This window comes from Ruditapes philippinarum, unplaced genomic scaffold (genome assembly GCF_026571515.1).
Source record: "Ruditapes philippinarum isolate M1 unplaced genomic scaffold, ASM2657151v2 ctg196_1_1_1_1, whole genome shotgun sequence".
NCBI lineage: Eukaryota > Metazoa > Mollusca > Bivalvia > Venerida > Veneridae > Ruditapes > Ruditapes philippinarum.
This window is the reverse complement of record NW_026862528.1, coordinates 303,289-375,377: the sequence shown is the minus strand read 5'-3', so window position 1 is coordinate 375,377 and position 72,089 is coordinate 303,289. Positions and strand designations below refer to the sequence as shown.

Here is a 72,089-nt window from a genome sequence, read left to right as displayed (position 1 = left end):
TATATTTACTGTTTTTTTCCCTAAAAATAGATTTTCAGAGTATATTCACCGGTTTTTCTTCTAAAAATAAATTTTCTGGAAATCCCTAAAATATGCGTGACTTTGACGTGATGTCAAGCCAAGTTTGATGTTATTATTCTGAAAAAACGTTGAGTTGGGTGTACATGAGAGTCAAATTAGTCTATTTTAGTTACCGTTTTTCATTTTTAAGGACAATAGGGATAAGTATACCAATGAAAGGGCCAAATTACAGAAACACTAGACAAGCTTCCGTCGTATGCAATGGCAGATGTGATGAGCCATATAACAGCTTTTTATAAATTATATAATAAAACAGATATGTACTTTTTAGCTGTTGAATATGATGTGATATGTACTGAAAAATTAATATTGACCTCGGCTATCACCTCGGTAAATATTAATTATTTCTTACGAAGGTTTTAATATTTTGGACAATCGAATAAAAATGGATTTCATTTTCGATGACATGCATGTTATACATTGTTGACATCGGAACTCCATTGTGCCTACCACTTGCAATTTCTAGATTATGTAATGGTAACCGAAATTGCGTCAGTTGTACTCACGCGATTTAGGTATTTTTTCATGTTCGAGGTCGTACTTATACATACTGTATGTTTGTAGTTTACTTGAATTATTTATTTCTGAATACAAAATTGGTTATACACAATTTGTATCATAGTTTGGAGACCTTTCTGTTGAAAATGTGTCAGGGTTAAATCGTTTACATATACATGCACAGTGCGTTAACTGGAGTGCAGGTATTAGTTACCCGCACTCCAGAGCATGCCCATTGATTGGCTCATTTTTGCTGGGGTTTACATATTGTGACGACAGTGAAAGTGAAATCGACAGAAATGTCATATTTAGATGCTCGTTCATTGGTTCATTTTTGCCGGGGTTTCATATTGTAACAACAGGGAACGTGTTTTTATGTTTGACTATGATACAAAAGAGAAAGAACACCAAAACACTCGGTAATCTGATTAATACTCGGGGGGCTACGCCCCCTCGTACAAATCAGAAAACCTCGTGTTTCGGTGCTCTTTCTATTACGTATATCTAATTTTCTTTTCTTTATAATTTGAAATGATATATTGATTTTGTTTTGCTATAGCCATATAAAGGAAAAACATATTCCGTCAAGTATTTGATACGCCCATTTTTTTTCCGTTATACGATATGTTTTTATTGACATGTTCTTTCATTACATTATACATTTTTCTCATTAATGCATTATTTTCTGAGCCAATATTTAATCATAATAATTTTGCGTTGTATTCTCATCGGATACCGTCACAGTTCTACGTAGAGACCATATAGACTACTTGATTTTTAACGCTTAGTGTCGTTCTTTGTATAACGCTCAATATCTTTGCACTCATAATTGCCTATTATTTCGGCGCCACCAAAAGAATAGAATAGTTAACATTTTTGTGTAGATAGGTCTATTTTATATAAAACAACAAAGTAATTATGTACAGTAAATAACGAATGTTAAGCAAGCTTCTTTTGTGTACTATTGATGTGACCGTTTTTGAATAAAGTAATTCCTAGACATTTTAATGATGTCACTACTTCAAGTGGGATACTTAAAAAAAGAAAAGTGTATGTAGTAACACGAACTTATTCGATAGTCAGATTTTTGTTTTGTTAGTGTTTATCTTTTAATTCCAACTATTGCAATAATTTTGAAAATCATTAAGTAATGACTGTAGCGCTTCCGGCGAATTTTCAAAAGTACGGCATCATCGGCAACAATGAGTATGAACAATTTTATTTCATCGACAGTAAAAATGTCGCCAATATTATCGTCGAAACTGGTTTACATATAATTTACCAAGAATAAAAGTAATAGAATAGAGCTGGGATCTCCCTGTTTCGCGCCGATGTTTGATTCAAAAAAGGTGAAACGCGTAAAAACATATCTTACAGCTGCTTTAACAGTTCAAAACATACATTGGATAACTTTAATGCATTTAGAATCTGCCCTTTTTTAAAAAGCTTTTTGAAATATAAATGACCTTCCTAAATTGTCAAAACATTTTTTCAAAATCTATGAATGCACAGTATAGCTTTTTACGAGAGCACAATGACTTGAGTTGAATGTTGATTTTCCCTTCCGGAATCTATATTGAGTATCAATGATTTTGTTTTATTTGGCAGACTATTTTGTTAGACGATTTAATAAGACTTGATAATATATTTTTGCAATGATATTTTTAAGTTTTATCCGTCTGTATTTCTTTTTGCTTCATTAATTAATGTCCCCTCCGTTGAAAATTGGTACAATGATTCCTGACCCCTAGAATGTTGGGTATTCTCCAGATTCAAAAAATCTGTTAAATAATTCTAGTATTATCTGTGAAATAAATGGAAATGAGTGTTAGTATATTTCCGCGATCAATGTATCAGTGCCACTTCTTTTATTATCATTTAGTGAATAGATCGTTTTTATTTTTAACGTAGTTTTTTTTACAATCATGGTCGTCGTCAAAATAACCACCGAGTTCCTGATTGATCAATTGTGTATTATCTGAACAGTATTAATCAACTTTTTGAAAAATATATAAATCATCAACATCAAGAATTTCTGCTGTTGGCTGAGATTTAGAGTATTGTTCTTTGTCTTTTCCGAAATTGAGGAGGCTCAGATTTGCTTAAAATATTAAGATTGGTTTTCTCTTTTAAATTATATGAGTTGTATACGTTTGATCTTGTTATAATTACTTTTGCATAACCAAACTCTTGTCTATCGTGAAATCGTTAAATTGAATTCGTAAAGCTGAATACGTGAAATTTTATGAATTCAAAAACTTCAAAATGTGAATTTGTAAAGATGAAAATGTTAAAAACAAGATCTAGAAATATGAAATCGGGAATTCATGAAGTTAAAATGTACCTACAGGTCTCTCATTGGTTTCTGTGTTTCCTTATCATTTTGGTTTCAATTGGCGTAGTTATCGTCACTGTTGTTGTTGTTGTTGATGATGTTGTTGTTGTGTATATTTTATAGTTATCTCTAGAATCCATAGATATAGAATCATATTTGCATTATAACATGTAACTCTTCAGTATTGGAGCAAATAAAGATATGCATTCTGTTGAGCAATTGTGATATATCTTTGCGCGATTCATTTTTCAAAAGATATTTTTAACTGACATCTCGTCAATGTATCTAATAGCTACCATGGCGAGGTCATTCATTTTGTTGGGAGGTCATAATATTTAAGAATATTATTCAACGGGAAGTCAAGATTGTTTTTAATGTAATGACCGGTTGTCAAAAGTGGGTGTCAAATACTGCTTCACGGTGTCAAATACCGTTTTTAGGTTTTATTCACGGTTATATATCAATGCTTTAAGATAGAAAAGTTTGTGAAAGTTCTGGGAATGTAAACCAAACCGAATACTTGGTTGTTATGCATTTAATGAATTATAGAATTATAAACAGACGCAACATAAGAATGTTTTTAGATTGGACGATTCACCTATGATCAATAACAAGGGCATGTTTCATGCATTTGATGTTAACCAGCCTTACTCGTAAATATAGCGCATATGAATCATAGAGACGGGACTGTTCTGTGTTTAAGTTACGGTCGTTGTTTGATTTTATTTTATATAGCTGTGATAGATTACAAAAATATTTTACTTTTTATACGATGGCCTCGACTGTGGGAATTATAATTATTTACGCTGTCTTATTCTCAAACAAATGCAGTTCATTTGAAATGAGCAAGGACAATCTTAATAAAGCCTTGATCGGTCATTCCGTGTTAGAAGTTAATGATAAAAACCATCACGACTGTGCGCGAACTTGTATGTCAATGTCCGTCTGTAAATCGTTCGACTTTGACAGAAACGAGCACGTGTGTAAATTAAACGATGTTGACCAGTCATCCGCTGATCCATTGGAGTTTGAAACAAAGCGAGGCTCTATATTTTCTGATATCAGCGAATGGCCTAGCGTAAGTCTCTCAATTGATACAATATGTACAATTGTTGGAAACGGAAATGACACATTTTTTTTAAACCTCTCTTACATGTGAGGCGTATAGTGACATATGCATTTTTTTCACATGTTTGGAACGGTAATAATATTTTCATGACTTACATTTTATTGTGCAAATGATAATGTTTCGAGGAATCATCTCAGAAGTTTCTCTTCCACTCAGTGCCAATAATATAAAATCATAGGTAGAGCTTACCTAATTGTGTCTCATTTATAAATACACATTTTAATATAAGTAGTTCTTGTAATTCAACAAAACAATTAATAAATGTTACTTATATTTTCCTTCTATTTATAGAAAATGGTGGGAAGTTGTGGCTCAAGGCCATGTAAAGCGAACCAAATGTGTTACCAAGATGGTGCTTCACATGTGTGCAAAGACATAAGTATAAAAAAACTTTTATTTTTACACTTTTACTTGTTATTGAATAAAATGCTCTATAATATTTCAAGAAATATTTACGCAATAATTTTTGTTTGATAGATGTCATGTTCTAAAAAGTATAGTCCTTGAAGACGTGTACAAAAGTAAGCAGTAGGAAGAGGACATTTCTGAAATCCGCCCTACTGATACTTTTGCGTATTGAAGGAACTCCACTGATGTCCAAAGTCTAAAAATCATAAAATTAGAACTTTTTATGTAGGTCAACTGGAACACTTAAAACAGAAAGACATACAAATAATAGTTAACAATTATAATCAGACATCAAGTAAAAATCGTATATTTGTGCTTTTCTTAGCCTTATTTAAAGAAACTATATGTTGACATAGATATGACATAGGATACTTAATCACGATTTGCACTAAAATCGTTATATTTTCAAAACTAATCATTCAGAAATTGACCTTTTATTTGTAAAGTATTAACTATTGTTTAGACAATATATTATTATTATTATTATCATTATAATTATTATTATTGTTATTGTTATTATTATTATTATTATTTCCAGCCTGTTCTTTTGATCAGAAAATTGAAAATGGTGAAATAGTGATTGTCACTCCTGACGAAAACAAGTTTCTCGACGTAGCTCAAGTAAAATGTGACGAAGGATATGTTCCTAGTCAACAAGAGGTGAAATGTGAGGCTTCGGGACAATGGCAGTCTGCAACGTGCACGAAAGAAAAATGTAACGTATTTAAATATTGCTTTTTTTTCTTGTCTTAATATTTCATCTAATTAAGCCATGACGGCAGAATAAAAGCTGTCTTACTGACGAGATCGTCTTTCAAAGCGTTTAATTTGGCACTTATAATGCTTAATTTTATTATCTAAATGTATAAACCGAAAAATAGAGAATATATTGAATGGCGCCTTTTAAGCAATTATTTTTTAATTTCATCAAGCTATTGATTTTGTTTTTCCCAAAGAGTTGAAAAAAAAAAAAACAAAAAAAACAAAAACAAAAACAGACCGGTACATTTGATTACTTCAGAATTAACACAGAATATCACAAACGGAATATCATATTTTTGAATGTTAAAATTACTATGAAAAATAAAAAAGAATAATTAGATGATTACTTTCTTCCCTTTTTGTATAATGTATAAACATTATTACAAAAAGTATATAATAGATAAATGTCACTTTTGTTGTTTTTAGTACACAATTAATGGAATTCATTGTAAAATCATTTGCATGAATCACTCGTTCTTGTTTCAAGTATTGTTTTGATCTTTGCTTAGTACCAAGTGATTGTAAAGAAGTCCTTGATAAGTTTCCTGATGCTAAAAGTGGACAATATGAGATAGAACTTTGGACATCTGGGAAAATACTGACTGTGAATTGTGACATGGACGGTGGTTGGACGGTATGTAGATTCTTTTATTCCGATGTTTGATCTCTCCTGGTTCACATACTCACATGATACCACTCATTTAATTCGTGATGTGATATTTTTTGTTCATTACGAATAACCAGTCAAATAGTGCCAAATAGACGTCAATATCAAAATGCATTTTATTCCAATATTCAGGCATACTTTCGATGTAAAATTAAACAGAGTACTGAGTACTGTATATTTGTTTGTTTTATTTCTCGTTTAACTACAATTTCGATAGAATATATTTCAACACTGACATATGACATATAACCTGACTTTAAATAGACACACACTTAGCATAATTTTGAGAAATACTTATATACATAATTCGTGAGCGCTCCACATGTTTGCGTTTCTTCTAGATATTTCATAGGCGAATGGATGGGTCAGTGGACTTTTATCGCAACTTTACAGATTATGAGAATGGCTTTGGGAACATTGATGGAGAGTTGTGGCTAGGTATGAAATCCTTGTAGCACTGGCATTTTAAAACAAATTTAGTACAGTTCTAAGGTACAACATCAATGCAATTAAATAAAACACTTTAAAGCTTTTGTTGAAGCGTAACGTGAAGATGGGTTTCTTTACGATGGAACGAATATTTTGGTTACAGTCAACAAATAGTTTAATTGGCAAATAAACTTAGAATATTTCTTGTTGACCATAATGCATTGCTTATATAAGTTGTTGAAGTGTATTGGTAAACATATTAAGTTGATGAAGTCAATTGATAGACATATGTTGTTGAAGTATTTTGATAAAAATAAGTTGTTGAAGTATATCAATACACATATTGAGTTGTCAAAGTTTATTAATAAGCGTTATATAGTTGTTGAAGTATATTGATAAACATAAATTATTGAAGTTCAATTCATTAAACAACCTGCCAGGTTTCAATGTCACTAAATGGATCGCAATGTTTTAATGATTGTAATGGTTTTTTATTTTGTAAAATGAAATGTTTAAGACATAATTCTACTAAAGATCTTAGTAAATTTCTAAATATTTATATTTACATTTGATATATTTTGACAGGTTTGAAGTATATACAAGAACTAGCTGAACAAGGTTCTACAGAGATTCGTCTTGACATGACAAGAAATGATAGTACAACAGGATATGAAACTTGCCCAGACTTTATGTTAACAGATGGAACAAATTACACACTAAACATTGGGTTATGCACACGTTCTGGAATGAAATGTAATTTATGCTGACAGTTTTTTCTTCTTTTCTTATATATTTTGCTCGCTTAGCTAAATGAAAGCACAACAGCTTTAAAACCCATACAAAAAACCTCAATTTTCATAGAAAAATTTAGACTAGTAAACAGAATCCCTCACGACTTTTTGACACAATGTTTGACTTGCGATGTTACATAGATTATACTCTTTTAAAAGGTAAGTAATGCCTCAAAAATGTTTTTATTTTTGTTTCTCAAAAGCTTTATATTTTCCCCCAAAACACGAGTCATTCGCTGATAACATGAACCATCTGTTTCATCTTTTGGTTTTGGCAATAAGTACAGACATGTACGGAATATTATGTTGTAGTAGCTTTCTGAGGCTTTGTAATTTTCCACGAGCAGCGGTGGAAAATTGATATCTCGAGAAAGAGCGAGATATCAATTTTCCAACGTTGCGATCAGATTGCCGAATGTTTTGATGTTCTTTCTCTTTTGTATCATCATCAAACATAAAAAACACGTTCCCTGTTGACACAATATGTAACCCCTGTAAAAGTAACCAGTGACCGAGCATTTTTACCTTTCTCTGCCGCCACAATAAGTAAACCCCACAAAAATAAGTCAATCAATGGGCATGCTTTGGAGTGCGGGTAACTAATACCTGCACTCCAGTTAACGCACTGTACATGTATATGTATACGATTTAACTCCAACACATTTTTAACAGAAAGGTCCCCAAACTATGATACAATAATCAGATTGGCAAGTCCTATCTTATTTATACCAGATCCAATTCATGTCTGAATTTTTAATGTATATATTTTTTTCGCTTGATATAAAATATTAAATGTTTCTATACTGTAAATTAAGAGAAAGTCTTTCGGTGTTCGTTTATACATAATATTATGCTAATTTCAATGTATTTGTAAAGAAAGCAGTAATTATGCACAATTAAACACTTAAAAATTTCTACATTCAATAGATGACTAATAAAACCGGTCTCTGATAGAGCAGTTTCCCACTGACTGGTTAAGAAGACCAACAAGCTAATTGGCAAATACTAGTACTTGTAAGTTCTACTGGCCTGATATTGGACCTGCTATGCCATTATATAAAATACGTATTGTAACGATTGTATATAATATCTTCGATGAACAAAATGATGTGTTTGGTATGATTGTGGGAATTATAACTTGTTGTTTATGAAATTTAGACTTGTCAATTGTCATAACTTAATGTGACAATGACAGTGCTAGAACTAATTAATATTGTCTTTTTATTCCTAGATGCAGACATTAGGTATGGCTTTGCTTATAATAATCAAACGCCATTTACAACTTACGACATGCTAAATAGGAAATGCGCCGAGGAGAGACATGGAGCCTGGTGGTATTCTGGATGTACTTATATCAATCTAAATGGATACTATGCGACGCCAGGCACGTTATGTGAAATTCCCGGTGCCGTCAAAGGTAATTGTGGACACTGGCATTATGGGATTGATAAACTTTTGTCATTGAGAACGTCATCAATGATGATAAGAAGAAAATAAGATAAGTAATCTACGGTGGCACAAAAGTGACATGTGTGTATTTTTACTTATCTCGTGGCCCTGAGATACTATGTCGTGGCCACGAGATAGCTAAGTCGTGGCCACGAGATACGATGTCGTGACCACGAGTTACTAATTCGTGGCCACGAGATAACTATGTCGTGAACACGAGATATTATCTCGTGGCCGCGAGTTACTATGTCGTGGCCACGAGTTACTTGGTCGTGACCACGAGATAGCTAAGTCGTTGCCTTAGCTTTCTCATGGCCACGACTAAGTAACTCGTGGCCATGACATAGTATCTCGTGGCCACGAGATAAATAAAAACAAACACATGTCACCTTTGTGCCACCGTAGTAATCAGGAAAAGATTTCATAAATTCAGAGCATTGAATGATCGTACTCAAAAGAACATTTTTATAATGATCAGATTTTTTGTATCAGGCATGGTTTTATAAAAGTGTTATCGCTGTGGAATATTTACATTTTCAGTTATTTTCAGTTACCAGATTGGTGACTTAGTATCACATATAGCATATTATCACGTGACATCATATTATCACGTGACAGCATATAACCATGTTTCAACATTAAATCACGTTCTCGAATATAACTATGTTACATCATAAAATAACGTGACATCATATAATCAGTTGAAATATCATCATCAGACAATATTTAACTCTTTTTCAGCAGGTAAACACGTTACAAAACGAAATGACAAAAAAAACAAACATTTTTTAAAATCCAACATTTGTGTTTGTTTTTGTTCTGTTAGATTTTTTTTAATTAAAACTATTCTCAATAAAATCCTGGAGGCATTGTCATATTTTACATTGAACACAACTTTTTTTGTGTTTTCTACACAATTAATGTGTTTTATTAATAAACATAAAATAGGCTACTGTAAGAGTGAAGAAATTTTTAAAAAAAGCCTAGCACAAAACGATCAGTTTTAGTTTTATAAAACAATGAAAATGAAATCAAAATCATTTGATCCCTAATCTTTTCTTTGTGAACAGGGGGCCTGACCAAAAGGTACTAGGCCAAAACAGTTACTAGTATACATGCAGTTTCTTAGTCTACAGTCAATTAAAAAAGTGTCGAAGTTAGACAAAATGTGAAATAGCCTGAGGGAAACCACAGGGATAAGACTCTTGGATCTGATAGTATCCGTTACTGCTACCCACTCGCCCTCCCTTCAGTCCCTGTTACCCCCCCCCTCCTGCCCCCCCCCCCCCCCCCCAAAAAAAAAACAAACAAAAAACAAACAAACAAAAAAAAAAAACACACAAATTTGACAAAAAGTAGTCCAATCACTAATACAAGCAGTTTTGATATTATGTATTATCATTCATCAGTAAATTGCACCATGGAGTTGAATAGTATGTATATCTGTGATTACACGTATCTTTTTGCATAATCACACATATTTTTATTGTATTCTGTATGGTTATATCATTTATATTTTATACATATTTTCATCGTTTATGATTGGTATGGGAAAATGGTAAAATCAAATTTAAAATTTTATTTTTCTGTATTAATAGTCTAGATCAATACATGTATATACTTTCATGTTGAGTGGCTATTCTGTTAAAATTGTTAAACAATTGAACAATTGTACTATTATCTCGACTATTCGATTAAAAAAATAAGTAGGGCTATTGCAGTAACCCGAGCATTGGCGTCGGCGTAACCACTAATGTTTAAGTTTTTGTAATACTTCAATTTTTTTCAAAGTCCATTGACATATGGCTTTGAAACATTGCATACTTGTTCACCATCATAACCCAACCTGTAGACAGGAAGAGGTAACTGTATCAAGCATTTTGCCTTTTTCATCTTAGAAATTACATTTAAGTTTGCATACTACCTCAGATATTTTCATATTTCATTGACATCTTGCTTTGAAACAAGTTGAAATTGTATACACTTCTTTATGAGCATAATAGGACTCTGCCTAGAACATAGATTTGTAATAAAAAAGCCATTTTGTGAACTTAGAAATTTTTACATTATCAAGGCTCCTTTGCTTTCAAGCACTTAGAATTGTCGAGGGTTGCTATCCTACCGACAGCTCTTGCATATATGCTTCTACATCAAACGTGCTAACAAATATATACTTTCATCGTTCATCATGTATACTTATTGTGTAAAAAACTGTAAAACAAATGTCACTATATTTCATGCTTCTATGTTAAATACCTAGACAAATGCATACATGTACATGTACTTTCATGTTGAATAATTGTTGTGTGAAAACTGTAAAACAATTGTTTAGTATATGCTTCTGAATTACATGCATGGAAATATGTAATAGAAAGAGCATCGACACGAGGCTATCTGATTTGTACGAGGGGGCGTATTCCCGAGTATAAATCAGATCGCCGAGTGTTTTGATGTTCTTTCTCTTTTGTATCATAGTCAAGCATAAAAAAAGTTCATTGTTGTCACAATTAATATGAAACCCCAGAAAAAGTAATTAATGAACGAGCATCTGCATGAATATGAAATTTCTGTCGCTTTCCCTTTCTCTGCTTATGTATACGATTTAACCCTAACACATTTTCAACAGAAAGGTCCCACAAGTATGATACAAATATTCTTTTATAGTATATGGTTAGTATGTGAAACTTGTAAAGCAGTTATATATTTTATGGTTCTATATCAAATGTATTGACAAATATATACTTTCGTTGTTCATGGCGTACAAAATTGTGTGAAAACTGTAAATCATTGTATATTGTATGCTTCTTCATTAAACATCTAGAAAAAAATATTCTATTGGTGTCTGTTTATGATTGCTGTGTGGGGACTTATATCGATTATCTATTACTACAAGAAAATAAAACTTTTGAGACGTATTGTCTGTGCATATATTATTTACCGAACTTCGGATCTCTATTTCCGGTTGAATTAGATGTGGTCAATAACTTACAGCAGGTAGCACCTTTTCGTCTGCAAAAGTCAACGGTATTTTTGTATAGTAAGATTAGATAACTAGATATAAGTTAAGCACTGAAAATTCTATATTTGTTAAGTTCTTCCCAAAACATAAAGCTACAACTGGACAGATAACAGGCGCAGGAATGCAGTTAATGATTTAATATAGTCTATACACATGTATATTCACCAAAAGGTATCAATCGATGTAATTAAGACAGCCATAATGTATTTAAATTTAAACTAATCTAATTAAGACTGTGATATCAACTTGAAATATCAACCGGCTTAATAAAACCTGTTATTTCGTATTTGATTATACATGTAGGTTGCAAAGGAACACTAAAAACTACGAACTTCTTTGCATCAATCATTTCTTTACTGACAGTAAAACAAATTATGACATAAAAAGCAAATGCCACTTCAAATACAAGCTACAAAAAATGCAATCACAGCTGCAATGGCGCACGGTAAACGCATGACGTCCACGTCACCGTCATAATTTTACAGCGTCATACACGTTTTCACAACTTTTTAAAGTATTCCCCATTAAATTCGATGCATCGCCTGTGGCGGTCAACCCACTTCCTAAATATGACGCTATAAAAGTCACTTAATTGGTATATTACGAATAATTCCAAACACTGCATTCTGAAGATCATGATATTTTACGAACTTTCGTCCCTTCAACCATTTTATTTATACTGTAATATTGTATTTGAATAGTAATTAAGACTCTCCTATTACATTTTAAAATTCAAACAATCTTATTCAAGATGCGATATAATCTTAATGTATCAGACCATCTTTAAATAATTGATAAGTGGTACTTTCTTTAAATATAATCTACTTCAGATAGTCAGACTGTTATCTCTCCCTGCTTTAATAATAACTGCTTTTTATAGATCAGATGTCTTGATTCCAAGGACTTAATAAGAGCATGATGTAATAAAGGTCAAATGTCTTGATTCGAGTTATCAATAAAATGATGTAATACATCATATAGGTCAGATGTCTTGGAGTTATTAACAAGAGCATGTAAAGGTCTGTAATACAGGTCAGATGTTTTGATTCCGATTTATTTATAAGAGCATGATCTTATATAGGTCAGGTGTCTTGATTCCGAGTTATTAATAAGAGCATGATGTAATAAAGTTCAGATGTTTTGATTGAGAGTTATTAATAAGAGCATGATGTAATATATGTCAGATGTCTTGATTCCGGTTTATTAATAAGAGCATGATGTTATATAGGTCTGATGTCTAAAATCCCAGTTATTAGCTTGATGTAATATACATGTAGTTCAGATGTCTTGATTTAGAGTTATTAAGACGAGCATGATGTTATATAGGTCATATGTCTTGATTCAGAGTTATTAATAAGAGCATGATGTAATATAGGTCATATGTCTTGATTGAGAGTTATTAATATATAAGAGCATGATGTAATATAGGTCATATGTCTTGATTCCGAGTTATTAATAAGAGCATGATGTAATAAAGGTCAGATGTCTTGATTGAGAGTTATTAATAAGAGTATGATGTAATATATGTCAGATGTCTTGATTCAGAGTTATTGATAAGAGCATGGTTTTAATATAGTTCAGATGTCTTGATTCCGAGTTATAAATAAGAGAATGATGTAAAAGAGCTCAGATGTTAGGATTCCGACTTTATTAATAAGAGCATGATGTAATATAATTCAGATGTCTTGATTCCGAGAGATAAGTAAGAGCATGATGTAATAAAGGTCAGGTGTTTTGATTCTGAGTTATATATAAGAGCATGATGTAATGTAGTTCAGATGTCTTGATTCCAAGCTATTAATAAGAGCATGATATAATATAGGTCAGATGTCTTGATTCCGAGTTATTCGTAAGGGCATGATGAAATATATGTCAGATGTCTTGAGTCTGTGTTAATTATAAGAGTATTTTGTAATATAGGTCAGATGCTTTGATTCCAAGTAATATATAAGAGCATGATGTAATATATGTCAGTTATTTTGATTCAGAGTTATTAATAAGACTTTTTGTCATATACACTAACAATAAAAAAAAAAAAAGGAGATGTCAGACTGGTAGAACACTCAATGTTTCTTAGTTCTTAACCTACTGGGACCAAAAATGACCAAGCTCTATACTGTTGGTAGTAGAGTTTTATGATTCTTTGATGTTGCAATCCCTTAATATTTACATGGGATGATTTAAATTAAGATCAAAGTGAATCCATTTCACAAAATTAATTCTGTATGTTAAAGGGTTTAAAATAAGACAATGACTTTGCAGAAAGTTATTTAGTAAACAAAGGGGGATAATTCACTAAAACACAACATGAAGTTCTGTGTCTTGGTCAGTGATCAATAACTATAATTATAAAGATATGTGTGAAGTTTCAGGTGAAAATACCTTACCATAAAGAGAACTTAAAACACTAATTTTCGAAGTGAACAGAGGAATATAATTCAGTTGATTATGATTACTTTTGTAATGGGTCTTAGGGGCGCCTGTGGCTGAGTGGTTAAGGTTGTTAACTTCAAACCATAATACTCCTCACAGCTGTGGGTTCAATACCTACAGGCACTTTGAATTCTTTTGTGTGAGAAAGCTATCCACAAAGCTTAAAGAACTGGTTCTAATTGGGTGCTGTCTGAAATAACGCACAGCACGGCACCTGAGGTCTTCCTTCGCAGCTCACAGTACGACCTACACTCTTGGTGTGATGTAAAACCAAGCTCCCCAAAAATAAGTTATGGGTCTTATGCAGTTATCTACATCTATGAACCAGAATACAACTGTGAAATTTCAAGTTAACAATATCTGTAATATTGTAAGTTTAACAAATTGAGAAGATTAAAAACAATACGAATAATCAGTAGGTACATGTATTATAGCATTTTATTTGCATTTTAAAGAATCTGGTAAGAAAAATAACAGTAGCATTTTAACAAATATCAGAGACATTTTCTTACAATAAACAAGATAGAATATAGATATACGTGCAATAAAATGTAACCTTATTCTCCTGTCTTTGTCCAACTTTCAATATTAAAACTTTAAAGGGAGTCCACTCAGGTTGTTTTGACATAATGGGACAGGAAATGATTTTTCAAGCATAATTTTCCATTTGATGTAGGTCTCAACAAATACAATGTGTGAAAATTTTCAGATCATTTGCTCACTCTGTAGACTAATTACTCTTAACTGTTAACAATGATCCAAAATTTCACTCATATCCGGCTAAAAATAGCACAAAAATATAATTTTTAATTCATTTCTGAGTATATTCCTTAATCTTTCGAGTAACTATCTGTTTTAAGTGCTGCAGCTGATCCATGTAAGAGATTCCAATTTTATGTTTTTTACACTTTTAAACCTCAGTTGAGTTCCATTAAAACTGAGCAGTCCTTATAACACTATAGTGTCTTGTAAAACTGAACAGGTGTGCATGCTGTCTGCAGTAGAGGCTTAAAGTGACATGCACATTTATTTGCTATCAATATTTGCCATCAAGTCCAGAATAAATTTCAAGAAATTGACTTTTATTGATCAATAAATGATAATGAAGAAATATTTTGGATAAAATATTTTAAATACCAATATTATAAAAAGACTGCCCTGCTCTTTTTTAAAATTGGACGCTACCAATACATTCAAAAGTAATAGAATTTTCCATAGGTCACATGGATGATTATTTTTGCCTAATAAAATATGAAATTGAACACAGTTATTTTGTATATTACCTGCGCACTGACACAACACCAGCACTTGAAGGTTTAACTAGCCAATTCAAATCATGTAAATTGGTATTCTATGCTTAATGAATGTTTTTTTTAACGCAAATTATTGATGGTAAAAATTAATATCAGAAAAAAATAATGATACATTTACATTTCCTATTCATTAATAAAATTACCAATAAATTAACATTGTATATTTTTTAAATTAGATTTAACAACAGTATTAACAAATATCATAATTTTTTATTAATAATCAATGACAATAAAAAAATATATCACAAAAAATTAATACACATGTAGATCTATTATGCAAAAGTTTAGAAAAAAATATAGAAATCTATAGACAGAAAATTTATCCAAAGAGAAAAAAGTATTCCCAAGAAATTAGAAAATACAGCATGCACCAAAGTTAATGGGATATCCCTAACAATAAATAAAGTAAGTAAAAGTACATGTAGTTTGCAATAAACTTGCATTCATTTTTTTTGTTTCCTATATCATATATCATTTAACACAAAAAAGTTATGTGATATACAGTCAAACTTTTTAGCGTTGACTTTGGTAAAGAAAATTCGTAGTTCAATTTCTTTTGCAGTCTATTTTAAAGTAAATTCACACTACACATCATATCAACACAACTAGCAGTTAAAAAGTTACCACTTACCACCTAAAATAACCTTAAATAGACTAGTCTCTCTTTCAATCTGGACAAGACCATTCATCATTTGAGCGGTGTCACGACAAAACAAACATAATGGGTTTGCGACCAGCATGGATCCAGACCAGCCTGTGCAGTCTGATCAGGATCCATGCTGTTCGCTTACCAACTCTATTACAAGTAGAAAAACTGATAGCGAACAGCATGGATCCTGATCAGACTGCGCGGAAGCGCAGGCTGGTCTGGATCCACGCTGGTCGCAAACCCACTCGTGACGCGGCTCATTTTTAGGTAAAATTTAAAGATACATACTGACTGAATTACCAAACAGTACAGACCATGATCAAACAGCATGGATGTGACAGCTTATGCTTTGTCTGAACTAAGGTCACATGGGTGTCTTTAACTGCCACCAACAAACTTAAGGAATTATCTTGGGCAGAAATTTATCAAGTACATCTATACAGCTTTTGATGACCATACAGAAGATACAACAAAAGAGAATTACAACAACCATGCAAGAATGTACTATACAAAGTAAGTAAAGATCTAAGTAAAGATCTACTAATAGGTTTATATATAGAATACATGTTACATGATCAACCAGTCTACACATGTATGCTTGACTGCAAAATAGTGAAGGCTAGAGATTACAAAATATATTCTTAAAGGGACTCAACTGAGGTTTTTTGACATGACGGAACTAGAAATAATTTTTCGAGATAAGTGTGCAAAATTTCAGGTCATTCACTCACTCTGTTTTTCCAGAATAATTATTCTAAAAGAGAACATTGACCAATAAACTTCAAATCAGGCTATGAAAAGCACAGAAACACCTTATCTTTTATTTTCTCAGTATATTTCTTAACTATTTTTTGCATATCTTTTTATTTTCAGTGCCAAAATTGGTCTAAGTAAGATGTTAAATTTTATGATTTTAGGCTTTTGGATGCCGGTGGAGTCCCTTTAAAGCTTACAAGAAACATTTAATTATGGAAAGCTATAATAAATACATGTCACCTTTTTTAAAGCCGTATAAAATTATCCATCCATATTTTAAAGCAGCATGCCTCCAGATTCATGCTAATTTTTATGAATTTTTTCATGAAAATGTATTTTATTAGTAAAATATTGTGTAATGAACAAAGATAATCATTAAGACAATGCATTTAACAATCCATGTAAATTACCAAAAAGAGGTCAAAATATGCAAAAATAGCCATTACTGCAGAAGTCATGCAGTAAAATATGGCTTTAAATACTGCTAAATCAGTCATTAATTGCACATTACATGTAAATCATTACTTGAATCTTTTTACTTCTCTTAAAATCTAAGTACATTTTTCTTAAGTTTGATTTTCTTGAAATAGTTTTGGCTCATCTGCAGGCAAGCAGCTACAATTTCAACTTACAAAATATATTGCACCACCTTTGATTTCCCGAGTTCATTTTATTAAAGATTGTATATAAAGATATAATTTACATATATAATGTATAATGAAAATGGTGTTAAATGTATGATTAAAAAATTATTTCACAAATCTGCCATTAAATTCTAAACAAGAGGGCCATGATGGCCCTGAGATCGCTCACCTGTATATAGGCCCCTGGAGCGGGGCCAGTTTAAACCCCAGGGCTTTTATTTGAACAAACTTGGAAGACAGCCATTAGAAGATGTTTCATGATGTTAAGTTTTTACTACACACATATAATGAAAAACAATGACCTTCCCCCTCCCCCCCTGGCAGGGCCAATTTTAATCCAAAGGCTTTTATTTGAACAAACTTGGTAGACACCCATAAGAAGATGTTTCATGCTAAACACCTAAGCTCTAGCTCATTGGGTTTTTTAAAAGAAGATTTTTTTAAGTTTTTACTATACACATATAGTTAAATACAATGACACCCCTGGGGTGAGACCAGTTTTGACCCCAGGGCTTTTATTTGAACAAACTTTGAAGACACTTACTAGAAGAAGTTTTATGCTTAATATCTAAACTCTAGCTATTTGGGTTTTTCAAAGAAGATTTTTTAGTTTTTGCTATACACATATAAGGAAAATCAATGACCTCCTGGGGCGGGGCCAATTTTGACCCCAGGGCTTTTATTTGAACAAACTTTGTAGACACTCACTAGAAGATGTTTCATGCTTAATATCTAAACTCTAGCTATTTGGGTTTTTTCAAAGAAGATTTTTTAAGTTTTTACTATACACATATAAGGAAAATCAATGACCCCCGGAGCGGGGCCAATTTTGACCCCAGGGCTTTTATTTGAACAAACTTGGTAGACACCTATTAGAACATGTTTGATTCTAAATATCTTAGCTCTAGCTCTTTGAGTTCTTAAAAAGAAGATTTTTTAAGTTTTTACTATATGCATATAGGGAAAATCAATGACCCCCTGGGGCGGGGCCAATTTTGACCCAAGGGCTTTTATTTGATCAAACTTGGTAGACACCCATAAGAAAATGTTTCATGCTAAACATCTAAGCTCTAGCTCATTGGGCTTTTTAAAAGAAGATTTTTTTTAAGTTTTTACTATACACAAATAGTTAAAAACAATGACACCCCTGGGGCGGGGCCAGTTTTGACCCCAGGGCTTTTATTTGAACAAACTTTGTAGACACTTACTAAAAGATGTTACATGCTTAATATCTAAACTCTAGCTCTTTGGGTTTTTTCAAAGAAGATTTTAAGTTTTTGCTATACACATATAAGGAAAATCAATGACCCCCGGGGCGGGGCAATTTTGACCTCAGGTCTTTTATTTGAACAAACTTGGTAGACACCTATTAGAACATGTTTGATGCTAAATATCTTAGCTCTAGCTCTTTGAGTTATTTAAAAGAAGATTTTTTAAGTTTTTACTATATGCATATAGGGAAAATCAATGACCCCCTGGGGCGGGGCCAATTTTGACCCAAGGGCTTTTATTTGAACAAACTTGGTAGACACTCATTAGAAGATGTTTCATGCTAAATATTTTAGCTCTAGCTCTTTGGGTTCTTTAAAAGAAGATTTTTTAAGTTTTTACTATATGCATATAGGGAAAATCAATGACCCCCTGGGGCGGGGCCAATTTTGACCCCAGGGCTTTTATTTGAACAAACTTGGTAGACACTTACTAGAAGATGTTTCATGCCAAATATCTAAGCTCTAGCTCTTAGGGTTTTTTAAAAGAAGATATTTAAAGTTTTTTCTTTCGGTTGCCATGGCAACCAGAGTTCTGCATGGAATTAAATTCTTTGAACAATTTTTAAAGGTGACCACCAAAGGAACATTCCTGTGAAGTTTGGATGAAATTGGCCTAGTGGTTTATGAGGAGATGTCATTTAAAGTAAAAGTTTACGGACGACGGACGGACGACGGACGGACGCCGGACGAAAAGCGATCACAAAAGCTCACCCTGTCGCTTTGTGACAGGTGAGCTAAAAAATCTATAAAAAAAGGATCAATTAACCAAATAACTCATTCAATAATTTAACCTTGACCTATATAAACAATTAAATAACACACTTAGACAATTAAATCTTAAATTTGTATAATGGACTCATCCTGTTTTGAACTTTGGAACAGTTCTATATTAATTCAAGGGAGTTTAGTATCAAAATTTCTTAATTTAAAAAGCTGACAATACAGAGTCTGGTTATCTTTCTTAACCTGCTGAATTTCCTTAAATGAACTTGTCCAGCTTCCATTTTAAGAACTGTCCATTATATGTTTTGGGGGTATCAAGATGAAAATTAAAGTTTGCCAACAGGCAGGCTGCACTGATATACAGGCTGGCCTGGCTCTACACTGGTGGCAAAGGGTAATAACTCTCAGTTCCAGTAGGGTAATGGGAAAAGGTTAATGCCGACCAAACACTATACAAGTGTTATAGGTAATAGAAATAGAGAAAAAACAGAATTCCTATAGAATGCCTGAAACAACAAAATTGTAAATGTTGCAGGCTCGGTCTGATTGTGCCTGTTCATCAACGGTACTGGAAAGTGCAAGTAACCGCCCATGCCCCTTAGCAATGCCAGTCTTTTAAATAATTAATGTAGCAAGACAATAATTTCTTGCATATAAATCAACAGTAAGGCTAAATATACCCTGTGAAAAAACACATACACTTGACCAAGAATGTTTGGACATACAGTCAGGCTAAATATACCCTGTGAAAAAATACATACACTTGACCAAGAATGTTTGAACATACAGTCAGGCTAAATATACCCTGTGAAAAAACACGTACACTTGACCAAGAATGTTTGAACATACAGTCAGGCTAAATATACCCTGTGAAAAAACACGTACACTTGACCAAGAATGTTTGAACATACAGTCAGGCTAAATATACCCTGTGAAAAAACACGTACACTTGACCAAGAATGTTTGAACATACAGACAGGCTAAATATACCCTGTGAAAAAACACGTACACTTGACCAAGAATGTTTGAAACATTTCTTTAATACTTAATGAGTAAACACACTAAAGAAAGATATGAATAAATACATGTACATTTATCATATGTTACTACAAAATACATATTAAAATAATACATTAAAACAAAACTTTTATTTTTATTTTACAAAACTGAATCTTACTTTGCCAGCAAGTATATAAATACAGAAATTTATTACATCATGTTAAGCCTTTTTCAAACAGATTTTATCCAACAAATAAAACCCCTTTCGGGCCCCATGGATTAGGAACGCAGCGGTCAGCAGATGGGTTTGCCATAACAAGGCTCAGGCATTCTAGATAAGACGAATATTCAAACTCAGAGAAAAAGGAAATAACTTTTTAAAAGTTATAGAATTTTGGGACAACTTGCAAGGGAACATAACAATCTTACTAGGACAATTTTGACAACATCAGCACCAAAGAAAAAGCCATACAGACAAGGGCACAGATTATCAAACTTACAACAGTAAAGCGATCATGTGAGGATTTTGTACACAAGTTATAGGTCTAGATCTACATTAAATGGTACATTAATCTCCAAAAATTACTTTTAGTCTCGTCATGTCAAAAAACTTCAAAGGAGTCCCTTTAACAGTTAAAGAGTTCTTTTTTTCTTCTGCACGAAGGCTTTACCCATATGTTCATAATATACAAACCAAATGTTCATATAATGACCGGCAAGAACAAACAACTCTTTACAAGTACGTAAGTATGGAGATAAATGATGCCAAGTTATAATACATAATATGGATAAATAACATGTATATAAAAAAATATCACATCCAAAAAATTGTATAAATAATACACTTATAACTGTCAATGGAATGCCTGTAAAAACAAATCAAGCTCATATAAAAAGACCTATAGGAGACCAGTGACCCACTTCAGAAAAGTCTGTCCCAGAGAAAAAATGGTTCTAAGATATTTCTTCCAATGTTACCTCAAGTTAACCTATGCATGTTCATTTCTATTCTAACACAAAAGTGGCAAAACTTATAACTTGATCAAGGACCATGTATGTTTGGTGACAATTGTTTCAAGGAATTTGTTAAAATAATTTTTCCCTCATTTCTACCTCACATAAGGAGGTAATACAGTTGATAAGAGTTGATGAGAATAAGTTCCTCACATGTTTCATCCAAAAATGGTTATGCTCTTTATTTTTGTATTGTAAAAAATACTTATCCTTAAATGGCACATCAGAACACTAGTGAGTCCTAAAATGGCCAATCAGCACACTAGTGAGTCCTAAAATGGCCAATCAGAACACTAGTGAGTCCTAAAATGACCAACCTGAACACTAGTGAATCCTAAAATGGCCAATCAGAACACTAGTGAGTACTAAAATGACAAATCAAAACACTACCAGGTCCTTAAATGACAAATGAGAACACTTGTGAGTCCTAAAATGACCAACCAAATTAGCAGGAGTCCTAAAATGGACAATGAGAACATTACCAGGTCCTAAAATGACCAATCAGAACACTAGTGAGTACTAAAATGACCAATCAGAACACTAGTGAGTCCTAAAATGGCCAATGAGAACACTAGTGAGTCCTAAAATGACCAACCTGAACACTAGTGAGTCCTAAAATGGCCAATCAGAACACTAGTGAGTCCTAAAATGGCCAATCAGAACACAAGTGAGTCCTAAAATGGCCAATCAGCACACAAGTGAGATCTAAAATAACAAATCAGAACACTAGTGAGTCCTAAAATGGCCAATCAGAACACTAGTGAGTCCTAAAATGACCAACATAAACACTAGTGAATCCTAAAATTACCAATCAGAACACTTATGAGTCCTACAATGGCCTATCAAATTATCAAAAAGTCCTAAAATGGACAATTAGAACACTAGTGATTCCTAAAATGACCAACCTGAACACTTCAGTCTTAAAATGGCCAATCAGAACACTTTTGAGTCCTAAAATGACCAATAAGAACACTAGTGAGTCCTAAAATGGCCAATGAAAACACTTGTGAGTCCTAAAATGGCCAATCAGAACACAAGTGATTCCTAAAATGGCCATTAAGAACACTAAACTGAACATCGAGTTCTAAAATGGTCAATTAGAATAACTTTATCACTCTTAAGAAATGAATAAAGGAAGATTACCGCTGATAGAGTTTTATCCTCTAGTGATTTTAAAGATCATGTAAGTTGTTGACACAAGACAGTAAATAGTTATGTATCAATGGCTATAATATTTCATTATGAAAACAAAATCTTCTAAACCAAAATCTTCCTGACAATGAACTACATTTCGTTGAAATCACCCCAAAACAGAAACAACATTGATTTAGCATTCTTTAATTTCTTAATCATTGGCACAAGAAATTCCTTTATAAAACGTGATACTATATAAATCTTATCTAATATCCTTGGAATTTTTGTGACCTTGACCTTATCAAATTTAATGTTTTGATTTTTTTTTTAAAGCAGCAAAGTCTCTTTATAGATTATGTAGTATATGCTACTAAATGCAAATACAGATGGCTTAACCATAAGATTGCTATCCAAATCAAACACTGTCAGGGTCATTTCTAGCAAGCATATTGTCCTTGACCTTTATTTTTTGTGAGACTATTACAATGTAAGCAGTGTTCCATAAACATCATAAGTGAATATTTTCAAAATATTTGAAAAACTTGACATATCAAAATGATCACCAAATATTTTCTATCTAAATAAATGACAATAAATATGCTTTTCTACAACTTTTATATTAACAAAGGCTCTTCTAATATGTATATACATATATCAATCAACAAACAGCTTTCAAAATACAAAAAGACTGGAAAGGAGGCATGTAAAAAACAGATTGAAAAACAATTGAGAAAATAAATAAAAGTAAAAATTTTTTTTTAATCAAAATCAAATTAAATTGGAATATTTATGAAGCATTATTTAGGTAAATTTAATACAAAATTCAAATAAAGAGATTATGTGCAAAACTCAAATACTTTAATTAACCCTTACCACCATAAATATCTTAAATGGACTTTTCCATCTTTCATTTTTGACAAAACCATTCATCATTTTAGGGAAATTATCAAAATAAGTACCAACTATTTGCTAACAGTGCAGACCATGATCTGAAGGCACAGAGTTACTTGCTGATAATGGTCAGCACTGGAAGCAAAGGGTAAAATATGTTACTGCCTGCAGGCAAAAACGTTACAATTTTATACAATAATTATTTGTTTTGCACATCCAATAATAAATACAAGATATGAGCATGCCATCATAATGCACTTTGTATCAACATTTCAACATGATTTTTAGAAGGTACTATCTTCTCCAGAGGCGGAATATTTTTTCACTAACTTGATAGGGTGAAAAGTACAAAGCCACGTAAAAGAAACAATCACAAACAAAGGACGGCACTATCGGCCAGATTATTACAAAAAGTCCTATTGATAGGTAATTCTTTAGAGTGGACGTTACAACTGCTGATAATGATCTGAAAGTAGAAAATAATAATTTGGATATCAAAGTTTAAGATAAGACATTAGATATCTAAAATAAGACGAGAAGTTTTATATCAAACATTTTAATGAAAATTTAGATATCAAGCTAAAAATTAGATATACACAGTATATACTTATATTACTAGCAAACCAGTTTAAGCAAAATAACTGACTTATGTTATCAGAACGTTTTTGAAGTTCTAATTGAAAGGGATGAATAACAAATTACAAAAGGGGAAAGTTTGCAAAGTGGCCAAGATGTCTGCCTCTCAACCTATAGATTGTGGGTTTGAGACCTTCATATAAATACCAGCAATGGAAAACTAGCAAACAAGCTAAAATTTATATTTCAACTAAAGAGAGTATTTATAAAGTATTATTATGAAATCACTAATAATACAAGCATACAAAGACACAGACTGTCAATGTAAAATGCCATTTTAAAAAGAAGAGCTTCAAATGCCCTGAGAAAATTTCAAAATACATGCAATAACATACAGAAATCATTACCTGAATTCATTTTCTCCTCTTAAATACATAGCAACATAATTTGCTTCTAACAGAGTCAACACCAAACAATTTGCGAGAATAAATCGTGACGTCCAATAGTGTATATCCATCCAGTCCCAGGTGAACTCTCCAATCAGCACATATGGTAAAAATAAATACTTTGGTACGAACTCTGCCCACTGAACGGACGTTAATGGTGGTAACTGGCAGAAAATAAGATAAATATTGTTTAGAAGGAAAAACACAGTCTTTACACTGAAGTCTCATACCTTCAAGTTCAAAAGAACATAAACCTAATTTATTATATTAAAATATTACAAGATCTTAACAAGAAAGATGCTAAATTTGGTTTTGTTACAGTACCGTAAGACTAAGAACACAATTAATTAAAACATCTTTGTTTCATAAGTCAAATTGCACACAACAAAGAAATATCAGGTACCAGGAACTGTTGAAAGTGTAAAGCTATAACATTTATTCCCACTTATATGACAAAGATAACATCAGCATTGGTATGATAAAAAGATCCCATCATTGAATATACCTGTGGTTATTTGATTAACACATACTCCCAAGGCTATAATTTATGGAATACTTGAAATTAAATATTTAAAGATAAAAGGCCCATTATGCCAAATAAATGTTTCTATTCTTATTTCTCTAAAGCTTTTTATTTTAGGTGTACTGGTACTTTTATAGTTACTCATCGACCAATTACCTGAACTATCTTTTGCTTCTTTTGCTTATTTGCAATTAATACAATTACAGCGATTCAGTATTTTGTATGGAAGTCAAAATATTATTTTGTTTACATTTTGCTACTTTTATGATAAATTATTTCACATGTTTCGCTACTTTCTTCCAGTAGCAAGCATCTAATAACTATTATTTATAAATCATCAAATTCACAAATGCCCTTTCCAAAGAGGAAAACATTTATTCATTTTTGAGGTATAATGTGCCTTTAAGAGGTTGTTTGTTTTTTTATACACACAACTACAAGTTAAAAATTTACTACAGAAAATTAAGATAATTATATGAAAAAGAAAACTTACAGACTGTGTGAAATCATATTTTGGTAGATCTTGTGAGATAGGACATACAACGTGAGCAAATGGTAGAAACATTGTCTCGTACTCCGTAAAATATAGATACAACAATGTTGATCGTGGGAAATCTTTCATACCGTACAACAGAAACAGCGCCCAGCCTGGGTTTAAAGACTGAAAGAGAATACAATTGTGTGTTGATACTTAACCTCAACTTAATATCAAATGTATTGCCAGTACTGAAAAGAAGCTTTCTTGTTGGTTCTTCTTAATTTAGAAAGCTAGTTAGAACAGGCATGTATCTTGATTGAAGTCCTTTTTTAATGACAAAGAACTCAGAAAATAGCTTTTACATAATAATTATCCCAGATGAAAAAAAAACCACCTAAAAATATATTTACAACAGCAAATCTTGACCTGCAATCATAAATTTACAGCCAGAGTATATCTATTTTTTTATCATTTTTTACAGAAAAATTGAAATATGATAATAATGTACATTTATAATTGTATGAAAAAACTCAAATCAGAAACTTTTCTCTTCTTTTTTTCTTTTTTTACTTCTTTAGTACTCTTAATTTTACCTCAAAATTTGTTGATGTACCCAAAAATATGAAAGAAACAAAGACTTATGATCACACATTACTGTGATTGTTCTGTATCAACTCTTACATGGCTAATTATCTGTAATTGTCCCTCATTTTTGACTGAATACAGAAAATCACAGACCTTAAAGCAGCACGCCTCCAGATTCATGTTAATTTTCATAAAATGTTTTAGAAATGTATTTAACCGTTTCACTGCCATAGGGACGGCTTATGCCGTCCCTGTTATTTTCGGCGTATTTTGCCATATGGACGGCTTAAGCCGTTTCTATAATAATAATGATAAAAATAATTAAATTAATAATAATAATAATAAAAAAAAGAAATTATACGATCGACAATGAATTATCATTATACTAACAGATTTGGAAACATATATAATTATTATAATACTAATAACAAATAATTATAATTATATTAATTAATTATATAGTAATTTCTTAGAAAACCCTCTGGCAAATAGGTGATCAATAAAACAATAACCCTCTGGCAGCGAAAGGGTTAAAAGTAAAATAATGTGAGGTAAACAAATAAAGTAATGTGCATATTGCAATCAGCACTTACAAACAACGAAAATTACCAAAAAATGTTCAGTATATGCAAAAACAGCCCTTACTGCGTTACTAACGCAGTAGAAATATGGTGATGAAATACTGCAAAATCAGTCTTAAAGACATTTTCTACAGTTTTATGGAAAAATAATCCTTTCATAGAATTTTCTATATTTTTTGTATGATGAGTAAAATTTAATGACGAATTTGAAAATAAAAAGAAAAATATATGTTGACGTGTTGGATTTCTTTTTAAAAATGGCAGTTTCCATGGTAACCGTATATCTAAAAAACTGTCAAAATAGCCCTAACTGTGTTATAACGAATAGAAAATGTATAAGATAGCTTTAAAACACACAACGAGCATTGTTTTATGCAAAGATAACCTTATCTAATGATTTCTGTATGAAACAAATGAAAATCTGAACATATTTCTTTTTAAAAAATGAGTTTTCCATGTTCCTCAACCGAACAAAAAATGAGAAAAATGAACATGAATTCTCAGAATAATTAGAGATATTGAAAAAAGTGTTTCATATAGGATTTTTTAATTTTTTGTATATTGGTGTAAAATTTAATGACAAATTCAAAAAAAAAAAAAGAAAAATATATGTTGGCGTGTTGGATTTTTTGAAAAAATGGCAGTTTCCATGGTAACCGTATATCTCAAATTTGTCAAAAATAGTCAAACTGTATTGTAATAATGTATAAAATAGCTTATTATACTCACAATAAACATAATTTTATACAAAGCTTGCTTTATCTTAGGGTTCTGTATAAAACAAACGATAATTTGGGACATATTTCTTTAAAAAATGAGTTTTCATGCTTTTTAACTAAACTAAAAATGAGAAAAAATAAACATGAAAATTTTCTGTAAAAAAATTAAAAGCTTTCAAGAAATTTCTTTTATAGAATTTTCTACATTATTGATATATCAAGTAACATTTGATTGTGGATTCAAAAATAGAAATAAAATATATATATGTTTCTGAAGCGTTAGTTTTTTTGTAAACGGGCAGTTTCCATGGTTACCGCATATGCCAACTGTCAAAATTACCACGCTTTCTTAAGAAATATCAGTGTTATACTGAATGTATTGTCAAATATAAAACATGTTGTAATAAGAATTTCTTTTTCTTTTGATGTTATATTAAGTAAATGATACTGAATATTTTTTTTAAAACATATCTAGTGCCATATTATTTTTTTTCACTCGACTAACATAGTATCCGAACAGTAAGCAAGGATTCAGAAATTTAAAAAGAAAATAATGAAATTCTGAACATTTCTTGGATATTAATTTTGTTTTTTTATTCAACACTTTTAAAATATATCATTTTAAACTTCTTTGCCCAGTTGTCTGCCAGTAATCAAGTCGCGACGCACTTTTGTCACTATACCACAAGTGGGTGGGGTAACGCGCGCAGAATTATCATCAATGCTGTCGTACTAATGCTTGGAGAAATTCTTTATGTGATGTTGTCTAAACGACATTCTTATTCTTTTGAACCAATCTCCTTTTGAACATTTAGAAATATCTATTCTGTATTATTTACTCATTATTTGCTTATAGCCGAAATTTAAACACTTATCCGAATACTATTCAACTTTACCTTCATTTGAAGAGTAATTAATCCGTGATTATCTTTCTTGGATGAGCATAACGATGCGCACAGAAAACTACCGAAAACGTCTTTAAACCTGCATAACATGTAAAATATAGCTTGGATCTTGAATGTTTTAACCTTTCTTAAAAGTTTAGTACACTGTTCTCAATATTGGTTTTCTTGAAATATTTTGGCTCATCTGGAGGCGTGCAGCTTTAATGAAAATACATGAAAGTGCTGGTAGATCATGGTCCGGCCAAATGTATACAATCAGCTGATGGAATAAACAGACAATATCTATTTCACATATTTGATGTGTAACACCTACCTTGAACTCCCAGAGATTGGATGGTGGTTTAACACCTCTATCTTTAACTGCATTAACAGAATTGATTAAAGCTCTTTTATGTAATGGATCAGAAATGTTGAATATTTCGTCAATGTTAGTCTCATCAAGTTGTAACATGAGATTTCCCCCTGAAATATTGAAATACAACCATTATTTGTAAAAACAGTTCTATATTTATAAAATTTAGTTATTAAATAGGGGGAAAAAATCATGTTTTGGAAAAAAATGCCTTGATTCATGATAAGCACCTAGTTAAATATTTAAGTCTCATAGTTAAATGGAACTCCACTGAGGTCCAAAAGCCTAAAAAAACCCATAAAATTTGAAAATCATACATAGATCAACTGGGGCACTTAAAACAGAAAAATATGAAAAGGGTAATCAAGAAATATAATGTACTCAGGATTAAATTGAAATCAATATTTATTGCCTACTTAGCCAAATTCAACTTACAAGCATTTTCAATTTAGGTCATATTGCACAATAAAAAGATCTTTCTGGAAAAACAGAGTCAGCGAAAATAAAGAATGGAAGGTTTACTTGTTTAATTACCTATTTTTCGTTCCTGAACAATTTTCACATATTCTTGTGTCCAGAGACCCATGTCTGTAAACCACTGGTGAACATCGTCCACAGTCCACTTAACAAGTGGTTTGTGAACCAAGAGATCCTGGTCGGAGCTTCTCCAGTACCATGATAAATAAACCACCTAGACAAGTGGTAAAAATATAGATTATATGTCTTGTCACAGTGAGGGTCAATGCATGAAACTTACAGGGCGAACATCTACGATATAAATAAATAAACAAGCATTTGATAGTATTGCGGGCAATACAGTAGTCCCCTACCGGTCCCTCAAAAAGTTCTTTAATTGTCATACACTCCTGTGTATTGCCATTTATAATGAATTTGAGGATGAAGTCTGTATTTGAAAATATCGACCACAAAACATAATAAAATAAGTTTGTTTATATCACAGTAATGTGTTAAGTTTCCATGCTTAGTAAGGAAATTATGTTTTATACAACCTTGTCATATTATTACGATGTGGGATTTTAAAGTAAATCCTATAAGGAATGAAGAAGTTGGAGTGAAAATACCAGTTTCTCGAAAAAAATCTAAGTTCAAGGGGACATAATTCTGGAAATAGTCTTGCTAGAGTATTTAACCTTCTCAAAAATGTCGAGTGATAATAAGAAACATATATATGAAGTTTGAAGTAGATACATTAGGAAATAAAGAAGTTATTTAAAAAAGACAACATTTTTTCCCCTAAAAAAATCTAAGTTCAAGGGAGGTAATATTAATATTTTTTGTGCTAGAGTTATAAACCTTGTCACATATGATGTGGTTTGATGACCAGGAACTTATATTTAAAGTTTGAAGTAAACACCTTAAGAAATAAAGAACATATAGTGAAAAAGCTGAAAAATTTAAATCAGAAATCTTGAAATTCAGGCTATTTGTTGCCATAGCAACCAGAATTTTCAACATAGGAAGAAAATAAAAAGATGTGCATAATCTCCAGACTGCCATCTACCCATACTTCAAGTTTCATAAAAATATTTTCAGTACTTTTTGAGTTATCACTGGATCCAGTTTATGTGTTAAATTTGCCATATTTTCAGACTATTTGTTGCCATAGCAACCAGAATTTTCAACATAGGAAGAAAAAAAAAAGACGTGCATAATCTCCATACTGCCATCTATCCATATATCAAGTTTCATAAAAATATTTTCAGTACTTTTTGCGTTATCGCGGGATCCAGTTTTGTGGACGGACGGACTGACAGACTGACAGACAGACGGACAGACAGACAGACGGACAGACGGACGGAGGGTAAACCTAAAGTCCCCTCCGGTTAAACCGGTAGGGGACTAAAAACCTAAAGTCCCCTCCGGTTAAACCGGTAGGGGACTAATAAATGACAGCAATCATTCTAAGACATAGAATGTTTGTATGACAGTACTGTAGCAAAGGCAAACGATTAAAGTGACATTATGCCCATCCAAGGGTTTGTAGTAAGTAAACAGGTAAAAGTCAAAATAAATTTTCATTTTGCCACAATTCATTTCAATTTTAAAATTTGTTTCGCATGAACCACATATCAGCCGCTTCACGACAAAACGAACATAATGGGTTTGCGACCAGCATGGATCCAGACCAGCCTGTGCATCCGCGCAGTCTGATCAGGATCCATGCTGTTTGCTTACCAACCCTATTACAAGAAGAGAAACTGATAGTGAACAGCATGGATCCTGTTCAGACTGCAGATTTATATCTTAAACATTTTCCAATATAAAAAAATGAGCATGTCACTTTAACTTAAAAACCCTACAAAACATGAAAATATTAAAAAATTAAAAAATTAAAATAAGAACCAGTACATGTATTATCATAATATCATAATATACATGAATGATAATTTAAATTCAGACTACTTTTCAAAATTTTAATCATTTATTTGACAAAAAAAATAAACAAACCACTAAAACAGCCAGAGCAAAACAAAGACCACCACAGAAACCCTGGCCTTGAGCTTTGTTCGATTCTGACGTTTTACTCTCCGAGAGCTCTGCATCAAACTTGGCAATCTTTTTCTTCACCTCCTCTGTAAGAACCTCAGTCTCCCTCTCTTGAATAGAGTCAGCGTGCATCTTTTCCAGAAGATTCCTTAATGATGTAAATTTATTCATATGTAATTGCAACAGAAAATCATTACAATTGATAAATATAACTGCAATGGAAATACTGTATTCATAGAAACTTTTGCAGAAATAATATTTCGCATTTTCCATCAGAATGGCACTTTGTGGAGACAAACTTTTGCGCAATCATGGTGATCGGGAATTAATATCAAGTCTCTTGGTTAAAGAGAATATATATGATGAGTATCACAATTACATTTCTGTATTTGTTCTCTCTATACCCACAAGACAAGACAATGACATATGAGCCATGTCATGACAAAATCAACATAATGGGTTTGCAACCAGCATGGATCCAGACCAGCCTGCGCATCCGCGCAGTCTGATCAGGATCCATGCTATTCGCTTACAAACTCTATAACAAGTAGAGAAACTGATAGCGGTCTGGATCCATGCTGGTCGCAAACCCATTATGTTGGTTTTGTCATGACACGGCTCATATGATATTGACAAAATCTTTAAATTTTACCTTTAATGTAAGATATAAGATGTCATTCTAAATAATTCTCATACCAGAAAAATAAAAAATTCATTTTGATGACTTATTTTTTTGCAAATAATATTATTTGCATTTAAAAACATAATTGCAATGGCAATGCCATGGTAACAGAAACTTAATTGCAATGGAAATAACATGGTAACAAACATAATAACAATGAAAATACCATGGTAACAAAAACATAATTGCAATGATAATTCTGCCAGCATGTATACATTACAAAGGAGACTCTACCATAATGAAAACATAATATTAACTCATTAAAATATGTATAAAATCTGCATTAATGACTTGAAATTTTATAATAAGAAATATAAAAATTATTAATGATTACTATCAGCAAATGCTTCAATTTGGATTAACTACTTCTAACTTACTTTGAACTGCTGTTTGCTATTTTGAACCACTTAAATTTATATTTTTCCATCGAGAAATTTTAAAACTGCCGGTTTTGGTAAAATTCTTTGTATTCTCATTACTGACTTGTAGTTGAAGTTGCAATAAAATTACTTTTTTAATAATTAAAGATTCTGACACTCATACTTACTTTAGTGTTATATTAATTTGTGGATTGCCTGTCCATGCACTGCGGCACTGTGGACATTCCATTTTCTTTGAGGAAAAGTACCAGTTAGCTACACACATTCTACAAAAGCTATGACCACATGTTAATGTTGTAGGTTGGACCATCAAGTCAAAGCAACATCCACACAGGAAATCATCTGATGCAGACAGTGACCTTTCGAAGCTGACCTTATTGTCAAGGTCAGATGTGACAGATTGACTGTTATTACGATTTCTCAGACCACTTTCTTCAACATTCATCATCCTAAAATTTTAGGAGAAACATAATGTTAACAAGAGGGCCATGATGGCACTGAATCGCTCATCTAAGATAAATTCATTTAACCCTGGGCATTTTCTTTCAGAGAAGAATATTTCTAAGACATTTTCACTATAAAAGCCTATGTAAGCTAAGTTACCCCCAGGAATTGCCCATTAATAAATTTTATGATCCCCTGGGCATGACTTATATAACTTATGTAGAGATCAACTGAGCAATGCTACATGCCAAATATCTTAACTCTTGGCATTGTAGTGTGGTGTTATAAAAGACAACAAAAATATATATTTCTCAATACAACTCTATTTGAACTAAGTGACCCAAAGTGCAGGGTCAGTACTAACCCCAGTGGCATGATTAATATAACTTTTGTAGAGGACCACAAGGCAAAGCTTCAAAGGGTTTCTTCCTTTTAGCAATGATTTGTGCGATTGGCCTTTTAGGCATATTACTTACACATTGATTCTTGTCCAATCTTATAAGATTTAAGGGTTATGCAACACGTTTACCCATTTTAAACAATAATATGATACAGACTGTTACTGCCCCAAATATAGAAGCTGTTGCTTGGAAAACAAACTTATAAAATCAGTCAGAAATCATGCGACTCTTCAGTTCTTTTTTTCAATAATTTTTTGAGATTTTAACCTTCTTGTAAATTTAGATAGAAAACCAGAAAATAGTTCCTAATAATTAAATGTCACAACTCAAATCTTAAAAGTTGGCAATTTCTTGCGTAAATTCAGAGCGTATTTGTAAGTTGGGAAACTGTACTGAGGAAACTCGGGACCGTAACACATTTAAATTCTTACTACCGTTTAAACACTTTTCACGGAGAGAATTTTCAAAAATGCTTTACAAGCTTCCTTCTTAATCCGTAAATTTTATTTTATGTAATCTATTATGTAAATGTGTGGATTATAAATAAAATATTGTTTAAACTAAACACTTTTCATAAATGTATTATAGAAAGTAATTTAAGCACAAGATTATCGTCTTTAAAATAAATCATCAAGTATATTTATAATTATAAATTGAAAAATAAATACATGTAATTACAATCTAAAATAACTTTTCTTTTCAACTTGAACCGTGTCAGCATGGAAAATTGTTTAACTGATTCCGGAAAGGAATCACAGCTCCAATTTAAATACTTATCTATAAATCAAATTTATTTATTTAAAACTTAATCTTATAAATTTTAAGTTGACACAAAGAAATTAAGTAAGGAAGAACTAGGACTGCGCATCAATTATTAATAGTGTCAACATTTCCGAAGTGTATATTGGTCAGCGTACCAGTGTCGGCGTTGTGGAATAGTTGACACATTTTAAAAATAAATATAAGGTTAAATATATTTTCTATCCCGGGACAATAACTTCTCTGGAACATTGCTTAAACAACACCTAATAGCCAAGCTATTACGGCATGCTATGATAACAGTCTTTTATTACACGGATAAATGGTACATGTACACAGGTTCTTTCAGATACAGACAAACCAAAAATGGGCGCTCGGAGTAACGAGTTTTACTTTTCTGAAAACTGTTGAGGAATGAAAAAATAATGCAAGAATTTACCATTTGAATTCAAAAAACTTTTATATCGTAATGCACGTTTGGAAAACAAAACTTTCCTAGGCAAGGAGTTGCTGTTTTTAATACGCAGCAAATTGTGACTTACATAATTATACTAACAGATAATACTACAGAGTGGTGACAATATAAATTTTTTTAATGAAATACAGTATTTGTTTATCCTTTAACCCATTACGCGATATACACACCTTTTAACGCTTTTTTCACCCCCCTTTTTTTTGTTGTCTCAAATGGTGAAAAAAATGCCTTATTTAGGCCCCCAACACTTGTTTTTGTTTGAGAAATGTTGTTTAAAAAAGTGACCACTTTTTCGGCACGCCCCCCCACCCCCAACCAAAAGATACATCAGGGGGTTGCCAGAAGGGGGATGTGCCCCCTTCTGTTTGGGGAGTTTAAAGAAGGGCGGCAGTCCCCCTCATCGCCAAGAAAATTTTGGACTTGTGAGAGGCTAAAAATGACCCAAGATCGATCATAAGGTAACATGTAACCAACACTGAAAAGTATTTGACTCTATCTCAATCCATTGAGAAGTTGCAGCACTTTGAAATCAATTTTGATGGAAAAAAATCAACGCAAAATAGTGTTTTTTGGCAATTTTGAGATGTCCCCTCGTTGCCATGGTAACAGGAAATTTAAGCCCGAGCATGTTGTTGCAAAGGCAATGGTCAAGTCAACACTTGTGCCAAGTTTGATTAGTATTGAAGCAGTTTTTATAGTTTTATAGCAATTTGAACTTGTAACTGAAAACAGCCATTTTTCACAAAATGCTCATGAAGTAATAAAGTAATAAACATGTTTATAAAAAAAAGAGGACTAAATTAAAAGTTTCCCCGCATCATTTTAAAGATTTCAATCAATAAGAAAAATATTTAAAGATTATTTCCTGGCAATTTATTTTAATGTAGCAATAAATATAATTAATAATAACAACATTAAAAAATAATAATTAACATTGTTTAATAGTTTTTCATATTTTTTTAGCCACGCAAAAAAAAAGACAACATAACGCACGGTACTGAACAACAGGACTTGAGCTAGGCCAAAATTTTAGGGAGAAGTGACTTCTCCCTCCAGCTGATTTAGGGAGAAGTGAGGAGACTTTAGGGAGAAGTTGGGAGACATATTAGGCGTCATCTGGAGAAATATATTAAAGCTAGGAAACTTTACAAACCAGGAAAGAAATAAACACCTCTCAAATAAAACAATTCTACTATAAATCTACTTTTCATAAATGAATACCAATAGCAAACACAATATTTACATATACTGTATACATGTAGAAATAGTGAGTATGTTTAGTTGGTAACAATATTCAGGGCAGATAGAGCAGTGCCACTTGCCATATTGTCAATGAGTCAGACTGGTCACTGACTATAATTTTAATTTAGCGATTTGCCCACAAGCCAGAATGTTAATGAAATTTAATTTTGTATAATCAGCGTGTTTACTTTACGGAGTTCAATGTATTAAAAAAATATTAGATACAAATCTTCACATAATTTCTACAGATTAGTGCTCCGAAAGTTTTTAACAATCGAGTTTTCGTACATAACCTAACATTTAAGACGTTGGGCATTGTTTATCTTTACTCGCCAAAACACCGCAACAATTATCAACAATTATGTATATGCAGGTGTCTTTAATTATGCAATCGAGATTTTCGGAATATTCCGAACGCTCCGACGATAAGTTGTACACCACCAATTTATTTGTTTTGTTTACGGTACAAAAAACCCGAAAGAAAGAACTGGTTTACATGTACACTAAACACGTTATGCTCAAATCATAATTCATAAGAGCTTTCTGCACCATAGGTAGCACCTAATTTCATATTATATACAGTATATATATTTTTTTAGAAATACTTTTTTACACTATCCCAACACTGCGCTGGGTCCCTGTGATTATGTGGACAATTTTGATCAGTTCATCAAGAAATTGAAAAATTTCAGGTAGTTCGACACTAGAAAATAAAACAAAATATTTCAGAAAGTCATGTACTGTTGAGACCTGTACTGTTGCTATCTCAAACTTACAAGCTTATTTTCTTTCCAGACTAGCAACGAAACAAACTTTGGAAATTACTGATTTTCCAAATCTCTAAAACGCTTGTTCAGACCGGTTAAGCACCTCAGTGATTTTCAGTTCGCTTAAAGCATTAACAATTCAAGAACGTATTTTGCGACATATCTGTGTAATGGCCATTCTATCATGAATAATGATTTATATTTATCTACGGATAAATCATTATTTATGATAGAAAATCACTATACAGTCACAAATCTTATTGAAATAAAATGATTTTATTTGATGGAAGCGACTACCGCGAAATAATGGGACACAACTCTCAATAAATACAAACACACATACACAGTAGAAAATGGAAATCACAAGAAAAAGTGAGACTTTACATGAAAATGTTTTTTTAATTCAATTTGTTTCTTCATCATGATTGCTTACGAAGAAAATTGTGACATATTTTGCGATCTTGCCCTAAAAATGCGGTGAAGCAGCTAGAACTCAAATCTGCACATGAATGACATGGTCTCTAGTTTAGCATGTTTGTTGTAAAATTAAAAACAGCCAATCAACCAAGTGGACACCGCCCCAACTAGTCCTTCATTGAAAGACATCACATTTTCTTTATTTTACATTTTTACGTCTATTGGAAAATGCGAAGTCTTTCCCTAATTGGCTAATTTCCTACACAGGTGCTAGTTGCATTGATTTGACCTAAAATGTGTTTGACCTTGTTATTTATACAATAAAATATCAATATATTAAAAAAAAAAAAAAAAAAAAAATTTTTCACTGTTATATTATTATAGACAAGGTATGCAACATTCAGGTACGAAAATTATGGGTACGCCGGTTATCTGTGTTAAATTTTTTCACCGGGCGGTAATATCGTCGGATTTTTGCATGGAATCAATGCACAATATATTTTTCTATTACAATTTACTATTTACAGATCCCCAATTAACCGCTAGTTAATGTTTTAAAGCCCGAAAGTAAGAAATCACCCAGGTCCGAAAGATGAGACCGTCATGACATGTATATTGTAAGCTGGTATTTACGCTTGAAATACATCAACAAAGAGATCAAACGGGTCGAACTCACATGCAAACAACTGGATTTTACATACTTTTAATTGGTTTTATCCTCCACGAGTGGCACTAAGTCCTATGTGCCCGTATTTTAAGAAAAATTCTACATGTATAAGGTAATTCCTAAATCGGAAGTGTTCTCCGCAACACGTGCTTGGTTCCCTGTTCCGCTCTTTGTCAATGTATGTGAAACGAAAGCCGGAGAATGCTTCCGGTGGGAATTACCTTCTAAAAATATCGTCTAAATGTAGGATATTTCTTTAAATACAGGCTCATAGGACTAAGTACGACTCGTGGAGGATAAAACCATTTAAAAGTATGTAAAATCCAGTTGTTTGCATGTGAGTTCGACCCGTTTGATCTCTTTGTTGATGTATTTCAAGCGTAAATACCAGCTTACAATGTACATGTCATGACGGTCTCATCTTTCGGACCTGGGTGATTTCTTACTTTCGGGCTTTAAAACATTAACTAGCGGTTAATTGGGGATCTGTAAATAGTAAATTGTAATAGAAAAATATATTGTGCATTGATTCCATGCAAAAATCCGACGATATTACCGCCCGGTGAAAAATTTTAACACAGATAACCGGCGTACCCATAATTTTCGTACCTGAATGTTGCATACCTTGTCTATAATAATATAACAGTGAAAATTTTTTTTTTTTTTTTTTTTTTTTTTAATATATTGATATTTTATTGTATAAATAACAAGGTCAAACACATTTTAGGTCAAATCAATGCAACTAGCACCTGTGATTTCCTATAGCACAAATTGACACACTTTATGTAAAAAATTGCTTCAAATCTACGGTTACGTCTAAATATTTGGACTAGGCCCCAACTTGACCGACAGAGCCCAAGGAAGTCTGACATCATTTATTATTGACTGACATTATTCATGACAATAAATAAAGTAAAGAAATTTAACACTGTTTAATTTGCAGAAAAGATGTTTCACCTCAAAATAGTCCAATGAGTTAGACGTTACAGGCTTGTTAGTTTTATGTCGGTCAAGCCTGACGTCTAATAGTTATTGCTCATATATGCATAGCATCATAAAAAATTCAAAAAATGTCTACTGTCTTGCCTTTCAAGCTATATTCAAAAGTTTATCTTTCTTTCAAGTTCATGCTCAATCATTAACAAAAACTCTCAAACAATGTACTTACATGTATCAATTCAAAATAAAATACGGTAGAACCCCGGTGGATTGAAAACGCCCGAAAATGATAACATTGATACATAATTTTTATTTAATATAATATCTATTGTTCCAGAATAGTAATTCATGATGATTTTCTGAAAAATCCTTATGCCATACTGGATAGAAGGGAAATGGGAAGGCTTTTAATACAAACAAGTGCAATCATTGCAAATTGTCGTTATTCTTTTGAAATGATCCGGGCTTTGCCGGGGCTCTACCGGGATCAACCGTAGCTCTACCTTTATCCTCCGGGCTCTGCCTGTAGTTACCGGGCTCTGCTGGCATATACCGGGGCTCTACTGTAGCTCTACCGGCTATATCATATCCCGGATCATCCCCGGTTTGTACCGGCAGAGCTAGGGTGCTTTCCCGGTATAACCCCGGTCGTTCCCGGCAGAGCTAAGGATTAAGCCGGCAAAGCTATACCTTCCCGGATCATCCCGGACCACCCGGTGATATTAAATATTTTATTCCATCCGGGGTCGAATGCCGGATGTTCCCGGATCATCCCAGATCATCCAGGATGTTGCTGGCAGAGTTACGGATGTACCCCGGTTGTTCCCGATCGTTCCCGGATCACCCCGGACGTCTACCGGGGCTCTGCCGGGATGTGAGACTGTAGCTTTATTGAATCAAAGCGATGTCATGAACATGATCTGTCCAGACACATGGTACTGTGGTGTGGACAATTTGGGTAATTTTGATACCATCATTGATGGGCCTCGGATGTAAGTGTCAACATAATCAGAAATAAACAAAGTAGTTAGTTAGGAGAAGAACCAAGCTGTACTGGTCAAATTTTCAGATCTCTAGCTTTAATATTTATATCTGTATGGAAAAAAGTTCAAAAAGTGTTTGATTGATGGTCCCTGACCAGTATATATAATCTAATATGAAATAAGGCAAAGCCCAAATGAATGGGGAAGATGGTTTAAAAAAATCGTTAATTTTTCCGTTTTAAAGGTGTAATTTGGTATTTCATGCACCAGTTCCGTTTTCAATTGGAAAACCTCGACGATTATTATTAAGCTGAAACATTGCGATTGTTCCGTTAATAGGAATACCCCACCTACTATCATTTAGTTACATTGAAAATGGCGGTGCCCAACTAGAAATGACACTGAAAATTTCACTGATATATGTAGAAATCTATATATATTTTAATTGTTTTTTTATTTGATTTTCTTTCAAATATATAAATTAGTCTATAGCCAGGCAAGCCAAAGCTTGGACCTTTGCAGACCCGGTCTTTGACTTCCCCGTATTAATAAGCCAAGTATCAACATATAAAAAACTTATTTCAAACACTATGTAATAATATCTGATAAGTGAAAATAGTCACTGAAATCTTCAAGTTTGAAATAATGTCGAAAGAGATGTTCTTGATATAGTACATGCCAGTTCACTAAGCGGTTCCAATGAATTACGTCATTTGAAGTCTCGCATAACTTCTAAGTGTCATGGTCAACATCAGCTGGTTTAATTGATGTTACGCAGTATGATATGCAATTTTATTGACAGAATTAATATTTAAATAATTTGAATATTCCAGAACGATGCTGCAATGGTATTTTTATCGGATATTATAATGTGCAAGTTAAATGCGCAATTAATTAGGAAAAGGATATTTGCAAATTTATATAAGGTTTCACAAACATGTCTTATTCTGGTTAGGTTTCATAACTGGTCCGATCCAAAACTTTAACGCGGCATCAGATGAAGGGAAAAATGTCAAAAAAGCGACTTGTGAAGTTTTGGAAGCCAGAACTAGGACTTTTCTCACCCTATTGTGATAATTTTGATTTAATAAAATTTCTTCAAATTAAGTTTAATGGTATTTTTATTAATAAATGACTGTAAAAGTTACTTAACTGATTAGAAATGGGTGGCTTAAATCTATATGCTTTAAGTTTGTTTGTCATAATTATGCCCCCATTTCGAAGAAAAGGGGGTATATTGCTTTGCACTTGTCGGTCCGTCGGTCTGTCGGTCCGTCGGTCCGTAGACCAAATGGTTTCTGAGTGATAACTAAAGAACCCTTAGGCCTAGGAACTTCAAACTTGGTATGGTGATTGGTCATGTCCAGTAGATGACCCCTATTGATTTTGGGGTCAAGGGGTCAAAGGTCAAGGTCACATTGACCTTGTAGGCAAAAACGGTTTCCGATCAATAACTAAAGAACCTTAAGGCCTAGGAACTTCAAACTTGGTATGGTGATTGTTCATGATCAGTAGATGACCCCTATTGATTTTGGGGTCAAGGGTCAAAGGTCAAGGTCACATTGACCTTGTAAGGAAAAACAGTTTCCGATCAATAACTAAAGAACCTTAAGGCCTAGGAACTTCAAACTTGGTATGGTGATTGGTTATGATCAGTAGATGACCCCTATTGATTTTGGGGTCAAGGGGTCAAAGGTCAAGGTCACATTGACCTTGTAAGGAAAAATGGTTTCCGATCAATAACTAAAGAACTTTAAGGCCTAGGAACTTCAAACTTGGTATGGTGATTGGTCATGATCAGTAGATGACCCCTATTGATTTTGGGGTCAAGGGGTCAAAGGTCAAGGTCACATTGACCTCTTGGGTAAAAACGGTATCGATCAATAACAAAAGAACCCTTAGGCCTAGGGACTTCAAACTTGATATGATGATTGGTCATGATCAGTAGATGACCCCTATTGATTTTGGGTTCAAGGGGTCAAAGGTCAAGGTCACATTGACCTCATAGGTAAAAACGGTTTCCGATCAATAACTAAAGAACCCTTAGGCCTAGGAACTTCAAACTTGGTATGGTGATTGGTCATGACCAGCAGATGACCCCTATTGATATTGGGGTTAAGGGGTCAAAGGGCAAGGTCACATTGACCTTGTAGGTAAAAATGCTTTCCAATCAATAACTTAAGAACCCTTAGGTCTAGGAACTTCAAACTTGGTATGGTGATTGGTCATGACCAGCAGATGACCTTTTGATTTTGGGGTCAAGGGGTCAAAGGTCAAGGTCACATTGACCTTGTAGGTAAAAACAGTTTCCGATCAATTAACTAAAAACTTAGGCCTAGGAACTTCAAACTTTGTATGATGATTAGTCGTGACCAGCAGATGACCCCTATTGAGTTTTGGGTCAAGGGGTCAAAGGTCAAGGTCACATTGACCTTGTAAGTAAAAACGGTTTCTGATCAATAACTTAAGAACGCTTAGGCCTAGGAACTTCAAACTTGGCATGGTGATTTGTCATGACCAGCAGATTACCCCTAATGATTTTGGGATCAAGGGGTCAAAGGTCAAGGTCACATTGACATTGTAAGTAAAACGGTTTCTGATCAATAACTAAAGAACGCTTCGGCCTAGGAACTTCAAACTTGGCATGGTGATTGGTCATGAGCAGCTGATGCCCCTCATTGATTTTGGGGTCAAAGGTCAAGGTCACATTGACCTTGTATGTTAAAACGGTTTCCGATCAATAACTAAAGAACCCTTAGGCCTAGGAACTTCAAACTTGGTATGGTGATTGGTCATGACCAGCAGATGACCTATTGATTTTGGGGTCAAGTGGGCAAACGTCAAGGTCACATTGACCTTGAAGGTAAAAACGGTTTCTGATCAATTAACTAAAAAACGCTTAGGCCTAGGAACTTCAAACTTTGTATGATGATTGGTCGTGACCAGTAGATGACCCCTATTGAGTTTTGGGTCAAGGGGTCAAAGGTTAAGGTCATGACCAGTAGATACTTGATAATCCTTTTTAATTGTTTGATCACTGGGTCAGAAGTCATGCATAATAACCTTATCACATGACTAATTGGCTGCTGATAGGGGGCATACATGTTTTACAAACATATCTTGTTATTTATTGCACTGTACTTGTGTTAAACACGATGGAGGCATTGCTCAACCACAGCTTGTTTTTGTGATGAATACTATGGCTACATTGCTTGACCATAGTCTTTGTGATTAATTTAATGGCCACATTGCTAGGCCACAGTGATTGTGATGACCTCTGTGGTGGAGATGCTCTATCACAGTATATCTGATGAACTGTATATTTTAGTTGCTGTACCACAGTATATCTGATGAACTGTATAGTGTAGTTGCTCTACCACAGTATATCTGATGAACTGTATAGTGTAGTTGCTCTACCACAGTATATCTGATGAACTGTATATTTTAGTTGCTGTACCACAGTATATCTGATGAACTGTATAGTGTAGTTGCTCTACCACAGTATATCTGATGAACTGTATAGTGTAGTTGCTCTACCACAGTATATCTAAGGAACTGTATAGTGTAGTAATTGCTCTACCACAGTATGTCTGATGAACTGTATAGTGTAGTTGCTCTACCACAGTATCTCTGATGAACTGTATAGTGTAGTTGCTCTACCACAGTATATCTGATGAACTGTATATTTTAGTTGCTCTATCATAGTATATCTGATGAACTGTATAGTGTAGATGATCTACCACAGTATCTCTGATGAACTGTATAGTGTAGTTGCTCTACCACAGTATGTCTGATGAACTGTATAGTGTAGTTGCTCTACCACAGTATCTCTGATGAACTGTATATTTTAGTTGCTCTACCACAGTATATCTGATGAACTGTATATTTTAGTTGCTCTATCATAGTATATCTGATGAACTGTATAGTTTAGTTGCTCTACCACAGTATGTCTGATGAACTGTATATTTTAGTTGCTCTACCACAGTATATCTGATGAACTGTATAGTGTAGTTGCTCTACGACAGTACATGTATATCTGATGAACTGTATATTTTAGTTGCTCTACCACAGTATATCTGATGAACTGTATATTTTAGTTGCTCTATCATAGTATATCTGATGAACTGTATAGTGTAGATGATCTACCACAGTATATCTGATGAACTGTATAGTGTAGTTGCTCTACCACAGTATATCTGATGAACTGTATAGTGTAGTTGCTCTACAACAGTATATCTAATGAACTGTATATTTTAGTTGCTCTACCACAGTATATCTGATGAACTGTATAGTGTAGTTGCTCTACCACAGTATATCTGATGAACTGTATATTTTAGTTGCTCTCTACCACAGTATATCTGATGAACTGTATATTTTAGTTGCTCTACAACAGTACTTCTGATGAACTTATTATGGCCATATTGCTCGATCACAGTGATTGAAATAAACTCTATGGCCACAATGCGTGACGAAAGTACTTATGATGAACATCATGGCCACATTACATGAATGTAGTACTGGTACTGGCTTCTATGGCAACATGACTTGACCATAGTCCTTGTGATGAAATCTTTGACAATGTTGCTTGACCACAGTACTAACATGTAAGACTATGGTCACATTGCTTGACCGCAGTGCTTTTGATGATCTCTGTAGTCATGTTGTTCTACTTAATGACCACATTTCTAGACAACAGATTTGTGATTAACACAATAGTCATGTTCCTTTATATCAGTTTTAAATATAAATGAAACATTATTTATGAGTTCTTTTTGTTTAAATAGTTCACTTCTACATCTTTAATCATCATCATCATCATCCATTGATTTTTACTTATAATACTCCCCGAGAAATTTCGGAGGAGCATATAGTCCTTGGGTTGTCCATCCAGAAAGCTCTCACTGTGGGTCGCCTCTGCTATGTTATCTTGCGTGTTAAATTGCAATTTAATCTAAAATTTGATTAACTTTGTGGCTTTATTGCATTCTCTGTTGTGTTTGATGTCTGATTTTTCCCTTCTACTAATCTATTGCACCTTATTTTCCCCTTCAAATAGCCACAAAATAAATTCACTTACACTGTCATCCACATACAACCTTTGTCAGAAACCATATGAATGTGTGCTTGCCAAGGGACTGTTTCATATGTATTTCAGTCCCTTATATAGTACATGTAATTAGGGTCCTGGGATTTTGATGTTACAGCATTGATAATAAACTCTTTTCTATAGGTAATCATAACATAAAAGGTTAGTCATTTTGACTAAATTGTAATTTTCAGATTTTCAAGAGTCTTTGGAGAAAGTAGAAGCTGCTGTGAAAGAAGCAAGTTTCCTTGCAATTGATGGGGAATTTACCGGTTTGAATCACGCTGGATTGACACATACAGCAATATTTGATACACCAGAAGAAAGATATCATAAACTTGTACAAGTTAGTATTATATAAGTTATTGTTCCTAGTATGAAAATTAATTAAGCAATGCTGCATTGTTGTTTTTTTTGAGGATTTTGTACAGAAATAGTTAGAATCTTAATTAAATAAGATTTACATTGAAAATTGTTTATGTTTGTGTCATTTTCTGTAAGGAATGGGCTTTTAATACAAACATTTTTTTATTTCTTAGGTAAGACCACCATCTTATTATTAACTTTATAAAAAAAGAGAAAAAAAACTTTTAAAAAAAGAAAATGTCCAGCTAGAGAACTTTGGATTTGTGGCACATATTTTCAGTAACTTCATCTATTGTGAATTGTAAAACCAGAATGAATGACGAATGCCACTTGTCCTTTACCATTTTAATCTTTCAATTATTTATAGAAATTATGATGTGGTTATTCAGGTTAGTTCTAGTATAGCATCATAAATGTAACTGTGACTGGATTAGAGTGACTATATCGATGTATCGTTGATATTTTTCTGTCAATCAACAATCGTACACATTTGAAAAAAATCGATTATTTTGATTAATATTTAAATGTCTATAAATTATGAAAATTCACTAAAAACATATACAAAAGCAAGTGGCCATGTCTAACACTAAGCTGTTGTTTTATAATGAACACATTTCATAGTAGTGATGACAAAATATAGTCAGAAAACAATCATGCAAAGTTCCATTAGAGACAGGACACAACATATTTGCATGAACAGAACATTTATGTTACTTAAATCATTTAAACAGATATGAAAAGTTTTATATACATGAAAATAAGAGTAGTGTTAGATATATATTGGTGTATCGCCAATATGCTTTGCACTGAATCAATGACAGCTCTAGACAGGATTATGATAATATTTTATCAGGTGTATAAATGAGTTGTTAGCTCGACTTTTTGAAGAAGAGGTGGAACTATTGTACTCAAGCTGGTATCAGTGTTGGCATTGGCGTAGCATTTTGGTAAAATTTTTGCATGCAAGTTAGTATCTCCATAACTACTGAAAGGTATGGGTTGAAACTTCACTTACCTGCTCCAGAGCATTATAAGATGTCACTATCCAAGGCCATAAACTCTAACATGGATTTTGACATAATTATGACCACTTTTTTCCTATAATAACCTGACTTTTGTTCTATTATCAGGCAATTAGAATAGTCGAGCACGCTGTCTTACAGCTTTTATTTTCGTCACAATATTCAGGACAAGTTGATGACAGGTGGCTTTTTTTGACAATGACATTCTAGTAACGTTTGATTATTTTTTATTGCAGGGATCGTGTGATTTTATGTTAATACAGTTTGGGTTATGTGCATTCAGTTATGATGGGAATACAAAGAAGTAAGTGAACCAAATTTGAGCTGTGTCACGACAAAACCAACATAATGGGTTTGCGACCAGCATAGATCCAGACCAGCCTGCGCTTCCGCGCAGTCTGATCAGGATCCATGCTGTTTGCTATCAGTTTACCTACTTGTTATAGGGTTTGTAAGCGAACAGCATGGATCCTGATCAGACTGCACGGATGCGCAGGCTGGTCTGGATCCATGCTGGTCGCAAACCCATTATGTTGGTTTTGTCATGACGCGGCTCATTTATTTTTCCATATCATGAAAGTTGATTAATTGTATTGCTTATATTAATTGTATTAAAGATTGTTAACTTTAATCTTACTGACATTAAATCATAACAAGTCAATTATGTATCTTTCCACAACTGACAAAAATCCAAATTAGATATACATTTGCAGAATGTAGAACAAAATCCAACACCTCATAATTTTATAGAGTGGACAAAACCCCACAAATGATTTTTATAGAGTGGACATAACACCACATTTTCTAATTATTTGTTATAAAACCATACAATTCATTTTATTTTGATCTTGAAAGAAAAGAACAAAAAGTATTTACTAAAGTTTGATACGTTATTATACTTTAAGTTTAATCATTTTATACAATTCCTTTGATCATGATAATTAATGGTATATAACATTTTATTTTAATATACAATATAATATGATTGAAAGGTAATAGACTATACAAATTAATAATAAAAAGGATGGGGTTATGTCCAGTCTAGAAGTAAAGGTGTGGGGTTATGTCCAGTCTATAGAATTAAAGGTGTGGGGTTTTGTCCACTCTATAAAATTCATGTGTGAGGTTTTGTCCTTTTTCTTAAATTTTGAGGTGTGGGGTTTTGATGTGTGGGTTTTGTCAGTCTTCCACATTTGCGTGGTAGCTAGTTTAGATTGAAGTTACTGACCGCATCTAAATAGTTGACAGATAATTGCTCCTTGCAGAAAAGTGGTTAGAGCAAGTAATAGAGTGTAACAAACCCATCAATTTTCTAAATAACTATCAAACTTGATACACACAAAAAATAGAAATATGCACATGTCATTTAAAGGGACTCCACTGAGGTTTTTTGTCATAATGGGACTGGAAACAATTTTTCGAGATTAATATTCCATCTGATGTAGGTCTAGACCAATAAGTTGTATTCAAAATTTCAGATCAATTGTTCACTCCATTTTTCTATAATAATTTTTATTCTGAAAAATGACCTAAAACTGAAAAACGTTGCAATCAAATTAGGCTAAGAATAGCAAAAAAAAGCAATTTTCAATTAATTTCTGAGTATATTTCTTAATTGTCTTTTGTATATCTTTCTGTTTTAAGTTTCCCAGCTAAACTTTGTAAAAAACAAACTTGAGTTTTCGGCCTTTGGACCTCAGTGGAGTTACTTTAAGTAATTTTATTTTCAGGTATACAGCCAAACCATTCAATTTCTACATATTTCCACGACCTTTCTCAAGAGCTGCTCCAGATGTCAGATTCACGTGTCAGGTTAGAAAACATTTAACTTTATTGACATTAATTAGCTGCGCCGTGACAAAACCAACATAATGCGTTTGCGACCAGCAATGATCCAGACCAGCCTGGGCATATGCGAATCCATGTTGTTCGCTATCGTTTTCTCTACTTGTTATAAGGTTTGTAAGCGAACAACATGGATCCTGACCAGACTGGGCGAATGTGCAGGCTGGTCTGGATCCATGCTGGTGGCAAACGCATTATGTTGGTTTTGTCATGGTGCGGCTCATTTCTTTTCATGCTCAGTACCAGCTGAAATCCAGCCATGCTCTGGCCTAACAAACTTTATATAAAATGCTTTGTTAATGTAGATGGACAGAGTTTATTGCCATAACATGTGCTAAGTTGTTCTTAACCATTGTCAAAGTGGCCAAAATTCAGACATTTAAGTTAAAAATAGAAATGTTAACGTCTTGATGTTGAGACCATCCTAGTACATATATTTGGATGTAATGAATTTCTGCCACACGAATTATAGACCAGGTTCAAATCTATATTTGTAGATTTGTAACTAGTCATCAGTGTGATTTTTCTTTCATTTCATGCATTTTGAATGCATTTAAATCAAATAATGCATGCTGTAGCAAAAGCTATATGTTTTAAATTATTGTCTGTTTTTTTATGCCCCCGCCATGTAATGGCCGGGGCATATAGTGTTACCCTGTTCCGTCCTTCCGTCATTCGGTCATTCTGTCATTCCGTCATCATCAGTTACCGTTCATTATCTTAGTAACGGTTACACACATTCAACTCAAATTTGACATATGGATATGTCATGAGAAAATACAGGTCAAGTTCGAATTTGGTCATGGTTCGATGATTTTTGGCAGAGTTATGCCCCTTTTACTTTAAAATTATATGAAATTTTCAGTTTCCGTTCATTATCTCCCCAACGATACAACACATTAACTCAAACTTGACATATGGATATGTCATGAGAAAATACAGGTCAAGTTCGAATTTGGTCATGGTTCGATGATTTTTGGCAGAGTTATGCCCCTTTTACTTTGAAATATTATGAAATTTTCAGTTTCCGTTCATTATCTCCCCAAAGGTACAACACATTCAACTCAAATTTGACATATGGATATGTCTTGAGAAAATACAGGTCAAGTTCGAATTTGGTCATGGTTCAGTGATTTTTGGCAGAGTTATGCCCCTTTCACTTTGAAAATAATATGAAATTTTCAGTTTCCGTTCATTATCTCCCCAACGGTACAACACTTCAACTCAAACTTGACATATGGATACATCAAAGGAATGCGCAGGTCAAGCTCAAATTTGGATTTGGTTCAATGATTTTTGGCAGTGTTATGCCCCTTTCACTTTGAAAATAATATGAAATTTTTAGTTTCTGTTTATTATCTCCCCAACAGTACAACACATTCAACTCAAATTAGACATATGGATATGTTTTTGGAATGCCCAGGCCAAGTTTGAATTTGGTCATGGTTCAATGATTTTTGGCAGAGTAATGCCCCTTTCACTTTGAAAATAATATGAAATTTTCAGTTTCCGTTCATTATCTACCCAACAGTGTTACATATTCAACTCAAATTTGACATATGGATATGTCAAAGGAATGGGCAGGTCAAGTTGGAATTTGGTCATGGTTCGATGATTTTTTGGCAGAGTTATGTCCCTTTCACTTTGAAAATAATATAGATACATCTTAGGAATAAGCAGTTTAAGTTTGAATTTGATCGTGGTTCAATGATTTTGGATAAACTTATCTTTCTTGAATGTTGGAAAAAATTTGAACTTTCAGTTTCAGCACTCATACTTTTGTGGAAAGTTTGAATTTGGTCGTGGTTCAATGATTTTGGACAAACATATCTTTCTTGAATGTTGGAAAAAATTTGAACTTTCAGTTTCAGCATTCATACTTTTGTGGAAATGTATGTAGCCATTATTTTGGCTACAAATATGAAATATGCTATTTTCAAAAGGTAAAGACTGAATAATTTCAGTGCTTTGAACATTGTATGAAAATGGTTTGTGTTAACATTGAAAAGTTTTAAGGGCTTTGAACTGCAAATGAAAAAAATAATTTGTGCAAACAAATTTGGAACTAAATATTATAACATCTGAAATTTTGGCTGCATGCGGGGGCATCCGTGGCATGATGACACATTTCTAGTTTATTATGAATCGAAAATATTTTACTTTGCTGTATTTCTCAGCCCTTACTATTGACGAGAAAGTTGGTTGTAACTATCACAGAAAAAAAAAAGCTTTGTAGCTGGATTCGCCAATGTTTTTTTAGGACACATTTCAAGCTCTATATATTAAATTTTTTGAGTGCAAGTTGGAATCTCCTAAACAACTAAAGGGAATGGGGAATGGATTGAAAGTTCACACACTTATTTGAGAGCATGATATGAGGTCACTGGGTAAGGCCTAAAACTCTTAACATGGATTTTGACAGAATTATGACCCTTTTTGAACTTACAAAAATTTACATTATCCAGGCACATGTTTTACTATCAAGCACTGAATATAGTCGAGCACTCTGTCTTTTCAACAGCTCTTGTTTCTATTTAGCCTATTTATAAGGTGTTTATGTTTGTTTGATTTTTTAGAGTTCAAGCATGGATTTTCTAATGTCTCAAGGGTTTGACTTTAACAAATGGATACGAGATGGTATAACTTATTTGAGGCCTGCAGATGAAGCCAGGCTAAAAGAGCAGGTAGTGAAGAAGCATGAAGTGTTTGCATCGCCAGCATTTATATCTCCGAGTGGAGGCTCGCACCCAGGTGGGATCGCCAAAGGACCAGTTGATGTTCCTCCAGAACAGAAAGATTTCGTAGATGACATCTTGTAAGTGCTGATGATATTTTGTTATTACCTGCTTCATGTAAAGTGTTGTTGTTTTGTATTTTTTTAGCTTACCTAAGTCAAAAGGTCTTGTCAGATTTTAGGATAGACGGGTAATTTTACATCCAGCTATTCCCTACTCACATATATCTTTTCCTCTGATGTTAATATTCAAAACTACTTCAGAATAAGCTTGTAATCTTAAATGGTCCTCTTTGAATATTGTTGATAAATACTGATGCCTTTTAACTGGCTTAGAAATGAAAACATTGCAAGCATTTAGAGGCCATGGTACAATGACTAGAAAGAGATTAAATCTTAGGGTACAATTGTCTTATGGACACATCTCATGTTTATGTATAAACTAGTCTGCATAAATGCATAAACATACTAGAAGTTATCAACCTATATTGCCTATTAAGCCATTTGTTTCCTATTATAGCTATGTGTATGTGACACAGATGAACTGTTATACAAGAAAATACTTTACGAACACTTCAGACTTATTCTACATGTATACATTATTTGCTAATTGACATACAATTATACACACATATCATAATTTATTTAATTATTGATATGTGTATCAGTCATTTTCAGACCAAGTGGGCCCAGGGCCCAGTACTTTCAAATTCTCGGCAGATCTCTGCTATTTATGATAGTCTGTCATACATGTATGTGATCAAAAACATGGGACGTCCATGGCAGAGTGAATAAGGTCATTAACTTCAAATCTCTTGCCTCTTAAAACTGTAGGTTCAATTTGTGCCAGTTTTCGAATTCTTTAATATGAGAATGCTATCCAACTAACTAACAGAATGTCAGAGGTTCTACTCAGCTGCCCATTTTTGCCTGAAATAGTGCACAAATGGGCACACAAGGTCTTCCTCCACCAGTAAAGCTTGAAAGTCGTCATATGACCTCTACTGTGTTGGTTCGATGTAAGAGCCAACAAAACAAAACAATAAAATCAAAAACATGCAGCCTCATAAATGCAAGGATATACCATAGCAATGCACATTAAGATTCTTGAATTTCAAATATAAATTGTATTGTCTCCTTTTGATCATTTGTAAAACATCTTAGACTATCAGGACTTGCGCTGCAAATTATTATGTCTCCCAAAATTGTTTGGAGACATATTGTTTTTGCCTTTGCTGTCTGTCAGTCCGTCTGTCTGCCCAGGCTATTTAGGGGACCATGTAACTGTAAACAGAACAAAAGACAATAAACAAAGTTCATTCCATGACAATAGAATAAGGGGCCATGGCCCTCTATTAAACAAAAGAAAATAAGAAAGGAAATGGCCCCTTCATCCATTTAAATGGCATGTCTGTCCGGTTGTCCATCCGCATTAAGCTTGTCCTCCCTTCACAGGTCAATCTACTGATGGGATTTCAACCAAACTTTACAGGTGTGATCAATACTATCCCTAGTTTTGCACAATACTGGCACATTCCCCTTCGCTGCACAAAATGGCCACCATAGCTGAAAATAGAAAAATCTTCTCCAGCCTTCTCAAACTACTGGTGGGATTTCAATCAAACTTTACAGAAGTGATTAGTACCATCCCTAGTTGTGCATATCAACGGCATGTTCCACTTTGCTGCACAAAATTGCCACCAGAGCTAAAGATAGAAAAATCTTGTTCTGCCTTCACAGGCCAAACTACTGGTGGGATTTCAACCAAACTTTAGAGGATTGATCAGTACCATCCTAAGTTGTGCATTTTGGTGGCAATTTCGCTTTGCTGCATAAAATTGCCGCCAGAGCTAAAAATAGAAAAATCTTTTACAGCTTTCACAGATAGAATTGCTGGTTGGTTTTCAATGAAACTTTACAGGAGTGAACAGTACCATCCTTAATAGTTGTGCATAACGCCGGCATGTTCCACTTTGCTGCACTTAATGGCCCCCAGAGCTTTAAATAGAAAAATCTTGTCCAGCTTACACCAGTCAAGCTGCTGGTGGCATTTATAGAAACTATATTAAGCATTTTGACAGAATTATGTCCCTTTTTATGCCCCCACAATGTGGGAGCATATAGCGTTGCACTTGTCCGTCAGTCCGTCCGTCAGTCCGTCCGTCAGTCCGTACGTCCCGAAATCTTGTGAACGCAACTCCTCTTAAACCGGATGGCAGATTTTGCTTAAACTTACAGGGATGAACAACCTTAATGTGTAGATGGTAGTAAAGGAAGGAATTTTCGCTGCGACCAAATTTAACAGAATTATGGCCCTTTGTTGATTTTTTCACTATATACTATGTAGAAATTTTGTGAACGCAACTCCTCTTAAACCGGATGGCAGATTTTGCTAAAACTTACAGAGATGAACAACCTTATCGTGTAGATGGTAGTAAAGGAAGGAATTTTTGCTGCGACCAAATTTAACAGAATTATGGCCCTTTGTTGATTTTTTTTACTATATACTATGTAGAAATTTTGTGAATGCAACTCCTCTTAAACCGGATGGCAGATTTTGCTTAAACTTACAGGGATGAACAACCTTAATGTGTAGATGGTAGTAAAGGAAGGAATTTTTGCTGCGACCAAATTTAACAGAATTATGGCCCTTTGTTGATTTTTTCATTATATACTATGTAGAAATTTTGTGAACGCAACTCCTCTTAAACCGGATGGCAGATTTTGATTAAACTTACAGGGATGAACAACCTTAAGGTGTAGATGGTAGTTAAGGAAAGAATTTTTGCTGCGACCAAATTTTACACAATTATGGCTCTTTGTTGATTTTTTCATTATATACTATGTAGAAATTTTGTGAACGCAACTCCTCTTAAACCGGATGGCAGATTTTGATTAAACTTACAGGGATGAACAACCTTAAGGTGTAGATGGTAGTTAAGGAAGGAATTTTTGCTGCGACCAAATTTTACACAATTATGGCTCTTTGTTGATTTTTTCACTATATACTATGTAGAAATTTTGTGAATGCAACTCCTCTTAAACCGGATGGCAGATTTTGCTTAAACTTCCAGGGATGAACAACCTTAATGTGTAGATGGCAGTAAAGGAAGGAATTTTTGCAGCAACCAAATTTAACAGAATTATGGCCCTTTGTTGATTTTTTCATTATATACTATGTAGAAATTTTGTGAACGAAACTCCTCTTAAACCGGATGGCAGATTTTACTTAAACTTCCAGGGATTAACAACCTTAATATGTAGATGGTAGTAAAGGAAGGAATTTTTGATGCGACCAAATTTTACAGAATTATGGCCCTTTGTTGATTTTTAGTTTTCAACTTGTGGCACATGTAGTCCAAAAAATATTTGACCTAGAGTCATAAGATTGACAGAACAGTGGCGTGTGAGGGCATCCGTGTCCTATGGACACATTTCTAGTTTGACTTAGAATTTACGTTCAAGTTTTTGTTACACCTCAAATTTTTAAAAAGTCCATATGACATATGGCTTTAAACTTTGCAAACTTGTTCACCATCATGCCCCCTATCTGTAGACAAGAGGAGGAAACTCTATCAAGCATTTTGACAGAATAATGCCCCTTTTTCGACTTAGAATTTACATTAAAGTTTGCATACCACCTCAGATATTTTCATATTCCATTGACATCTGGCTTTGAAACAAGTTGAAAATTTATACACTTCTTTGAGAGCATAATAGGACTCTCTTCAAGGCCTATAACTGTAACATGGATTTAAAAAAAAAAATTGCCGTTTTGTTAACTTAGAAAATTATACATTATCAAGGTTCTTTTACTTTCAAGCACTAAGAATAATCGAGCGTGTTGTCCAACCCACAGCTCTTGTTATGAACTATAATGCTGTTGTAGTCATTAAACTTAATTGTGTGCACTCCTTCCATATTGTTCAAATAAGAATTTTTATGTAATATAAACTTTTTGAATAAGTAATTGCCTTTATGAACATTATTATCAAGACAATTCATTTCCAGACTTAGCATAAAACATTCTTCAAGTCTTCCATCAAGATTTTTTACTCTTAATGTATCTGTAAAGGGTACCTTTTGTATTATGGTATTGTGCAATGAAATTCTGCCCAGAAACTTTTGAAACAGTGAAAAATTACTGATCCAGAACATGCTACTAATATGTATGACCCACCGTTGTTAATATAAATGGTCACTTCAAATAACAGCACTGCAAGGTAAAATAAGACATAAGACAATGATGAAAAAGATTCAACACATTTATTCTATCAAACTAACAGTCATAATTATACAAACAATCTTTCATTTATATGAATGATGAAAAAAAAAGTAATTTAGAACCTTAAGAATTAAAAACTAAAAATACAAAGTCATTAAAATGATGTACCGTTTTGTTTTGTGTGTGACAATAATTCTAATTCTTTATACACTAAATCAGGAATTGTGTTGTTTCCCTTTGTATAAATTGTAAAACAACATACAATTTCTAAATATAATATAAACATCAAACATATATATACTTCAATATTTCTTTTATGTGTAGAACTCAACTTGCTTCGATGGTTATCTTTGGTCTGCCTAGCTTAATTTGTCCATCAAATTTGTCACAATTCATTTTTGGTTAGAAATAGTAAACCGTTTAGGTTACAATTAGTGAATTAGTTGATAGATTCCCAACAATCATTGAGCCGCGTCATGACAAAACCAACATAGTGCGTTTGCGACCAGCATTGTTCCAGACCAGCCTGCGCATCAGGATCCATGCTGTTCGCTATCAGTTTCTCTACTTGCTATAGGGTTTGTAAGCGAACAGCATGGATCCTGATCAGACTGTGCGGATGCGCAGGCTGGTCTGGATCCATGCTGGTCGCAAACGCACTATGTTGGTTTTGTCATGACACGGCTCATTTTATGTAGCATCTTTGATTGCATGGTCACCTGTCATTTTACACTATTAACTTCAAAGCTAGCGAAGGAAAAAGCTCAGAAGGAAAAGCTCAGATTGCAGTCTACCAGTTTGAGGTGCTATTAAAAGAATTTGATAATAGTGTTGTGATGATAGGATTAACATAGAGAAAACCAGAACGTCCAAAACTGCACGATTAAAAAATATAACAGGGTTTGTTTTATTGAATCCGTTCATAGAGGGTAGTGGTAATTGCAAGCTACCATCCATGCCCCCTTGTGCCGGATTTAAAGCAGATTTAAAGATTTAAACATTGAAAGATGAAATTTATGATCTGTTAGAAACATCCACAGTTTTCATAGAACCTTTATTGATAACATTTTGGACACACTTAAACTCTTACACAAGAATATCAGTATTTATTAACATTGCAATCATTTGCTATTTATCATATGTATACACAGTACACTTAGATATAGATATATACAATATAAAGAGAAAGAATTGTGTGTTACCATGGTATTTTATGCCATATATAATATGATAGTCTGTTATACAATATTGGCACAACAGATAATATACATGTATTTTACAGGCAAAAAGTGACACCCATTCACTTCTAGTTGATATATATTGTGTTTTCTCCCTTTGATCAACTGTTTACAAAATAGATAATATATTTAAATAATATATTTATAGTCCAAAAGTGACACCCATTCATTTCTAGTTGATATCAAATATATATTGTGTTGCCTCCCTTTGATCAACTGTGAATAGAACATAATTATACAATATTGGTACAACAGATAATATACATGTATTTTTACAGTCAAAAAGTGACACCCATTCATTTCTAATTGATATAAAATGTACATTGTGTTTTCTCCTTTTAGACCAATGAGATTGCAGCTATATTAATTTTAGATCATATGAATAGATAAATTCCCAATCTTCATGCATACTTGTATAAAGGGTACTGGTTTCTGGACACCAATATATGACCTCATATGGAAATGAGATTTCATACTTCTTTTCTGTTTTACAGTCATCGCTTACTCTAGATATGAAATGTCCCCAATGATCGCCTACTAAAAAGGACCCGTCTCCTAACAGTGCAATGCTACGACAATCATCACTTTTATACCTGCCTATCATCTCCCCCTGCCAGTTAAACCATATAATTGACTTCTTACTGTCAGATACATAGATTGATTGACTGTTTGTATCAACATATTTAGGTTCCCATAAAATATCATCACCATTTGAATCTTTTCCTACTTTTTCGAGTACATTGCCTTTTAAGTCCATAATAAGGAGTTTACCAGGATGTAAAAAAGTTACTGCAAGTTTTCCCTGATGATGACTGATACCATGACACTGGCCACCAACTTTCATTTTACTTTTCAGTGAGAGGGTATTGGAGGAGAAGGAAATGTACTGAATTTTTCCACTACCTGGTATTGTAACAGCAATTGTATCTATGTTGATAACTGTTATATCCCAGGGTTGTGATTTAAGTGATAGTTTTTTAATGACTTTTCCAGCCTCTTTTCCAATCTCTTTGTCTATCATTTCAATATATCCGTTCTCCGATGCTGCAAATAATAGGTTTGGAGGAGAAGCAGCCAATCCTGTTCTCAAATTAGATTTTTCAACAAAGGCACCACCTGACATTTTTATTACTACTTCAGATTGATTTGGTGGCTCAGCTGACTGTTTTGGATTTTTATGTTTCAAAGTTCCAAATGATTTCTCATTCTGAAGGAGTGTTTGGATGGCTTGGTTTGGTTTGAAGACATATTCATCAATATCTTCAGCTGCTGGTAGTTGTGATATTCCTTGTTTGCTATCTATAATCAGTTGTTGAGCTATTTTAAGTTCAGTAAACAGTTGATCAGCTTTCTTGTTCGTGTTGAGATGTTTGAGTGAGTCGGCAGACACTTGAAGAGATTTGACAAGATTCTCACAAGTTGTTTCTGTTGTTGTCAACTTTTTGTTGTTGTCATGTTGGATTGTTGTTGCTGTATCTTTAGCCTCTTTTTCTAGTTCATTTAATCTTTTATTAATCTCTTCTCTGAAGTTGTCTATGTGTGTTATAACATCTTCAAGAGAAGTTATGGATTCAGCTACTCTTTGTTTTTGATCTTTTGTAACCTTGCAGCATTTTTCTGTCATTTGGTCCAGGTCTTTCAAAGTTTTGTTGAACTCATTGCTGTCTAAAGTCTGTTGTGATATATCAGGTATGTAGTCTACATGGCAGGATGGTGGTGTGTGTTGAAGGGCAACACATACACTGCACAACAGTGCATCATGCTTATGACAATACAGCTTGATCACTTCTTTTGTGTGCTTAGAACATGGCGTTGTCAGACTGTCAGCCTGTTTAGTGGGAGTAGATTTTGATGCAATGTGAAGGTTTAGTTTCACGGGCATGTGCTCTTTGTCAAGAAGCTGATGATGCTGTGATGGTTTAGGTTTCCTGTGGGTGACGAAACATGCTTGGCATAAATGCTCCTTACAGTCCACACAGTATCCAAAGGCAGGTTGTCTGACATCATCTCTGTCACATGGCTGACAGTAAACTTCAAAATCTTCAGCACAACCTTGAGAAAGGGTAATTGCCTTTTCAGATGCCTTTTTTCCAGGCACAGCCATAATTAACCTGAAATTTTCACCTATAATATTAAGCATTTTAATAATTTGCTTGCATATAATTATTTGACATTTTAAATGGATTTTAAAAAAAGTACTTGATTCTAGTTGTACATGCTTTTATTTTGGGTATTAACACAGTTTAACCCATCTCAACTCTCAGTCATGTCACTGAAGTAGCAAACTGAAAACCTTCCTCTGTTATAACACTTATGTAAAGCCCCAAGGTGAGGGGTTACCTGTAGGGTTGAGGCATCAGAATTGCAACCTCAGTTTTTCCCTGCATGATAGTAAGAGGCGACTAATAGGGTTTGAATTACAGGAGCCCATGCATTTCTTAGCTCAAGCAAGTGAGGCGCTTTCTGACCCTTGGTGTTGCTTTAATTTTGTAACACCCAAGATTAGCAAAAAAAATTTTTTTGATTTTTGGCAGGATTAGCAATGATACCCGACCCAAGTACATGAGCAAAAATAAATATCATTCAATCAGTTAAAATCATTTGAAATTAGAAAATTTGTTTTTTAAATAATTTAAATAATAGTTATAGATTTATAGATTTTAGTTGACGATATATCACTGGTGGATGTATTACAAACCTGATATATAATAATTACACATGAAAAATGTCAACAAATTGATTTCTCATTGCTCGACTTTTTAAAAAAAGTCATTGTTATAGTCACGGCAGTGTTCCTGTTCCCATTGACAGTCAAGGTCAATTATTGTCTTTATACTTGGCCACAACAACCCTTTGGACAGGACCATCAAGTAGGCTAGACTAAACCTTAGATTAAACTAGACCTTCATACTAAAATGACCTTGACCTTCAAGGTCAAATATCTAAATTTTGCTTGATTTTAACTTTATTATTTTTGAATGGATTGTCTTCAAACGTGAACACAACAATCTTTTAGGATAGACCTTCAAGTTAACCAGTTAGACCTTGACATTCACTCATGAATGACTTTGACCTTCAAATTGAAGGTCAAATAACTTAAATTTTATTCTTTTTTACTGAAATGGCTATTACTTGGTAATTATATGCCCGAAAGAATTTCAGGCATATTATGTTATACCCCCTGGCGTCCGTCCGTCTGTCTGTCTTTCCGTCCGTCCGTTAGCAATTTGGTTTCCAGAGCATAACTTAAGTTCCATTTGGCCCACAATATTCAAACTTCATAGGATGATTGTCCATATTAGGTAGAAGATCCCTATTGTTTTTGAGGTCACAAGGTCAAAGGTCAAGGTCACTATGGCCTTAAAACTGAAAACAGTTTCTGAACATAACTTAAGTTCCATTTGGCCCACAGTGTTCAAACTTCATAGGATGATTGTCCATATATGGTAGAAGATCCCTATTGATTTTGGGGTCACAAGGTCAAGGTCACTATGACCTTAAAACTGAAAACAGTTTCCGGAGCATAACTTAAGTTCCATTTGGCCCACAGTGTTCAAACTTCATATGATGATTGTCCATATTGGGTAGAAGACCCCTATTGATTTTGGGGTCAAAAGGTCAAAGGTCAAGGTCACTATTACCTCAAAACTATAAACAGTTTCCGGAGTATAACTTAAGTTCCATTTGGCCCAGATTTCAAATTTCATAGGATGATTGTCCATATTGGGTAGAAGACCCCTATTGATTTTCAGGGTTGCCAACAGACTTGAAAAGTCAGGGAAATCTGATATTTTTTCAAGGTCAGGGCATTGTCAGGGAATTTTGAAAATTGGTCAGTGAAGAATAAAAATCCTAAAAAGTCAGGGAAAAGTCAGGGAAAAATAATTTTGAAGAAATTTTGAAGAATTTTTCTTCTTTGTATAAAGTAAAAACTGGAGAAAAAAACTCGTTAACCTCTTTTAAGAGCTAGAGCTTAGATATTAAGCATGAAACATTTTGTACAAATAAAAGCCATCAATTGGGTCAAAATTTGCCCAGTCAAGGGGGTCATTGTTTTTCCTTATATGCTTATATAAACTTAAAAATTCTTGTAACAAACCCAAAAGAGCTAGAGTTTAAATATTAAGCATGAAACATTTTCTAGTGTGTGTCTACCAAGTTTGTTCAAATAAAAGCCCTTGGGGTCAAATTAAGCCCCTCCCCAGGGGGTCACTGATTTTCCTTTTATGTACATAGTAAACACAAAAAAATATCTTATTTGAAAAATCCAAAGAGGTAGAGCTGTGTTATTTTGCATGAAACATCTTTTATTAAGTGTCTACCAAGTTTGTTAAAATAAAAGCCCTGGGGTCAAAATTGGCCCAGTCATGGAGGTCATTGATTTTCCTTATATGTATTTATAGTAAAAACTAAAAAGTTTTCTTTTAAAAAAACAAAAGAGCTAGAGCTTAGATATTTGGCATGTAACATTTTCCAATGGGTGTTTACCTACTTTGTTCAAAGAAAAGCCCTGGGGTCAAAATTATTCTTGTTCATGGAGAGTTTTTATATTCAGATGAGCAATTTCAGGGCCATCACGACCCTCTTGTTTTTTATTATATTGGCTATGGCAGTATTCTGTAGCTCAAGATAATAGTTTTGCTTCAGACTTGATCTTATCAAAAACATTTTACTGAACACAAAACTACCAAACTAAGATGTATAAAGCATGTTTTATTGACCATATTGTTAAAAGCATTAAAAAAAACAACAACAAAAAACTTATGGGTGCAGGGCTTTTTTTCACAGGTTGGGGGAGCAGCCCTGCCCTTAATTTTGGGGATACATTAATGGTATATTTGCAAAAGGGGAAGAAAAAACTTGATGTAAATTATATTTTGTGGGAAAACTGCATGATTTTAAAGAATTTCTTTTTGTGGAAACAGTCCTATAATGGCCCCTGCTATAGAAGGAAAAAAAGCCATGGGGTGAATTGGACGGCTGTAGGGGAGGTGGAGACCGTTTAAGTTTGGTAGTTTTAGTCAGTGAAAAACCTAATTTGGTCAGGGAAAAGTCAGGGAATTTTATTTATCTATGATGCTGGCAACCCTGATTTTGGGGTTAATATGTCAAAGGTCAAGGTCACTATTACCTTAAAACTGAAAACAGCTTAAGTTCCATTTGGCCCACAGTGTTCAAACTTGATAGTATGATTGTCCATTTTGGGTAGAAGACCCGTATTGATTTTGGGGTCACAAGGTCAAAGGTCAAGGCCACTATAACCTTAAAACTAAAAACAGTTTCTGGAGCATAACTTAAGTTCCATTTGGCCCACAGTGACCAAACTTCATAGGATGATTGTCCATATTGGGTTGAAGACCCCTATTGATTTTGGGACCACAAGGTCAAAGGTCAAGGTCACTATTACTTATAAATTGAAAACAGTTTCTTGAGCATAACTTAAGTTCCATTTGGACCACAAAATTGAAACTTCAAAGGAGGATTGTTTTGTGAAGGAGGTAATACTTTATTTAATTCCCATGTCTTACAAATGCTTCATCTTTACTGAAAAAAAATCACTTTCGGGCATATAATGCTACGCCTAGCGGTGCTCTTGTTTATGAATAGATTGACTTCAAATTTAGACACATTCTTTAGGATAAGACCTTCATGTATATCAAACGCAAATTGACCTTCAATGGCTCAATTATGACCTGTCCTTGAAGATTAGTTTATTGAATTTCACTGATTTTTTATATTATTGACCATAACTTGGTAATTAATTAATGGAGTACCTTCATCCTTGAACCTTTTGGACAAGACCTTCTAAAAGGTTGAACTGACTTTGACTTTGAGTTTTAAATGACCTTGACCATGAAGGTCAAATTATTGCATTTTGGTTAAATTGTCATAAGTTTGTTATTTATGTAGGAATTCGAATTATACTTGCACAAAACAAGACTTTTTTCCAAACAGACATGTTGAATAATTTAGATGTGACTTTGACCTTTAACTGACCTTGACTGTCAAGGTCATATTAATGAAATTCTCTTGTTCTTTGCAGTAACTGGCTGTAACTTTTATTCATTAACGGATTTACTTCATATTGAGACACAACATCTCTTAGGTAAAGACCATGTGTGTCAGACTCAATTTGACGGTGACTCATGTTTGACCTTGACCTTGAAGGTTAAATTATTGAATATTCACTGATAATTGCTATAATTGGCTGACTGTTAAATTTTTGTAAAGTTAATTTTGTTATTTATGTATGAATTTGATTGATGCATGGACAAAACAAGACTTTTGACCAAACCAACATGTTGAATAATTTAGATATGAGCTCGACTTAAATTATTTAAAATTTAGCTCACCTGACCACGAAGTGGTCAAGGTGAGGTATAGTGATGGGGCTATGTCCGGCGTCGGGCGTCGTGGGTTGTTAACAGTCTAGCAGTCACAGTTTTGATTGGATCATCATCAAACTTTGTCAGAATGTTTGTCTCAATGAAATACAGATCGAGTTCGTAGATGGGTTATCTCGGGTCAAAAACTAGGTCACAGGAGCTAAAAATAGAAAAAGCTTGTTAACACTCTAGTGGCTGCAGTTTTCATCCAAATATTCTTGAAAATTGTCAGGAAGGTTGTTTCAGTGATATGTAGGTCAAGATCGAAGATGGGTCATCTCAGGTCAAAAACAAGGTCACAGGAGCTAAAAATAGAAAAAGCTTGTTAACACTCTAGTGGCTGCAGTTTTCATCCAAATATTCTGGAAATTTGTCAGGAAAGTTGTTTTGATGATATCTATGTCAAGTTTGAAGATGGGTCATGTCCGGTCAAAAACTAGGTCACAGGAGCTAAAATAGAAAAAGCTTGTTAACACTCTAGTGGCTGCAGTTTTCATCCAAATATTCATGAAATTTGTCAGGAAGGTTGTTTTGATGATATCTAGGTCAAGTTCGAAGATGGGTCATCTCCGGTCAAAAACTAGGTCACAGGAGCTAAAAATAGAAAAAGCTTGTTAACACTCTAGTGGCTGCAGTTTTCATCCAAATATTCTGGAAATTTGTCAGGAAAGTTGTTTTGATGATATCTAGGTCAAGTTCGAAGATGGGTCATCTCCGGTCAAAAACTAGGTCACAGGAGCTAAAAATAGAAAAAGCTTGTTAACACTCTAGGGGCTGCAGTTTTCATCCAAATATTCTGGAAATTTGTCAGGAAGGTTGTTTAGATGATATCTAAATTAAGTTTGAAGATGGGTCATCTCCGGTCAAAAACTAGGTCACAGGAGCTAAAAATAGAAAAAGCTCGTTAACACTCTAGTGGCTGCAGTTTTCATCCAAAAATTCTGGAAATTTGTCAAGAAGGTTGTTTTGATGATATCTAAGTCAAGTTTGAAGATGGGTCATCTCCGGTCAAAAACTAGGTCACAGGAGCTAAAAATAGAAAAGCTTGTTAACACATTAGGGGCTGCAGTTTTCATCCAAATATTCTGTAAATTTGTCAGGAAGGTTGTTTTGATGATTTCTAGGTCAAGTTGAAGATGGGTTATTTCTGGTAAAAAACTAGGTCACAGGCGCTAAAAATAGAAAAAGCTTGTAAACACTCTAGTGGCTGCAGTATTGATTCAAATATTCTGGAAATTTGTCAGGAAGGTTGTTTTGATGATTTCTGGGTCAAATTCGAAGATGGGTCATCTCAGGTCAAAAACTAGGTCACAGGAGCTAAAAATAGAAAAAGCTTGTTTACACTCAAGTGGCTTCAGTTTTGATTCAAATATTCTTGAAATTTGTCAGGAAGGTTGTTTTGATGATTTCTGGGTCAAGTGCTAAGATTGGTCATGTCCGGTCAAAAACTAGGTCACAGGAGCTAAAAATAGAAAAATCTTTTTAACACTCTAGTGGCTGCAGTTTTGATCCAAATTTCCTGGAAATTGGTCAGGAAGGTTGTTTTGATGATTCTAGGTCAAGTTTGAATATGGGTCGTGTCCATTCAAAAATTAGGTCACATTGCCCAAATATGGAAAAATCTTTATAGCACACTAGAGGTCACATGTTTGACTCAGTTGTCATCAAACTTGGCCATGATGCTTATTTAAGACATTGCTTGGATGTGGTTGTGTCAGGTGAGCGATCCAGGGCCATCATGGCCCTCTTGTTCTTTTTATTTTTAGCTCACCTGTCACAAAGTGACAGGGTGAGCTTTTGTCATCGCTTTTCGTCCGGCGTCCGTCCATCCGGCGTCCGTCCATCGTCCGTCCGTCCGTAAACTTTTACTTTAAATGACATCTCCTCATAAACCACTAAGCCAATTTCATCCAAACTTCACAGGAATGTTCCTTTGGTGGTCACCTTTAAAAATTGTTCAAAGAATTTAATTCCATGCAGAACTCTGGTTGCCATGGCAACCGAAAGAAAAAACTTTAAATATCTTCTTTTAAAAAACCATAAGAGCTAGAGCTAAGATATTTGGCATGAAACATTTTCTAGTGAGTGTCTAACAAGTTTGTTCAAATAAAAGCCCTGGGGTCAAAATTGGCCCCGCCCCGGGGGGGTCATTGATTTTCCCTATATGCATATAGTAAAAACTTAAAAATTCTTCTTTTAAAGAACCCAAATAGCTAGAGTTAAGATATTTAGCATGAAACATGTTCTAATGGGTGTCTACCAAGTTTGTTGAAATAAACGCCCTGGGGTCAAAATTGGCCCCACCCCTGGGGGTCATTGATTTTCCCTATATGCATATAGTAAAAACTTTAAAAATCTTCTTTTAAAGAACTCAAAGAGCTATGGCTAAGATATTGAGCATCAAACATGTTCTAATAGGTGTCTACCAAGTTTGTTCAAATAAAAGCCCTGGGGTCAAAATTGGCCCCGCCCCGGGGGGTCATTGATTTTCCCTATATGCATATAGTAAGAACTTAAAAATCTTCTTTTAAAGAATCAAAAGAGTTAGAGCTAAGATATTTAGCATGAAACATGTTCTAATAGGTGTCTACCAAGTTTGTTAAAATAAAAGCCCTGGGGTCAAAATTGGCACCGCCCCGGGGGTCATTGATTTTCCTTATATGTGTATAGCAAAAACTTTAAAAATCTTCTTTTAAAGAACTCAAAGAGCTATGGCTAAGATATTGAGCATCAAACATGTTCTAATAGGTGTCTACCAAGATTGTTCAAATAAAAGCCCTGGGGTCAAAATTGGCCCCGCCCCGGGGTGTCATTGATTTTCCCTATATGCATATAGTAAAAACTTAAAAAATCTTCTTTTAAAGAACTCAAAGAGCTATGGCTAAGATATTTAGCATCAAACATATTCTAATAGGTGTCTACCAAGTTTGTTAAAATAAAAGCCCTGGGGTCAAATTGGCACCGCCCCGGGGGTCATTGATTTTCCTTATATGTGTATAGCAAAAACTTGAAAAATCTTCTTTGAAAAAACCCAAATAGCTAGAGTTAAGATATTTAGCATGAAACATGTTCTTATGGGTGTCTACCAAGTTTGTTCAAATAAAAGCCCTGGGGTCAAAATTGGCCCCGCCCTGGGGGTCATTGATTTTCCCTATATGCATATAGTAAAAACTTAAAAAATCTTCTTTTAAAGAACTCAAAGAGCTATGGCTAAGATATTGAGCATCAAACATGTTCTAATAGGTGTCTACCAAGTTTGTTCAAATAAAAGCCCTTGGGTCAAAATTGGCCCCGCCCCAGGGGGTCATTGATTTTCCCTATATGCGTATAGTAAAAACTTAAAAAATCTTCTTTTAAAGAACCAAAAGAGTTAGAGCTAAGATATTTAGCATGAAACATGTTCTAATAGGTGTCTACCAAGTTTGTTCAAATAAAAGCCCTGGGGTCAAAATTGGTCTCGCCCCAGGGGGTCATTGATTTTCCCTATATGCATATAGTAAAAACTTAAAAAATCTTCTTTTAAAGAACCAAAAGAGTTAGAGCTAAGATATTTAGCATGAAACATGTTCTAATAAGTGTCTACCAAGTTTGTTCAAATAAAAGCCCTGGGTTAAAATTGGCCCCGCCCCGGGGGGTCATTGATTTTCCCTATATGCATATAGAAAAAAAATTAAAAAATCTTCTTTTAAAGAACTCAAAGAGCTATGGCTAAGATATTTTGCATCAAAAATGTTCTAATAGGTGTCTACAAAGTTTGTTCAAATAAAAGCCCTGGGGTCAAAACTGGCCAGGCCCCAGGGGTGTCATTGTTTTTAACTATATGTGTATAGTAAAAACTTTAAAAAAATCTTCTTTTAAAAAGCCCAATGAGCTAGAGCATGAAACATCTTCTTATTGGTGTCTACCAAGTTTGTGCAAATAAAAGCCCTTGGGTTAAATTGGCCCTGCAACGTTGGGGGGGGGGGGCCTATATACAGGTGAGCGACCTCAGGGCCATCATGGCCCTCTTGTTTATCTATTTACAGAAATAAATCATACTTAGATCAAACAACAAGCGTGACTAGACAGACCTATTATAATAAAAAAAGGGAAAACTTAATTTTTATGCCACCGCAGCATTTGCGATGCGGTGGCATATAGCGATTCACCTGTGTGTATGTGTGTGTGTGTTTGTGTGTGTGTTATATAGTGAACTTAAAAAATCTTCTTGTGAAAAACCACTAGTCCAATTTCAACCAAACTTGGCAGGATTGTTCCTTGGATGAAGGGCTTCCAAAGTTGTTCAAAGAATTTCATTCCATGCAGAAATCTGGTTGCCATGGCAACCAAAAGGAATTATAAGAATAAATTGAAAAAATCTTCTTGTTAAGACCCAAAAGGCCTAGAGCTTAGATATTTTGCATAAGGCATTGTCTGGTAGACCTCTAACAAGATTGTTCAAATTATAGCCCTGGGGTCAAAATTGGCCCCGCCCCGGGGGTCATTGATTTTCACTATGTGCATATAGTAAAAACTTAAAATACCTTCTTGTAAAAACCCAAAAGGCCTAGAGCTTAGATATTTTGCATAAGGCATCATCTGGTAGACCCTTACCAAGATTGTTCAAATTATAGCCCTTGGGTCAAAATCGGCCCCGCCCCGGGTCATTGATTTTCGCTATATGTACATATAGTAAAAAGTTAAAACACCTTCTTGTAAAGACCCAAAAGGCTTAGAGCTTAGATATTTTGCATAAGGCATTGTCTGGTAGACATATCTACCCAGATTGTTCAAATTATAGCCCTGGGGTCAAAATAGGCCCGCCCCAGGGGTCATTGGTTTTCCTTATATGTATATAGTAAAAACTTAAAAAAAATTCTTCTAGCAATTGACAAATGCTAACTGTTAGATATTTTGCATGAAACATTGTGTTGTTAAACTCTAGCAAGATTGTTCAAATTATAGCCCTGGGGTCAAAATTGTCCCCGCCCTGGGGGTCATTGATTCAATATATACATATAGTAAAAAATAAAAAAATCTTATTGTCTGAAGGTACAAGGCTTAGAGCTTTAATATTTGTTAAATAATATCATCTAAAGGTACTCTACCAAAGTTGTTCAAATTTTGCCTCTTGTGTCAAAATTAGCCCCGCCCCTTGGAGCCATAAGTTTATCCTATATGTATATAGTTAAAACTTAAAAAATCATCTTCTCTAAATTTACAAAGGATAAAGTTAAGATATTTTGCATGAAACATTGTGTAGTGAACCTCTAGCAAGATTGTTCAAATTATAGCCCTGGGGTCAAAATTGGTTCCGCCCCGGGGGTCATTGATTTTCATTATTTAAAAACAAAATTTTGTCTGAAGGTTCAAGGCATAGAGCTTTGATGTTTGATATATAATATCATCTATAGGTCCTCTACCAAAGTTGTTCAAATGTCAAAAATTGGCCCTGCCCAGGGGCAGTGATTCTCATTATGTACACGTAGTAAAAACAGAAAAGAAAACAAATGTTTTCTGAGTGGGAGAAAGCTATAGCTTAGATATTTGACTTGAAATGTTGTTTGGTGGACCTGTATCAAGATTGTTATTAAACCCTTGGGTCAAAATTATGCCTTGCCCAAGGGGACAGTGACCTACTTTCTTGTCCTTTGATGTACAGCAATGACATTTTGACCATGTGCACAGTTTTAGTTGTAAAATTGAATTTTGACCTAGATTTTGATGATGTGACCTACTTTCTTGTCCTTTGATGTACAGCTATGAAATTTGAACCATGCGGTGGCATAGCATTTTTTATACGCCCGTTTGAAAAACGGGACGTATTATGGGAACGCCCCTGGCGGGCGGGTGGGCGTGCGGCGTCCATTTTTGTCCGGAGCATATCTCCTACATGTATGGAGGGATTTAATGAAACTTCATAGAAATGTTCATCACTATGAGGAGCAGTGTCACGCACATGAACCAGGTCTCTAGGTCAAGGTCACACTTAAAGCTCATTGAAAAATGCTTGTCCGGAGCAAAACTTCCACATGTATAGAGGGATTTCAATATAACTTGGCACAAATGTTCACCATTGTGAGGCGGAGTGTAGCGCACAAGATTCAGGTCCTTGCGGCCAAGGTCAAGGTCACACATAGAGGTCAAAGTTCAGATAAAAATATGAAGATGTGTATATGGACCATTTTAGTCATCATTTATTGAGGGATTGTAACACAAATGGTCGTTATCAAGACTATTGCTGTGATACATATAATTTAGGTCAATATATACAAGGTCAAGGTCACTAAAGATGATGAAATATCCAGATTTTGTCCGGAGCATATCTCCTACACGCATGGAGGGATTTTAATGAAATTTCATAGAAATGTTCACCATTATGAAAAGCCATGTCACGCACATGAACTAGGTCTCTAGGTCAAAGGTCAAGGTCACACTAAGAGCTCATTAAAAAAAGCTTGTTCAGAGCAAAACTTCCACATGCATAGAGGGATTTCAATATAACTTGGCACAAATGTTCACCATTGTGAGGCGGAGTGTCGCGCACAAAATTTAGGTCCCTGCAGCCAAGGTCAAGGTCACACATAGAGGTCAAAGTTTAGATAAAAATATGAAGATGTGTATAGGGACGATTTAATCATCATTTATTGAGGGATTGTAACACAAATGGTCATTATCATGACTACGGCTGTGACACATGTACTTTAGGTCAATATATGCAAGGTCAAGGTCACTAAAGATGGTGAAATATCCAGATTTTGTCTGGAGCATATCTCCTACATGTATGGAAGAATTTTTATAATACTTTATGGAAATGTTCACCACCATGATATGTATTGCTCCATGCATGATCCAGGTCTCCAGGTCAAAGGTCAAGGTCACACTTAGAGCTCATTGAAAAACGCTTGTCCGGAGCAAAACTTCTACATTCATAGGGGGATTTCAATATAACTTGGCACAAATGTTCACCATTGTGAGGCTGAGTGTCGCACACAAAATTCAGATCCCTGCGACCAAAGTCAAGGTTACACATAGAGGTCAAAGTTCAGATAAAAATTAAAGATGTGTATAGGGACCATTTAGTCATCATTTATTGATGGATTGTAGCACAAATGGTAACTATCATGACTACAGGTGTGACACATTTAATATAGGTTAATATTTGCAAGGTCAAGGTCACTGGAGATGATTAAATATCCAGATGTTGTCCGGAGCATATTTTCTACATGCATGGAGGAATTTTAATGTTACTTTATAGAATTGTTCACCACCATGAGACGTAGTGCCCTGCACATGAACCAAGTCTCTAGGTCAAAGGTGAAGGTCACAGTTAGAGCTCATAGAAAAACGCTTGTCTGGAGCAAAACTTCTACATGCATAGAGGGATTTCAATATAATTTGGCACAAATGTTCATCATTGTGAGGCTGAGTGCCGTGCATAAAATTCAGGTCCCTGCGACCAAGGTCAAGGTCACACATCCTGTGCATATCTTCCCTACTGATTTGTTTTAAGGTTCATTTAACAACACAGTGCCAAGAATAAAAACTTGCTTGCTATAGATAACACTTATCCATAATGCCCCCATCTCCATCTAAAGCTTTCGTAAACGGGCGTATTTTGTGACTATGGCACCCTTGTCTCAAATGCAATCTTGTTTTTTAAAGGTTTTTAAAGATTTGTTTAAACCATTTATTTGTTTTTGTATAGAAAAAATAAAAAAGTCCATTATTATGCCCCCCACCAGGTGGTGGCCTTTGTTGGTTTTAACACAAACAAGAAAGAGTGTTTTCTAAGTTGAGGCAGCCCAAAATGCATTTGAGTAGACAGACAGTCATTTTGGCCTTCATAAAATCCCACCAACAGCTCTGTTAGTAACTCAATTTGTCATAGCTTTGACTTTTGGATTGTCATGAAAGTTTGATACTTGATTAATTGTGAACAACATGAGCAGATTAAGTGTAACTGCATGTTTTACATAAATGTACATGTTTTATTGTTATTTTATGGTAAGTGATAAGTTTTTGTGATGGGCGAAGCAAAAGCCCATGAGTTTTATAAGGAGGTAAGCGTTAAAACAGGGTGTCGTATAATATGTTAGCAGTGAAGATACAGTCAAAACTGCCATAGTGACGCACTGTATTCAGTGACTTCCTGTCTTATGTGACCCTGTTTGAGTTGCCCAACAATTTTGGCTATAAAGTTGGACTGTATTAAGCGACTCAGTGTGTAACATGACTAGAGACAGTGATTTGTCCTTAACCCTTTCCTTCGTGAGCATATTGTGAAAAATGGCCGTTTTCATTGAAAAGCCTCCTGTTACAAGTTCAAATTGCTATGAAACTATGAAATATGTTTCAATACTAATGAAACTTGGCACAAATTTGACTGGACCATAGCCTCTGTAACAACATGCTCATTCTGAAATTTCCTGTTACCATGGCAATGGGGGGATGCCTCAAAGTTGCCAAAAAGCACTATTTTGCATTGTTTTTTCCCATCAAAACTGATTTCAAAGTGCTGCAACTTCTCAATGGATTGAGATAGAGTAAAAGGCTTTTAAGCGTTGGTTACAAGTTAGATAGATCTGAGGCAATTTTAGCCTGACACATGTCCAAAATTTTCTTGTCAATGAGGGTTGTTGCCCCCTACAAACCATGTAACAGAGGAGGGGGCACATCTACCTTCTGGCAACCCCTTGATGTACCTTTTTGATAGTTGGCGGCACCGAGAAAGTGATCTTTTTTTTTATCAATATTTCTCAAATGAAAAACAGTGTTTGGGGCCCAAATAGGGCATTTTGTCACTGTTTGAGGCCTCAAGAGGGGGGGGGGGGTAAAACGCCGTCAAAGCACGTCTATATGAGATAAACAGTTAAAGTGCATATCACTGTTTCAAGCAACAATGTTATGAAAAACAACAGATTTGGTATTTTGATATTGAAATCCCTTAAACTTCAAATGGACTGATCGAAATCATATACCTTACTGCGTTAGTAACGCAGTAGAAATATGGTGATAAATACTGCAGTATCCGTGAGTGAGTCATAAATTGTAAGTTTTTACTGAAGTCTTGGATTTTTTTCACTTTTCTTAAACTAATAATACATTTTTCTCAAATTTGAATTTCTTGCAATATTTTGGCTCATCTGGAGGCATGCAGCTTTAAATAATTGTTCCTTTAACAAAATATAGATGTAAAAGTGAATAGAAATATAAATGGTGAAACAAATGAATATTAAAATGACTTACCACTGTTATACGTATGAACCATAGGATTTAGTTTATTATCAGGAAAATATTATGTCCCTATCAAGCTGAATGTTTTAAGACAACTGTTGTAAGTTTCCTTGAAAAGCAAAATGTGTTAAAAGGACAAATTTTGTAGCAGGAACTAAATATAATACAAGTAGTTCTTATTAAGTGTTTGAAAAGTACTTGAAGTAGTGATAGTGAGTTATTATTCTAGCTAACGCAATTCACACTGTTTCCTATAATGTATTAAGGGCAATCTGATTTAAGTTCAGACCTACTTAAGTTACTTCCTTGCATGTAGATCTGATTGGCAATGTATTTGTTTCACCTTCATTGTTATTCAGATTTCCCGGAGAAAGCTATTTTTCGCTCGACTTTTTATAACCCCGAAACAAAGTTTGGGGGGGGGGGTGTATAGAGGAGTCACTCTGTTGTCGGTTCACAAGCACATTGAGAGGAAGTGCAGTGCACAAGAACCATAACTCCATCTTGTCTAATTACAGAGTTATTGCCCGTTGTTACTTTTTTCTTGTCCGAAACATAATTTGAAAGCTACTGGTTGGAATTCAAAACAACTTCATACAATGGTAAAGCACAATAAGAGGAAGTGCAGTGCACAAGAACCATAACTCCATGTAAAGTAATGATAGAGTTATTGCCCTTTGTTACTTTTCCGTTGCATTTTCCTTGTCTGGAGCATAACTTGAAAACCACTAGTTGGAATTCAAAAAA

At 33.9% G+C, this 72,089-nt stretch overlaps 4 protein-coding genes across 5 annotated transcripts; 2 read left to right on the top strand and 2 right to left on the bottom strand.

Moving 5' to 3' along the window:
* The first annotated feature begins 3,755 nt into the window (after positions 1-3,755).
* Positions 3,756-8,795, top strand: LOC132719369 (ficolin-2-like). The gene is made up of 7 exons (XM_060703133.1): positions 3,756-3,992; positions 4,335-4,422; positions 4,990-5,166; positions 5,723-5,847; positions 6,222-6,318; positions 6,895-7,062; positions 8,332-8,795. The coding sequence occupies exons 1-7, from the start codon at positions 3,756-3,758 to the stop codon at positions 8,595-8,597; spliced, it is 1,158 nt and encodes a 385-aa protein (XP_060559116.1). The 3' UTR covers positions 8,598-8,795.
* A 5,626-nt stretch (positions 8,796-14,421) lies between these two features.
* Positions 14,422-36,328, bottom strand: LOC132719377 (bifunctional apoptosis regulator-like). Its single transcript, XM_060703143.1, has 8 exons — positions 36,228-36,328; positions 32,298-32,579; positions 31,030-31,216; positions 29,095-29,251; positions 28,522-28,670; positions 25,434-25,601; positions 24,379-24,581; positions 14,422-23,861 (listed from the first exon to the last, which is right to left on the bottom strand). Exons 2-8 carry the CDS (start codon positions 32,576-32,578, stop codon positions 23,690-23,692), a joined length of 1,317 nt encoding a protein of 438 aa, XP_060559126.1. The 5' UTR covers position 32,579; positions 36,228-36,328; the 3' UTR covers positions 14,422-23,689.
* A 110-nt stretch (positions 36,329-36,438) lies between these two features.
* On the top strand, positions 36,439-50,385 carry LOC132719376 (poly(A)-specific ribonuclease PARN-like). Its single transcript, XM_060703142.1, has 5 exons — positions 36,439-36,590; positions 44,505-44,656; positions 45,935-46,002; positions 47,429-47,510; positions 50,120-50,385. The coding sequence occupies exons 1-5, from the start codon at positions 36,572-36,574 to the stop codon at positions 50,360-50,362; spliced, it is 564 nt and encodes a 187-aa protein (XP_060559125.1). The 5' UTR covers positions 36,439-36,571; the 3' UTR covers positions 50,363-50,385.
* A 4,145-nt stretch (positions 50,386-54,530) lies between these two features.
* Positions 54,531-71,706, bottom strand: LOC132719374 (E3 ubiquitin-protein ligase TRIM71-like). Of its 2 annotated transcripts, none has more exons than XM_060703138.1 (2): positions 71,355-71,706; positions 54,531-57,864 (listed from the first exon to the last, which is right to left on the bottom strand). In XM_060703138.1, the coding sequence occupies exons 1-2, from the start codon at positions 71,374-71,376 to the stop codon at positions 56,099-56,101; spliced, it is 1,788 nt and encodes a 595-aa protein (XP_060559121.1). In that variant the 5' UTR covers positions 71,377-71,706; the 3' UTR covers positions 54,531-56,098. The 2 variants fall into 2 exon arrangements, with proteins under 2 accessions (XP_060559121.1, XP_060559122.1); XM_060703139.1 differs by having other exon boundaries at positions 54,531-57,851; positions 71,355-71,694.
* Between the last annotated feature and the right edge of the window lie 383 nt (positions 71,707-72,089).

What these genes read in the sequence shown, in the direction of transcription:
- LOC132719376 (XM_060703142.1), top strand. An exon ending in GATATCATAAACTTGTACAA is followed by an intron (nt 44,657 to 45,934) that starts GTTAGTATTATA and finishes TTTTTATTGCAG; the next exon opens with GGATCGTGTGATTTTATGTT. An exon ending in ATGTCAGATTCACGTGTCAG is followed by an intron (nt 47,511 to 50,119) that starts GTTAGAAAACAT and finishes TTGATTTTTTAG; the next exon opens with AGTTCAAGCATGGATTTTCT.
- LOC132719377 (XM_060703143.1), bottom strand. Translation starts at nt 32,578, where the DNA reads ATGATGAATGTTGAAGAAAGTGGTCTGAGAAATCGTAATAACAGTCAA. An exon ending in CAAATTAATATAACACTAAA is followed by an intron (nt 31,217 to 32,297) that starts GTAAGTATGAGT and finishes TACATCATTAAG; the next exon opens with GAATCTTCTGGAAAAGATGC. An exon ending in AGAGGAGAAAATGAATTCAG is followed by an intron (nt 23,862 to 24,378) that starts GTAATGATTTCT and finishes TTCTACTTTCAG; the next exon opens with ATCATTATCAGCAGTTGTAA.
- LOC132719369 (XM_060703133.1), top strand. Translation starts at nt 3,756, where the DNA reads ATGAGCAAGGACAATCTTAATAAAGCCTTGATCGGTCATTCCGTGTTA. An exon ending in ATATCAGCGAATGGCCTAGC is followed by an intron (nt 3,993 to 4,334) that starts GTAAGTCTCTCA and finishes TTCTATTTATAG; the next exon opens with AAAATGGTGGGAAGTTGTGG. An exon ending in ACATGGACGGTGGTTGGACG is followed by an intron (nt 5,848 to 6,221) that starts GTATGTAGATTC and finishes CGTTTCTTCTAG; the next exon opens with ATATTTCATAGGCGAATGGA.
- LOC132719374 (XM_060703138.1), bottom strand. Translation starts at nt 71,376, where the DNA reads ATGGTTCATACGTATAACAGTG. An exon ending in GGTTCATACGTATAACAGTG is followed by an intron (nt 57,865 to 71,354) that starts GTAAGTCATTTT and finishes TTAATATTATAG; the next exon opens with GTGAAAATTTCAGGTTAATT.